This window comes from Salarias fasciatus (genome assembly GCF_902148845.1).
Source record: "Salarias fasciatus chromosome 23 unlocalized genomic scaffold, fSalaFa1.1 super_scaffold_20, whole genome shotgun sequence".
NCBI lineage: Eukaryota > Metazoa > Chordata > Actinopteri > Blenniiformes > Blenniidae > Salarias > Salarias fasciatus.
Window position 1 is genome coordinate 2,597,133 of NW_021941230.1, and position 72,089 is coordinate 2,669,221.

Here is a 72,089-nt window from a genome sequence, read left to right on the forward strand (position 1 = left end):
GGGCTGATTTTGTTCCGGTCAGTCCCGCGACAGAGACTGAAAAACATTTGGATCTCTATCAGCAGGCCGTCTCGTCAGGTCTCACAGACTGAGGCAAAGCTGGAGGAGAAGCTGGAAACGACTGTGGCAGCATCGGAGCTCAGGCTGCAGGAGTGAATAGACGGCCTGGAAGCCAAACTAAACAGCTGCTCCTGCGGGCAAGTGGTGAAGCGTAAAAGATGAGCCCACAGTCCGAAAACTGCGGTAAGAATGAACCAATTTGAAGGATGTTTTTAATGATTTTTACTGCAATGATATCAAATGGCAACGTTAAGTAGTGATATCATGTAGTCCTCCATCTTTGCTCACAAACATGCCTGTTTCTCTCTCGTACTTTTAGGAAACCGTTTTTAGGCTTCACAACTCGGAAGGAAACGTCTTGCTTTGCGAACCGGAGCAAGGGTGAGACTTTTTGAAAATGATTTATACAACTGTAAGATTCTGCTTTGAGTGGAGAATGAAAGTTCTGATCTGTTTTCACAGACTGGGCTCGCGTCACAATGAGGCTGTGACTACATATTTGGTGAAAACCATCATCGCAAGTCCAGATTTTCAGGATGTGGACTCAGACGTAATTTTATGTAAGTAGCCAGTTTAAAATGGGTTTAGATCCCCCCCGCCCCTGCCCCCAAAAAGAGGGTTCAAACATCTTCGTTTTGCCGTTTACAGCTGCCTGTAAAACATATTTTGAAACTCTACGGAGGAGCTTCTGCCTCAGGCAACAGGACAGGGCAGATCAGAAGGACGCCATGAAGTCTGCTGCACAGAGTCGTCAGAGAAGACAGAGTAAAATATTTTAATTTGATTCATTACATTGTGTGTTTTGTATACGATGTGGTTAGAATACTATTGCTGGTCCCTAAGGCTTTATTTTTCTGTTCCAGCTGTGAAGCACTGACTGGTATTGATCTCCTGTACTGATTGTGTTCACAGCTGCTGGATTCACGGAGGAAAGTCCTTGCTCCAGACGAAGTGGAGTTCTGGAAGGGCATTACGACCGACTTGATGGCCGATGAAGAGGATGGCTGCGTTGATGGTGTACATGGATGGATAGTGAGGCCGCCATCCTTCTGTGTCAGGAGCTTTCTGACCTGAGTGCAGCCTTGCAGACACGGCTTGACGCTGATGCTCAGTACATAGCCATACATCACAGAAGGCTGCCGAGTGGACAAATATCAAACAGAACGAAACCATATAAATACGACCCGGAGGCAGCAACAGAGTTTTTCTCTTCTTCTTTCTCGATTAACTTTGACGCTGCAGCTTTAAAAAATGTCGGCGTTCAGCGCCCCTCGATCCGCTCGTTTCATTACATCCAATTCTTCTGAAACTGCCATAAAATAAACCGTCTCCATACGAGGCGAAACGCGAACCGCGGGCCGCCATCTTGGAATATTGCGTCGTCACGACGGAGCAGAACGACCAGAATGAAGTCGCCTCATCAGCAGATAATTCAGCTTCCAAAGGAGAACGAACCCGCCGGTTTATTCAGATTCAAACTGAATTCCAAAGTGTTGGGGTGTTTACATGGTTATTTTAGAGCAGAATGAGGCTTCATTTGGATTCATAGAGGAATAAAAAGTCCCAGGTGAACACATGGAGTGTGCTGTCAGTGACACCAACCGTTCTGATGAAAACAACAAAACGAGGAAGTTTTATAGAACACCATGGACTGGCAGCCCTTTATACACCTCCGTTATCACGGAGCAGTAATACTAGTAGTAGTTTTACTATTCTATATATTTCCATGTCATTTATTTCAGCTTTAATTTATAACAATCAGTTGAGTCCTTCTGCTCCTTGGGCATTTGGTCTCGGAGTATGATTCTCACTGAGGGTGTGAGAGGTCCCGGGTTCAATTCCCGGACGAGCCCTTGGAATTATGATTCACTCTTCAACAAGTGGCTTTCAGCTTTGCTCATCAACCAGGATCCCTTTGAGTTAAACTCCAGAAGCTTCTCTGACTTTGTGTTGGAGGTTTGTCTGATCTCATGTTCATGACCAGCAGCAGCATTTCCACTGTCAACAAGGAGACGGAGCCGAACGGCCCGAACGCACTGGACGCGGAAGCGCCGCGCGCGGTAGCGCCGCGCACGGCGCTTCTGATCGCCTCCCATGTTAACCTATCTGACCGGCCGCACCGAACGCGCAGTGGAGCGCCGCGCGCGCCGCGGCTCGCGCTCTGCAGCGCGCCCGCTCCGCTTCGTTCTATTTTTCACGCGAGCCGCAAGCGCCGGGAGCGCCATATGTCAAGCTGGATCAAGCAGATCGGACCAGAAAGGAAGTCGGAAACAGAAAAGGCAAGAGAATCCGGTCAATTTTCAAAATATAACAAATTAAATGACGATTAGTTACGGGCGGTGTTGCTCGTCCGTCTATAATTTGTCACTTGGGTCTAATCACAAGACAGATGGACACACAAACAGACATACGCATGTACGCACCCAAACACACACACACACACACACACACACACACACACACACACACCACACACACACACACAGCGACAGACATTCACGTGATGCAGAAAAAAAGAGGACAGGAGGAGAAAAAGTCTCTCCACAGGTCACCAAAACACACATCCATACTGGCAGAGCGAGACAGAGGGAACAGGGAACAAACGTGAAAACCGAGAGCTGACGGAGCGAGCCGAGTGCAGCCGATGTGTGACCAGCGCGGAGAGCGCAGGCGCCTCCAGTGCGAACAGCCAAGCGCCGGCGCGGAGACGCGCGCGGCGCGCGCGGCGCCTCCGCTACGCTTCCGCGTCCAGTGCGTTCCCGGCGTGAGAGCTCTCACAAAGTTCCACCTGGGAGCAGTTTCTAAAAAGTAGTGTTTTCAGTGTCTCCAGCACTGTTGTGGTGTAAACAGACACCAAAACACAGTGAGAGTTTAGTGTTTCCTCTTGAAGCCTCTGCAGTGTAAACAGCCTTATTTTCAGGCAGCAGACCAAAACAGTGTTGTCAGACAGAAGAGCTGGAGGACATGGTTCCTGGAGAGAAGCAGAGCTGAGTCCTCCAGTGGTTTCATTTAGGATGTGAGGGACTCAGCAGCACAGCGGCCCAGCAGGAGTCATGGCTGAGTGACGCTGCAACACTGGAGGAAACTCTTTTCTACACTCACTCTTTGATCGGGGAGCAGTTTGGACTTTATCATTTAGACTTTAGCTTCATAATCCATCATATTGAATTGAAATACTCTGATGTTATCATTTAATACCCAGCAGGTCTGAGTCACATGCCCCAAAATTCTTATATGGAGATTTTTTCTCAAAATGAAGAAATACAACATAAACCTGATATACAAAGATTTACCACAGAAACAATTCTGGATCAAAGTCACTGACAAACTGCAACACAGACACTTTTATAACCACAAAATCAACATGTGAATTCTCCAGAAAAATGGTGAAAAAAGTGGGATGCATTAATAAATGTGTTTGTGGAGTTTAATCAGCTGTCAAAGTGATTTTAGTTGAGAGAGAAACTGGAGGAGGTCAGAGCAGAGAAATGACAACAGAATGATGAACAAACATCCACAAATCCAAATGTTTTAGTGTGAATAAATAGAAGAGCTGCATGAAAATGTAAAATCTTCAAAATCAGTTCAGCTTCAACATCATGTCAGTTTTAAACTTTGTATCCTGGAGCAGCGTCCAGTGAAACGTCTCTTTCAATCCTGCTGCAGCTGAAAATGCAACAATGACTCAACTCTCTGCACAGTCATCTCACCGGCCGCACTGGAGCCTCTGGAGTCCCTGGTTTGGCCCACAGACCAGGTGTTTGACAGGGCTGAGCACAATGAGAGAAAAGCTGAAGGAAAGCCTCCCTCCTGATTGGACGAGACAGAGAGAGGACAAAGGAGGACCTGAGGACGCTCAGCGAGGACCAGCTGAGGAAACACACTCAGGCAGCGACCTGAAGACTGTCCAGGCTGTCAGGAGGCTTCATCACCTGCCTGGTTTATGATGACAACCTATGTGTCGGCTTGTTGCTCCAGGAGTATGATTCTCCCTTTGGGTGTGAGAGGTCCTGGGTTAAATTCCTGGACAAGCCCTTCAGTCGTCATTGTTCTCTCCTACAAATGGTTTTCAGGTTTGTTTAGACGAAGTCTGTCCACCGGAGGAAAATAATGTGATTAGTTTGATATATTCCAGTTAAAAGTGAGGCTAACGAGTGTGGAAACCCTCCTCAGATTCAGAGTGATAATCTGGTTGGTGGAGGAGCGACCGGCCCCCAGTGACGTGGAGGGAAACCCCGTAGCGTCAGCACAGGTTCAGCCTGCTGAACGAAGCCACACCTGGCTTTACCAACGTGACACAGCTGCTGAAGGAGCTCCGGCTCCATGCTGCTCACTCAGAGGAGGAAGAACCAGATGTTGGACTCTGCAGGCCAGGGGCCTCGTTGATCACACACTGTGGAGGATCCACACTAAAAGTCTAGCAGCACCAAAAGCAGAAACAGCATCTGATTTATAAACCATGCAGCTCTTTCCCTTTATAAATCCAGTCCAGCTGGAAGGCTGTGCAGGTGGATTCACCTCATATCACCCTCCACACACACACTTTCTACCATGGATGGTCAAAGTACAACAAAGTGAAGAAGTTTCAACAACTTCTACATTGATCAGAGTCTCATCTTTACGGTTCTCATAGACAGATGGTCTATTCCAGCCGGTCAGAGGGAAAGAGAAGCTCCTGGGTTGAAAGGAGCCCCGCCCCTCTCTCTCTCCTCACTTCAGCTGGTTTTCCTTCAATGGAGGGAAAATTTCATTCAGACAAAAGTTTTACTGAACAGATTAAACTGAGTGAGGCGGAAACAAAAGCCTTGTAAAAATCCATGTTTTAAAGCAGGTAGCTGCTAATTCAGAGGTAGAATTCCTGACTTTCAGGAGGCTGTGGTTAGATTCCCCATCAGGACGGAGGATTGTTTATCAGTGTTGTTTGTTGTTGTTTTGATGGTGTGTTTCCCAGTGGCTGTTCAGCCTTTTCAGTCGGTGCTGTCAGCTGATTCCTGCTGGAAAGAGTCCATTTCCAGAAAGCCAGACTGGTCCTATGGAGGAACTCTCTGCTGCTGAAGCTCAGCTCTCTGGAAATGTCAGGCGGGTCGAGGACACAGGCAGCATGGAAACCTCCAGGAACTCAGTCCAGTAGTTTTCTGTGTGTTTCCTGCCTGAAGCCCAGACTGTTCTCTGATCAGACTTTGGACCTGACGGATTACTGTGAAGCTCCATCATAAAACCTGATCAGTCTTCAATCCAACAAGTCATCAATGAACCTTATCACACATTTCAGATCATAAAGGAGGAGGAGCAGCTGAGCTCAGGTGATCCAGGTCCAAGAGTCCAACCAGGAAACCAGCAAGTCCAGAGTCCAGCTGACAGTCAGAGGAGGAGAACCGCTGAGGGTCTGAACAGCTTCTGTCTTCTAACGTCAGAGTGGGACTGAGTTTTGTCTCCGTGGACGTCAAAAGAAACGCTGTGTGTGACTGTTGGACAGGTTTGTCCTGATTCTGTCTCAGCTGACTGAAGATGAGTGACGTGGACAAAGAGGAGGACAGATCAGAGTCTGTGGACAGGTAAGAGACGGCAGCTGCTCCTGCAGAGTCCACCACTCTACACAGTGTGTGTGTGTGTGTGTGTGTGTGTGTGTGTGTGTGAGTGTGTGAGTGTGCGGGTTTTCCTATGTTGTGGGGACAAAATGTCCCCACAACATGAGGAAAACCAGGCACAATGTCATTTGTGGGGACGTTTCTTGGGTCCCCATGAAGGGAAACAGTGTTTTCTTGACCATGTTGTTGTTACTGAAAAAAGTAAAAGTGCAAAAACATTTCTTTAGGGCTACACTTTGTTTTGGTGTGGGTTAGGGTTAGGGTAAGGGTCAGGGTTAGACATGAATGGGACTCAATGGAAGGTCCCCAAAAGAGTGGGAAACCCAACACGTGCGTGCGTGTGTGTGTGTGTGTGTCTGTGTGAGTGTGAGTGTGAGTGTGTGTGTGTGAGTGTGTCAAAGTTGAATCACATTAAATATTAACAAAAAGTACAGTTATTGATCATGATGCAGCCTTATCTTTATTTTATTTCTCTCTCTCTCTCTCTCTCTCTCTCTCTCTCTCTCTCTCTCTCTCTCTCTCTCTCTCACAAAGTAGAGCTTGATGTGAGTCGGCCAGTCAGAATCATAGAGAGCTCTGTACACAAATATACATGTGTAAAAAGTGTTAATGTCAAAAATATTTAACAAGTTAAATTTAATAAACAAAGGTGCACTCGTAGCATTAGATTCGGAGTAAGTCGCAATTCTCAAGAAACGCTTCTGCAAAATGTGAATTTTGTTAAGGAAGGGGGTGAAGGTATTTCCCCACACAACATTACAATATGTCAAGTAAGAATAGATCAGACTGTAATAAAGAGTAGATAAACAATGAGGATGAATCAAATGCCAATCCCAATAGACTTTGATATCTTTTTACAGACATGCTCAATATGTTCTTTCCAATTTAATTTATCATCAATCCTCACACCAAGAAAACTGGCTGAGTTCACTCTCGTCAGCTCTTCATGACTAATGCAGATTTTTATTGAATCATTGTTTTATTTTTTATTTCCTGCAAATAGCATGAGATTTGACTTTTTAACATTTAGTGTTCGCTTGTTTGCATTAAACCATTCAGAATAATTGGAAAGATCATGATTGAGCTTCTGTATCAGTACATTTAGATCACGGTTAGATGCGAGTAGATTTGTGTCGTCAGCAAACAAAACTGGAAAAGCATCAGCAGAGACAGAAGCAAAATCATTAATGTAAATAATAAATAATAGAGGTCCCAGAATTGACCCCTGTGGTACACCACAGATGACAGGATTCATACTTGAGTTGAGATTGTTCATACATACATACATATTGTTTTCTGGTTGTTGATGATTTTTACGGAACCCATACTGATAATTATACAAAATATTATTGGTGATTAAATGTTGATATAGTCTTTTATATACAAGTTTCTCTAAAACCTTAGAGAGGCATGGCAAAACAGATATAGGGCGGTAATTTGAGAAGGTTTTTCAGGACATGGACAGATTATTCAGGATAGAGCAGATCTGATGTTTTGTTCAACCAGTTCTAATATTTTTTCTCCATTTGCTGCCAACCTGTGTGTGTGTGTGTGTGTGTGTGTGTGTGTGTGTGTGTGTGTGTGTGTGTGTAGACACACAGCAGAGTCTTCAGGATCCAGCAGGTTGTCTCTGAGGAGTGACAAGTCCAAAGATCGTCCACCGCACTTCAGTGTTGAACCTGGACCTTCAGACACAAAGTAAGAAACTCTTAGTTTCTTTGATTTCCTCCAAACCAGAGTGAGAGATGTTGAGCTCCCTTTCAGACTCAGCTCCAGGATTGTGAAGCAGTGTGAGAGTTGAAGCTGGATGTGTGTGTTGTGTAATGGCTGCCAGATGTGGTGTCTTGATATATTTTGACTCCAGTTCCTCACTGATGGATCAAAGCTTCAATTGACCACTTCTATTACTTTTTATCATGAGTGATGAGAAAAGTATAAGTTAGAGGGGTGAAATTATTACATTAATCGTGATCAATTAATTAGTAACAATTATCGCAATATGTTTTTTAATCAAGTTATTTTAGTTTTTAATCTCGATCTAAAATGATTCTGTTGGAGAGTTTCCTTTTCATAAAGTAACTTGTCATGCTCTGAGCGTCTTGTGCTCCAGTGTTTGGGCTTGTTGAGCAGCAGCTCTGTGAAGGGTGGAGCAGAGGAGGTGCAGAGGGGGAGCAGGGAGGTGAGGGTTGTTGTTCAGCAAAGTGTTCTTACTCTGCAAGTCAAATTAATCCTTATTCTGAAGACTTTTCATGTTAAAAACCAACAACAAGTGTTTTAGAGGATCACAAGCAAAAATCGGTGTATAATAAAAATAAAAGTAGCCACACCTTCACTGTAATTGCGCACACACACACACACACACACACACACACACACACACACACACACACACACACACACACGCTCAGTCTTGTATTTCTATCCTTGTGGGGACCGTCCATTGACTCCCATTCATGTCTAGCCCCTAACCCTGACCCTTACCCTAACCCTAACCCACACCACAATAAAGCCTAACCCTAAAGAAATGTTTTTGCACTTTTACTTTTTTCAGTAACAACAACATGGTCAAGAAAACACTGTTTCTCCTACTTAGGACCAGAAAAAGGTCCCCACAAGGCACGTCGTTCCACGTTTTGCTATCCTTGTGGGGACATTTGGCCCCAACAAGGATAGAAATACGAGAACACACACACACACACACACACAGTGATGTGTGAATGGGATCTAAAGACAGGTTGTTTTCTCTCCTTGGAGCAGTCTGGACTGAGAGTCCTCCATCCAGCAGCTGAAAACTCTCCAGTGTTTCCTCACACAGTTCAGACAGTTCAGCTGTTTTTAATGTCTTCATCTGCAGCACTTTATATGAGATGTGATGTTTTATTTTCTAATTATGAACGCTGGTTGAAACTAAAGGTTTCTGGGACTGTATTCAAGTCTGGTAAAAACAATTACTTTAAGTCACGTTTTTGTTCCATAATAATCTCTTGATCTGAGACAATAATGTAATAAATTTAAATGAAAACACCTGAAGTTGAGGGATTTTTTTTTCTTAGCGAGTTCTAAGTGAGATTAAAAATGAGTAGGAGTGTAACGGTATTTGTATTCGTCGGTCACGGTTCGGCACACACAATCACACGACGAATACACGAATGAGTTAAAAAAAAAAAAAGCGAGTCCTGATTCCAACCTTAGATGGCTGTAATGAGCCTAAAAGCTGCCAGCAACCACCATTACCACAGAAGAAGAAGAAGAAGAAGAAGAAGAACAAGCAGGTCCAAACATGAACAAACGAAGATGAGCAGAATGAGAGATGCAGCGTGCGGCGGAGCGGATTAAACGGGGGAGTATTTGTTCCGCGTGCGTTCTCTCATACGTAGTGACGTGTGACGTGCCAGTAAACGGGAAGCAGCACAGTCAAAAAACCAGCAGAAGAACGCCATGGTGGTGAAAAAACACTTTTTTAATACAAAACCCCGACATAAAAAACATAGGAGAGGCGAGATGGAACCAAATCGCGCAACAGCGAGTTGTATAAAGAGCTCCATAGCAGAATACTAGCAATCGCCGACTGGTGTTATGGATTAACTGGTTCCCGTGTTAACGAATGACGGCGGAGGTCTGTGTAACACGTGATGATTACAGCAGTTGTTAAAGTAAGACTCACAAAAGACTTTAAACGTATACACTCAGTGTAACTGTCAATAGCTGACGTTCGCCAGAACGACCAGATGTTTCAGTCGTTATTGGTCACAAGTTAACACGGGCACCAGTTAATTCGAAACACAGGCATGCGGCGCAGAGCTCACACCGTGCTGCTCCGCACGGCGGTGCTCCAGCCAGGGGAGCAGCCGCTCCTTCAGCAGCGTATCATGGAGATTTTGGGACATTATTTAAGCAGAGATCAGCAGATAAAAACTCTCTGCTCGGTGCTGAGGACTGCTGCTGCAGAGCTAAAGACCTGCAAGTTCCCCGAGAAACTTTGTGCGCATGTCACAGGACGCTGTATAACCCGCTTCACCCAGGGTCCTTGTAAACGAGGATTCATCGTGGATGCTTTGTATGCTGTACATGAATACTCTCGCGTTTAATACGATTGTTTACAATCGGATTGAAAAAACACCCATGTAAACTGGGCCAATAATGTGTTGTGGGAAAGCTTGGGAAAAATGTTCTGGTACATTTGTGAGCTTTTGTTACTTTTTCCCCACTGTACCGAAAAACGTACCGAACCGTGACCCTTACACCGAGGTACGTACCGTACCGTGGCTTTTGTGTGCCGTTACACCCCTAAAAATGAGATCAATTAGATTAATTAATTGCAGACCATAATTAATCAATCTCTCTCTCTTTTTTATCTCTTGACATCAGAAGTATAAATTACATTAAAGGGACTTAAGGCAAGATTTGTGAAAAAACTGCACATGCATTTCCACTTTATTCAATGCTAATGGGTCGTGAAGCATTAAAAACCTAAAATAACAGGCCAATCCGCGTATCTGTCTGTTGCCTGATACAGGCTGTGTGCCAAATAATTTGTTGCTGTTCGGGGTCCGAATTTCCCGCGCAATCGTGGGGATGTGACGTAAATTGACGCTGTATGCGCACTGCCGAACAGGAAGAACATGGCCGCCGTGGACAAGGACTCAAACACTGCTGGGATCAGGGGCGGGCAGTGTTGCCAACTTGGTGACTTTCTCGCTAAATCTGGTGACTTTCCAAAGCCTCTTTTAGACTTTTTTCGTCAAAAGTAACTAGCGACAAATTTAGTGAGTTTTTCTGGTGCTCTGGAGACGTGACAGGACGTCTCCGCTGTCCTCAGCAAGCAGCGGGTGCTGCGTGAGCCCCTCCCCCGTCCCAAAGCACTCACAGGCGGCCAGTCTCAGCAGCGCTAACTGCTGCAGTCAGAGCAGAGAGGAGACCTGCACCACTCCTCCACACTTTACTTTGAGTCAGCCTCGACTGTCACGGCGCCTGGGTGCCTGACTTCCAGGGGCTGATTGGGTAAACGGCCCGGAGCTGCTCCACTGCGGCGACGGGAGAGCTCCAGCAGCCGCGGCCTGCTTCACGCGCCTCCGTGGTTATGCGGCGGGTCCCCGCGCTCTCCGCGGCCGGCACGGAGCGCGTCTCCGCCCGTGAGTGGAGATCCAAAGCTCCCGCGCCGCGGCTTGCTCCACGGAGGCGCGTGAAGCAGGCCGCGGCTTCCACGGGCCGAGTGGAGCTGCCCCACGGAGGCTGACGGGAGAGCTCCGGGTCTCTGCTCCCGGGCGGAGACGCGCTCCGTGCCGGCCGCGGAGCGCGCGGGGACCCGCCGCATAAACACGGAGGCGGAGAGGAGCTCCGCGACGGATTTAAAAATGAATCGTTAGATTAATCGATGCATCGAAGAACTATTTCCTAGATTACTCGATTACAAAAATAATCGTTTAACGCAGCCCTATTATCAGCGTTATCTCGTGAGTCAAAAAATAAATAAATTAAAAAAAATAAAAATATGACCGAAGCCGGGCAGGCACCCGAATAAATATTGGATATGCGTTTGATTCATGGAGGGAACTTCAGCTGCATTTGGGAGTGAAAACGGATGCTGACAAAAATCACATAATATGCACTGTGGTCTTGCAGTAATCCGCGACGTCGGACATTCTGTAAAATGTTTGTGCGTGCTCCCGTGCCGCCTTGGCTGGTGGCTGCAGTTACCCACAGCGCCTATCGCGGCAGTACTGAGGTAAATTTTGTAAAGTCGCCTTTAGTCCCTTTAACTTTGCACCATTTTGGATTCTTCAGAGATCAAACAGTGAAAACTGCCCTCAAGTTTCTGGTTGTAGAAATGTTGACATGTTCAGCTGAGCTGAGGAGTGAAGTTTGGCCCTGCAGTATTCTGACTGACACTGACTGACATTGTGTAATCTGAGTGAGCTGAAGTCAAATCCTGTTGGGTTTTGAAGTCCTCAAATTGTTTTGATGCTCAATTCTGCTCTGAAATCTACAAACATTGCTTTGATTTCATCTAGAAGTTTATGAGTCGTTGTTCCACTTCTATAAGATCCTGTGGTCCTGAACTCCACATGAGAAGTTCTAAACTAGATCTACTGTCAACATGTAACAATGAGCTCCAGAAAGAGTCCATCCAGCCCTGTCACTCTGGCTACAGCTGAGCTGAAGGACAATACTGTGGTCCAGCGAGCAGCGCCCCCCTCAGCCCACCGCCGCTGCTGCTCAAACCTGCAGCTCTGCTGTGACGGGGGGATTTAAACACCTTTAAACACTGAGTGTGGACCTGAGAGCCTGTTCAGAGTCACAGTAAGACTCCGTCTGAGACTTCTAGACATGATCAGTTCTGCTTCACCTTCAGGTTCCTGGGGTTTGTCTTTTCAAGGAGACAGACTGAACCTTTCCAGGTGTTGAGTGATATCTCTGGAACATTCAGGCAACGTAACGTGTTGCCCTGAACAGGACATCAGTAGACCTGTAGTTCTCGAGACCGGTCCCGAGACCACTTTTTTGTGGTCTTGGTCTCGTCTCAGTCTCAACAGTCTGTGGTCTGGGGTCTCTGGGTCTGGCAGTGTCTGGGACTGGCTGAGCGGTCTCGGAGGGATTTGTAAGTCTCTGGCTGGTGGTAAATTTCTAAGCTGGGCTTCATCATTCTTTAATTTCAGTGCTCCCCGGCGGCTCCTCTCATCAACCGTGTCTCTGCTGCCGCTGCTCTCCAGTAACGTTTACGGCAGCTTGGACCTCAGTGAAACGTTCAAAACTATTGGAAATTTGCAATGTTTACAGAAATGAAGAAATGACAGACAAAAAAAATGTGGAGTGTGTGAACCTTATACAACACAAAACATATTTGAGTCATGTTGTTTTTCCTTTAATTGGCAGCAAAACCACTTTTAATTGATGTAATTGTTCACATCTCTCATTCTTAAATATTGTCCGTGTTTCTTACACTTATATAACTTCGTCACTCTTAAAGGTATAGTGGACGATGTTCTCAGCCTGTGAATTCCGGGATGCGAATCTCAACTATTGGTCCTCCAACATGTCAGTCACACTGGAGAAATGCTTGCGTAACGCCGTCAAGCGCGCTTGTTCCCGTGATCTGCGCATGCACATTCAGAGTGTTTATGTAGGTTGTGAGCTTCGGTTTCAGCTAGTACTTACCGATGGCGAGTCTGACATAATGAAACTGTAACTGTTTCGGAAAATAAGCTTTATGAGCGAGGCCGATTGCAGGAACTGTAAACAGAGCCGTGCACGCCCAGGGAAGACGAGCTCGCACTCGCACGCTTCCGACATTGATAGGCGTTTCCTCAAGAGAAGTAGTAGAGCTGGTAGGATGGTCTGGCGCGGGCGCGTTTTTCAAAAAGCGAGTAACAGACATTTAGCTTCGACTTTTGATAAAATCATCCACTATACCTTTAAATCATGTGTATTTATCTCCAGGCTTGGGCAACTTACTCTGAAAAAGTAAATTGTTATAGTTACTAGTTACATATTCAAAAAGAAGTTTAGTAACTGAGTTATGATCATTTCAAACTATTTAAAGGGACTTAAGGCAAGATTTGTGAAAAACTACACAGTTTATTCAGTGCTAATGGGCCGTGAAGCATTAAAAACCTAAAATAACAGGCCAATCCGCATATCTGTCTGTTGCCTTATACAGGCTGTGTGCCAAATAATTTGTTGCAGTTTGGGATTCGAATTTCCTGCGCAATCGTGGGGATGTGACGTAAATTAATGCTGTATGCGCGCTGCCGAAGGCTCTTCAACATTAAGAACATGGCCGCCGTGGACACGGACTCAGGGGCGGAGTGGCCATCGGGAGGTTCTGGAGGCTTCCCGAATGGCCGGTGTGTTCCAGGCCGGTGGGGTCTATTCTAACACTTGACATGATAAATTGCAAACAGGAAACACTGCGTTAATCTAAATCATTCTAACGTTGCTGTGTGATAATATGAGACAAGACACCAATCAAATGTAATTTCTTACTGTAGATAGAGTTTCTACATCTATTGACATAGATCTATGTCATGGTGGGGGTGGGGGTGAATAGTCATGTCAGTCCTGAACAGCACTCAAGAGTCAATCCTCAGAGAGTGTAGAAATAGTGTCATGCAGCTGCCACACAGACTGGATGTCAACATTTATGGTGAGTTCACTCACAGACATGCTGTCTCTGTGTTATTGTGCCTGCAGTTAAATAGAATCTCATATTTATACTGAGCAGCTGAACCCAGGATGGTGCTGATGTTCCACAACTCATGGAAGATGGCAAAAAAAAACCTTTTTTTTTTTTTTGGTCTCGGTCTCAGTCTTGGTCTTGAGCTGAACTAGTGTTGGTCTTGACTTGGTCGGTCTTGGTCTTGGTCTTGAGACTCTGTGGTCCTGGTAGTGTCTTGGTCTGGGTTGAGGCGGTCGTAACTACAAGTCTAGACATCAGTGAAGAATTAGAAAAGCAGAAGTTTAACTTTACCTCCTGAGTGACAGACGTCATTGTTGTTGGTGACATGAAATAAATGAGTAGCAAATGTTTTTATGATCAAATAACCCTCCGAAAACATAATACAGATTCCTAGGAAGGCAGACATTTTGGTATTGGGTAGAATTGACTAGAAATGTTTCTTCTGTGTCATGATTAATAACAGTAGTTTTCTACAGATGGAGCCTCTAGTCATGGTGAAGCTCTCAGATTTTCACCTTTATGAACATGTTAGACAGATTTCCACACTAAATTAGGTTTAAATCTAAACTGGAGAATATTGAGCAACACTTCATCCAGTGGTTGGAAATATTATATTCTACTATAGATTTCAATGTGTCACATTTCCTGGTTCCAGTCACGCCTTTTGGCCCAGGATTCTGAATTAGAGACCTCGTTTTTCAAAAGTTAGTTTACAGGGTTAAAGGAGGCAATCAGCAAAGTTTCATTAACATCCATCACGACCCACATTCTGCCCCTGAGGGATTTTCTCAGACAGTAAATTCACAGTGACAGAACACGGACATTTCTATGGACAGACCACCAAGCTGGAATGTTATTACACCAACTGTCAACTGGAAAACTATCAAGTCCAGGAGAATCTGGACCGAGACCAGGTCCAGGAGAATGTGGACTGGGAGTCATGACTCTCTGGAGGAAAACACTGTTCTGATTGTTCTTCTACTGAACTTGAGCAGAACTACTATTTACTGTGAGCGTGGAGTTCAGGACCAGTAGCAGCGTTTCCTCCGTCTACAAGGAGAGAGAATCAGAGCGTTTCCAGAAAGTCTTGTTTTATCTCGTTGAAATGATGGTGAAGAAATCCTGTTTTCAAAAAGTTCCACAGTGGGAGCTGTTCTTCAAAAGTTGCATTTAGAAAATGTTTGAGTCCCGATGTGGTGTAAACTGACCCTAAAACGTGGCTTCTCACCACAGTCTTGTTCCAGAGTGATTATATAGAGTTTATTTTGACTCAGTTCATTTATAGAATAAATGTAAATGAACATTTTCTGAGTCTCTCTTGATTCTTCTCCTTTCTCATGTCTCAGTTTCTCTGAATCCTCTCAGACTGGGACAGTGTTTCCTGCTCCCTTCTCCCTCCATGAACACACACCACCTGGCTCTAATGATGCCCTGGAGCCACAGCTGGAGGTCAGGGTGGGGTCAGTACTCCCCCTGTCCTTGTTCACTGACCCCAGAGCTAAAACCCACACTGTCTGTCAGCTGATGAGAACAAGAACATGAACCAGGAGTGTTTGGTGAGGCTGGTCTGGAACCTAACAGCTGCTCTCCCATCAGCCACTGCTGCTCTGAGTTGTGTTCTGTGGTGCAGAGAGACGACTGAAGACAAGACCTGCTGGAACCACAGAGACTGGTTGATCAGTTATTGAGACATATCTGTTGAAATAAAACAATAAAGTCAGTCCTTTGTGACACAGCAGGGTGAAAGTTCACTGTTAGCAGGTAAACAGACACTAAACCATCAAAGGTTGAAACTGTTCACTCTTTATCTGCATGTTGAAAGGGAGAGGTTCAACATTTACAGCTGTACACTGCTGGATCTGCAGGTCAGAAAACATGTAAGAAAAGTTAATCTATGGATCTGATCTACTATTTGATCTACTATCTGACAGTAGATCTATTGATCTACTTTCTAAATCTCTTTCCTCTTGAGTCTGCTCTCGTGCTGCCATGACTCCTGTCTCCATGTTGTCAGTCAGTCCATCATATTCTGTCCATCAGCAGGTCTTCTTGGTATCATCCACTTCCTCTATCTGGTGGAGCTACATGCCTTGTAGGAGCCTGTCTCTCCATGTTCCCTGCTCCTCCTCACTCTCATCAGGTCTCTGAGGATTCTCTCAGCAGCTCTTCCTTTGGGACCGTCTTCCTGATGGGTTCCTGGGTTTTGGATGTTTTAGTGGCTCCAGTGCTCCCTGGTCCTCTTCCTCCCTCCTCTGAGGTCTCCAGTGTTCTCTGTAAATATCAGCTCTCTGGGATCCTTCATGCTGCAGCATTTCATCCAGTCTGCATCGACCACACTGTCAGTCAACATCATGTTCCAGTCACACTGCCTGCTTTCCTCCAGCTGAAGCAGACCTTCAACACCTTCTTCATCTCAGTCTTGGTTGTGATCCCCATCTTTCCTCCTGAGGTCAGGGTCATGGTTCAGGCTGCAGAGGATGGTTGTGCTGTTGCTGATTGCAGTGATTTACACTTATTTTTCCACATCATGACACACTTGAGTCACATTTAAAGATGTATGTTGTCACTTGATGTAAAATATCCAAACAATATTAAAGCATCCTCTCCTTATTACCCATATAAGTTCAATATAATTATAACTTCTACATTTTGATGAGCAGTGGCAGAGAACAAAAACACATCAACAGCGACATATTTCATTCTCAATATTTGAACAAGAGTGTGTGTGTGTGTGTGTGTGTGTGTGTGTGTGTGTGTGTGTCTGTCTGTCTGTCTGTCTGTCTGTCTGTCTGTGTAGACTCACAGCAGAGTCTTCAGGATCCAGCAATTTGTCTCTGAAGAGTGACAAGTCCAAAGATGATCCACCATTCTTCAGTGTTGAACCTGGACCTTCAGACACAAAGTAAGAAACTCTTAGTTTCCTTTGATTTCCTCCAAACCAGAGTGAGAGATGTTGAGCTCCCTTTCAGATTCAGCTCCAGGATTGTGAAGCAGTGTGAGAGTTGAAGCTGGATCTTTGCGTTGTGTTGCTCAGAGTAAATGTTGCTTGGTGTCCACAGAGAGAAGAAGAGGACTGATGTGTGTGAGGAGCAGCCAGAAAGATCCAGAAGCGCCGCTGCACTAAGTAAGAGTGGACATGTGTCTGCTGAGGGACTGGTCTGTCTTCACTGGACTGGTTGTTGTGTTGTAGAGACATGAAAGCTTGTTGTTTGTGTGCAGTGTGATTGTTGTTGTTGTCTGTGAGCAGGTGTGGGTCTGCAGCAGCTTCTAGAAGAACATAAGAAGAGTGTGAGGAGGAGATGTGAACGTGTGACTGAAGGAAGTGATGAAGCAGGAGGAGGAAGCCTCCTCAACAGGATCTACACTGAGCTCCACATCACAGAGGGACTCAGTGAGGAGCTTCAGAGGGAACCTGAGCTGAAGCAGCTGGAGACAGCTTCCAGGAAGGAGAGCCTCCATCACACTGCCATCAGGGTTCAGGACATCTTCAAAGCCTGGGCCCAGCAGCACACACACATCCGAGTGGTTGTGACCAGCGGCGTGGCCGGCAGCGGAAAAACCTTCTCGGTGCACAAGTTCAGTCTGGACTGGGCCGAGGGCCTGGAGAACCAGGATGTCAGTGTGCTGGTGGTGCTCTCCTTCAGGGAGCTGAACCTGCTGGGAGAGCGGCCGTACAGTCTCCTCTCGCTGCTGGCTGTTTTCCATCCCACGCTCCAGAAGCTGACGGCAGAGGAGCTGGCCGTCTGCAAACTGCTCTTCATCTTTGACGGCCTGGATGAAAGCAGACTTTCTCTGGACTTCGGCGGCGGCCGGCGGCTGCTCGACGTCTCCCGGCAGTCTTCGGTGGGCGAGCTGCTCACTAACCTCATCCGGGGGGATCTGCTGCCCTCGGCTCGGGTCTGGATCACTTCCCGACCGGCGGCGGTCCATCAGATCCCTCCAACATGTGTGGACAGACTGACAGAAGTGCGAGGCTTCACTGACGCCCAGAAGGAGGAGTACTTCAGGAGGAGGCTGAGTGATGAGGAGCTGAGCAGCAGAATCATCTCCCACATCCAGACCTCCAGGAGCCTCCACATCATGTGTGGAATCCCAGTCTTCTGCTGGATCACTGCTACAGTTCTGGAGCACATGTTGAGCAGCGAGCAGAGAGGAGAGCTGCCCCAGACCCTGACTGACATGTACTCCCACTTTGTGCTGCTTCAGACACACAGGAAGAAGCTCAAGTACCATGAAGGACCTGATACGGGTCCACAGGAGCTGACGGAGGCTGACAGGGAGCTTCTTCTGAAGCTGGGCAGGATGGCCTTGGAACATCTGGACAAAGGAAACATCCTGTTCTACCAAGAAGACCTGGAGCAGTGTGGTCTGGATGTGACTGAGGCCTCGCTGTACTCTGGAATCTGTACTCAGATCTTCAAGAGAGAGTCTGTGATCTTCCAGAAAGCCGTCTACAGCTTCGTCCATCTGACTGTTCAGGAGTTTCTGGCTGCAGTCTTCATGTTCCACTGTTTCACCAGCAGGAAGACAGACGTGCTGGAGACCTTCATTGGAATGTCTTATAATACTTTCCCATCTATGAGTGCCTTCCTGAAGGCAGTCCTGCAGAAATCCCTCAGCAGTCAGAACGGCCACCTGGACCTGTTTGTCCGCTTCCTTCATGGCCTCTCTCTGGAATCCAACCAGAGACTCTTAGAAGGTCTGCTGGGTCCAACAGAGATCAGTCCAGGAACCATCCAGAGAGTCATCAAGAAGCTGAAGGTGATCAGCAGTAGAGAAGTGTCTCCTGACAGAAGCATCAACATCTTCCACTGTCTGACGGAGATGAAGGACCTCTCAGTCCATCAGGACATCCAAGAGTTCCTGAAGTCAGAGAACAGATCAGAGAAGAGACTCTCTGAGATCCACTGCTCAGCTCTGGCCTACATGCTGCAGATGTCAGACCAGGTCCTGGAGGAGTTGGACCTGGACAAGTACAACACATCAATGGAAGGACGACAGAGACTGATCCCAGCTGTGAAGAACTGCAGGAAGGCTGAGTGAGTCCACATGTCCTCATGATCAATGTCTCAGTGATGTTTGTAGAAAGTAGTTCCTGTAGTTCCTCTGTGGAGATGATCCTCAATGATCTGTCCTGAAGAACCCATCAGTCCACTGTCTGATCCGCTGCCTCAGACTATGACTGATTATTATTCAGCTGTTAACGGCTCCATTCTGCTGCAGAGAGAATTGTACGAGGGGGTACCGGAAAGTTCCCGGACTGTGTTTATAAAATTAAAACAAGAATGATTTCAGATTTCTGGTTGTTAAATCTCGCTAGAGCATGTTCTTGTGCAGATCTCTGCAAAGTATCGTCTCACAAAGTCACACAGGACAAGTACAAACAGCGCTAACGTGAACACAGCGGGACCGCTTTTTCAGAAAAGCACAAAACGGCGGAACACATCACTAAACGCGATCAGCGGCAAGCATCAGATTTTTTTTTTTTTTTGCTGGGAAAAACAGCGTCAGAAACACTCACCACGGTCCAGGAGGCTATAACGATGGTGCCCTGGGGAGAACGCAGGTTTTCGAGTGGTATGGGCGCTTTAAAAGGGGCGAAATGTCCGCTGAAAACCAGCCCCGCTCCGGATGACCCGCATCCTCACGCAAGCAGGAAAAGATCCGCGAGGATCTTTTTTTTCTGGAAGCCGAACACAGCGAGTCTGTGCCGCCTGGGCCGTCTGCTAACCAGGACCACTACACCAAGTCCTGAGGGGCTCCGAGAAGCAGTGAGGCAGAAGCGTCCGGAGCTTTTGCGGGATGGTGAGTGGTGGCTGCACCGCGATGGCACGCCGGCGCACCGGGCCCTGCGCGTAATGCAGTTCCTGGAGAAAAACGGGATGATCCTGCTGCCTCATCCGCCCTATTCGCTGGACTTAGCCCCCTGTGACTTTTTTCTCTTCCAAAGAATTAAGAAAGAGCTGAAGGGGCGGAGATTTGAGGACGTCGAGGAGGTTAAACAAAAATCGAAGGACGCACTGCACGGCATCATTACGCGCGAGTTTTCAAACGCCTTTTAAAGCTGGAAAACATGGAAGCAACGGTGTATTCAAATCAGCGGGGATTACTTTAAAGGCGACAGCTTTGAAAAATTGTTACAATTAAACACAATAAAAGTTATAACCAGAGTCCGGTTTTTTTTCCGGTACCCCCTCGTATACCTTTAAAGTGAGAGCAGAACTCTGAACTGGGTCCAGAATGAAGAGCTGCTCAACATTTCACTCAGTGTTGTTTTCACAGCTCAGCAGTCTGACCAAGCTGAGAGACAGCAACGCAACATGAGACAGTGAGGGCAACATGAGACAGTGAGGGCAACATGAGACAGTGAGGGCAACATGAGACAGTGAGGGCAACATGAGACAGTGAGGGGCAACATGAGACAGTGAGGGCAACATGAGACAGTGAGGGGCAACATGAGACAGTGAGGGCAACATGAGACAGTGAGGGCAACATGAGGGGCAACATGAGACAGTGAGGGCAACATGAGACAGTGAGGGGCAACATGAGACAGTGAGGGCAACATGAGACAGTGAGGGGCAACATGAGACAGTGAGGGCAACATGAGGGGCAACATGAGACAGTGAGGGCAACATGACAGGCAACATGAGACAGTGAGGGCAACATGAGACAGTGAGGGGCAACATGAGACAGTGAGGGCAACATGAGACAGTGAGGGCAACATGAGGGGCAACATGAGACAGTGAGGGCAACATGAGCACAACATGGTAAATATACACTTTTTCATCTGCATTACCAGAGACCAAAGCGCTTTACACTGCAATATCACATTCATCCATTCACACTCATGTTCACATGGTACTGGGTGGTGGTAAGCTACTATTGTAGCCACAGCTTCCCTGGGGCAGACTGACAGAAGCAAGGCTGCCAATCTGTGCCATCGGCCCCTCCGGCCACCACCAACCATTCACTCTCACACTACTTTCATACTTAGGCAAGGTGGGTGAAGTGTCTTGCGCAAGGACACGATGACAGGGATGCCTGTGGGAGCAGGGATCGAACCTTCCGGTTACGAGACAACCCGCTCTACCATCTGAGCTACTGTCGCCCCAACATGAGCACAGTGAGGGGCAACATGAGTACAGTCACCCCTGATGCACACTGGAAGGGGTCCGGCTGCGGTCCGGCTCCGGTCCGGTATGCCACAGCACTGTGATTCATACCACCTGCAGTGTCTCTGAAGTCCGCTGGAGAAGGTTGCCAGATCTGTCATTAGCCCTCGTAAACAATATGAAACCCATTTAACTCAATAGAAAGCAGCCCAAACTGCCATCTCAGTTGAAAATGCACATCAAAACAGTATTTTTATAATAAAAAACATGTCATAAACAGATAATCATTTCATCAACCTGTCCGACATGTTCAATAGAGAAGCTTGATTTAGCAGAAACACGCCCAGTCTGGCAACACAGAGCTGCATTGAGCTGTTTTGTGCCATTTTGGTGTTGTTTCACTTTCCTGCAGTGACAAAGTACAAAACCGTTCATTCTTCTAATGCGTATAATGACTACATGTCGTTGTTTGTCCTGTATTCTACCACAAGAAGTAAAAAATAGAATATTAAGGCAAAAACACGACAGATTTTATTTTGAAGTCACTTATTTTGGAACACGTATCTTGTTTAGTTAGTTAAGTTTATTTCAGTCATCTTTTTACAGGAAAACACAAGAAGCATAATTCTTACACTTAAAACAATACATTGACTGAAAGGGTATAGGCGTTTCCTTCCGGCGCCCGATTTGCTTCTGTCTGAATTGACGCGGTAGGGCTGCAGCTTACAGAAAAATAGGATCCTTGCGGAAAGAGCTCCCTAAGGGCTCCGGAGCTGGACTGGAGCCGTTGTGCACCACAGCATTGATTTTAATGACTACGGATTAGCTGCGGTGTCCGGACTGCAGCCGTTCCGCAGCCGGACCGCATCCAGTGTGCATCGGGGGTGAGGGCAACATGGGCACAGTGTGAAGGCAACAGGATATTTGTCCAGAGGGGCAGGTTTGGGATTCTGGACATTCAGCTTCACTTCGACTTCTTGAAATCAGGAACTGAACTCAGCATGTGGAACTCCAGGTTCTCCTCCAGGTTCTCCTCCAGGTTCTCCTCCAGGTTCTCCTCCAGGTTCTCCTCCAGGTCAACATGAAGCCCAAGTGAAGAAGTGAAGCTCTGATGTCCAACAGTCCATCAAAGTGTCCTCTCTCATAGCGTCCTGTCCTCTCTGGTCTCATTACAGTCTTTCTGGCTGTGGACTCTCTGATCCTCACTGTGAAGTGATCTCCTCAGCTCTGACCTCTGACCCCTCCCATCTGAAACATCTGGACCTGAGTTGGAACAAGCTGGAGGATTCCTCAGTGAAGATTGTGTGTTCTGGACTGGAGAGTCCAAACTGTAACCTGGAGACTCTGAGGTCAGTTCACTGTCTGAAGGGAGAATCTGTTGGAGGCAAAGGACTGAGAGGAGATCAGGAGGATTCCAGATGTAGTGTGGACAGAGAGTGGACTGAGCTCTGCAGCATGTTGATGAGAGCTCTTCTCCTCCTGGAGGCTTCAGCTGTTTGGACTTTACATTTCTAAACTCTTCCAGTCTGAACCTTCTTCAGCTCTCAGTCACTTCAACATCAAACTCTGTCCTCTAATCTCACTTCTTTCTCTCTTTATTCAGCTTGAAGGACTGCAGTTTGTCAGAGATCAGCTGTTCTTCTGTGGCCTCAGCTCTGAAGTCCAACCCCTCCCTCCAGAAACATCTGGAACATCTGGACCTGAGCAGTAACCCTCTGCAGGATTCAGCAGTTTCTCAGCTGTGTGGTTTTCTGCAGAGTCCACTCTGTGGTCTGCAGACTCTGAGGTCAGACTCCATGTTTGAGTGTGTTTCAGTAAAGTAGTGTTGACACTAAAGGTCAGACATCAGGCTGATCTGAGAGTGATCCACACTGAGGATCTCCAGGAGAAACGGAGCTTCTTCTCTGCTCTTTAGTCCTGTGACTGTGGCAGAGCCGTGTGCAGCTCCACATTTCAAAGCTTGCTAGAAGAAGAAAGGAGCTGCAGTGGATCATTGACTGTGAACCTCTGACACGCTCCATGTTGACCTTCAGCTTTCAAAGCAGCGTAGCGGCTGGGCTCTTCACTCCTCCATGGCAGAACTAAACAGCTGACTGAGCTTCACAGGGTTCCAGTGTGGATTGGAGGATGAAGAGTTGTGAAAGTGTCCAGTCAGTCCAGTGAGGTCTGGATGGGATGTGGTTTCAGAGTTCAGTCAGAGGAGGAGGAGAGTGAACAGGCTGCAGAGCTTCTACCAGACCATGTGGGGGCAGCACTTGTTCTCAGGCTCCTGGCCTTGATTGGGAGCTCGCCATCAGGAATTTGATCTCATTGCAGAACACCTGGCTGCACGGACCAAACTATTCCACTGAGAAAGTTCAAGTCAGCATGAAGCTAAGCTAACGCCAAGCTAGCAGCTGAAAGACTAATGGCTTCAAAACACATTGACACCATGTTAGCATTAGCATGTTAGCATGCTGGCACATTAGTATGTTACCATGACCATGCTGGCATTACAGCAAATTATCATGTTAGTATTAATGTGTTGGCACATTAGCATGATCGCATAAGTATGTCACAACATTACCATGTTAGCATAATCATGTCAGAACATAAACATGTCAGCATATTAGTACTGTATGTCACAACATTAGAATGGTAGCATTAGCATGTCAGCACATTACCATGTTCGCCTAAGAATGTCAGGACATCAGAATGTTAACATGTTAGTATTCCACCACATTATCAGTAGCATGTAAGCACATCAGCGTGTTAGCATGTAAGCACATAAACATCTTAGCATTAGCATGTCAGCACATTATGGGATGTCACAAGTCACACTTTCATTCTACCAGAAGCTGATGAGGAATGACAGCATTAGCCTTCCTTGTGTTAGCATGTTAGCCAACAACAATTAGAACATGGTTCATGATTCAGACGCACCAGTTGAGGAGAATCATAAAGGATCCACACAGGAGAGCAGGAACCCGGCCAAACACATTAGTCTGGATTTGAAGTTCCAGAACATCCTGAGAACCAGAGAACAAAAGAAGAATCAGCTGCAGCAGCTGCTGCTGCTGCCAGTGTTGCCAACTCCCCAGTAGGAAAGTTGCTATTGGCTGTCCTAAAAGTCGCTAGAAGTCGCTAGGTGACGTCATCACCTAATTTGCATAATGCAATTTTTCATGTAATTGTAATGGACGCTGTAGGAGAGAGGAATAACATCATGGGAGAAGCAAAAAGTGAGCTAAAAATACCCTAAATATGTTTAGAACTACAAATGAACTGACCAAACTGTGACAGTGAAGAAACATTTACATGTCCACCCCGCTCTGTGACCCAAGACGGGAGTAGCGACAGATTTGCGCACACTCAATTCATTTGAAGTGTGGACGCGGAGTGGCGTTGGTCTCCTCCTCTCTGCTCTGACTGCAGCAGGGAGTGCTGCGTGACTCTGACCGCTTGTGAGTGTTTTGGGACGGGGGAGGGGCTCACGGCAGCACCCGCTGCTCATTGAGGACAGCAACGAGACGTCCTGTCACGTCTCCAGAGCACCAGAAAAAAGTCACTAAATTTGTCGCTAGTCGCTTTTTTGAAAAAAAGTCGCTAGAGAGGGCCGGAAAACTCGCTAAATATAGCGACAAAGTCACTAAGTTGGCAGCACTGGCTGCTGCTGCTGCTGGGCTTCTCTCCCTCACACTGAGAGGAAAGAAGCTCAGCAGCTCATGAAGAGCCTTGGCTGATTGGAGGCTCTCAGGTCACATGATCATGTCATGTGACATGATGCGTTTGAGGACCTCCTGAAAGTAGGACAAACACTGGGCCAATTTAACCCTGGTTGTGTGTGTGTGTGTGTGTGTGTGTGTGTGTGTGTGTGTGTGTGTGTGTGTGTGTGTGTGTGTGTGTGTGTGTGTGTGTGTGTGTGTGTGTGTGCAAATTCTGTCCTTTAATCTCACTTCTTTCTCTCTTTATTCAGGTTGAAGAAGTGCAGTTTGTCAGAGATCAGCAGTTCTTCTGTGGCCTCAGCTCTGAAGTCCAACCCCTCCCTCCAGAAACATCTGGAACATCTGGACCTGAGTTATAACCATCATCTGGATTCAGGAGTTTCTCAGCTGTGTGGTCTTCTGCAGAGTCCACTCTGTGGTCTGCAGACTCTGAGGTCAGTTGACTGTCTGTTCCTGTTGTAGAAGGAGAAATGTTTGTCAGCAGCTGTGATCTGAGACTCTGATCCTGCAGTGAGAGAGTGGACTGAGCTCAGCAGCAGCTGACTGCTGTCAGACTTGTGCTTCTCCAGACCGTTCTTGGTCTCCAAACCAGCTTTCTGTGGTCTGGGTCTGGACAGTCTGTGGTCTGGGGTCTCTGGGTCTGGCAGTGTCTGGGACTGGCTGAGCGGTCTGGAAGGGATTTGGAAGTCTCTGGCTGGTGGTAAATTTCTCAGCCGGGCTTCATCATTCTTCAGTTTCAGTGTTCATGTTGCAGCTCTTCCAGCAGGACGACCAGCAGGATCGTCTTTTCAACTAAAGTTGGATTTTCAGGCCAAGTTGCCAACATTTCAGCGGAAACCTTTCTCCCTGGTTGCTCCTCTCCTCAACCAGCCTCTGCTGTGCTGCTGTGCTGCTGCTCTCCAGGAAGGTTGATGGCAGCTTGGACCTCAGTGAGGCCTTCAAGACTATTGGAAATTCCAGCATTTACAGAAATAAAGAAATGACAGAGGAACAAAAAAGTGGAGTGTGTGACCCTTATAGAATATAAAACATATTTGAACCATGTTGTTTTTCCTTTTTACAACTGAGCAAAAGAAATAACTTCAAATGTATAGAATTGTCCACATCTCTCATTCTTTTTTCATGTGTATTCATCTCCAGTGTTGGGAAAGTTACTTTCAAAAATTAGTTAGTTGTAGTTACCAGTTACTTCTTCAAAAAAATAACTGAATTACAATATTTTAAATATGATTACTGTGCAAAGTAACTATTGCATTACTTTAAAAAACTAATATGTGTACATATGTGAAAGAATCTGGATCCCCTCTTAACGGAACGTTAACATGCATGTTCATTATAAAACTGAATTTATGAAGAATGAAATAAATGGACACTTGACAGAATAAATGACAAACAGGAAACACTGCATTAATATAAATCATTCAAACATTTCTGTGTGATAATATGAGACAAGACACCAGAAAAGGTCATTACTAACTGTAGATAGCATTTCTACATCTGCTGACATAGATGTATGTCAATAGATGTTTGTCCACAGATGTCTGAACTTCTATTTAAAGATGATCTTTGAACAATCAGAGCTCTATGGCTGTATCTCTATCTGCTCTAGTGATCAGAGCTCTATGGCTGATGGTTGACCTTCAACTCTCCCTAAACCTTCAGTCATTAACTGACGCTGGTTGGTTCGATTTCATGTCATTCATTTACATGGTTAACAGTAGCGGCCGGTGGAGCGGGGCGCAGGTGGTGGGAGAGCTTGTTTCGTTCGCCTACACCGTCAGCGGCGGGCGGTGTTAATTCACTTCCGCATTGGCATTTCCATACCCACGCATTCAAGGCTGGCAGTGTTGAAGAAACCAGTTTATTAAAAATAATTGTTGCCTACCTGTTGTGTTGTTTGGAATGTGCCTTGAATGCGCGGGTGTGGAAACGAGCGCTCCCGTCAATGCGGAAGTGAATTAACACCGCACCGCCTGTGGCTGGCAGTGTGGGCAGAAAAAACAAGCTCTCCCACCACCTGCGCTCCGCGCCACGGGCCACTACTGATTGTTAATCAATGATTGGTGAATCTCTGCTAAGCCCTGGCTCCTCCAGGTAGCTGTTCCAGAACCATAAGTTTTGTTTTGTTATTTTTTTTTTTTTTTCAGTTTATTCTTTATTTGATCAGGGACAATGCACAGGAAAACATTAATCCACAAAAGGAAAATATGCATGTGCCAGGTTATAGCAAAAAATGCTAATTTCCACAAGTAGTCCCTGAACAGGTTGATGTTATCAAATACAAACTATTAAAATTTCCACAGTAAAACATCAACAATCACTCATTTTTAAAACCAATTTCACTTGTACACGATGGTCACAGTCACACATACGCAGAGTTGGGGTCCATTACTCAAAAAAGTAAAGAGTTACCGTTACTCGTTACTTTTGAAAAAAGTAGTGCCTTACACTACTTGATTACTCCATGGAAATAGTAACGAAGTTACACTACTAGTTACTGCATAGTGCTCCGTGGAGCTGTGCTCTGGTCTATCCTTTCGCAGAGCACTGCGCATGCGCAGATCTGTGTGTATCAAAATGTTATTTTAACTGATTGAAAAGAAAACACGTCTTTTAAAATGTTTTATAACCATTCGGATTTACTTCACGCGCTAATACGCCGTCCCCTGGACCACTGGAAGGAGCATTTTGTCCACTTTCATAGTCTGGCTGTGACTGACTTCCAGCTAAGCTTCGAGCTAAGCTAACTACGATGCTAACAGCTGAACCAGCCACTGGACCAGAGACACAAATAATGAGCTTGTCTAACTTTGTCAATGGGTTAGGGAAAAAGCATGGGTCCCTTTAGGCAACCAATTTTACTTTGACGGTTCCATCAGCCCTGACCCGGAAGAGATAGCGAGTAGTTGCTCGTATGGCCACCGTTCCATCTACTGGTGGTAATAAACACAAAAACTCTGCTTCAATAATAATATTTTGGTTGCTCTATTTGCAGTCATTGTAAAAGTAACGATCGTAGCGTTTCATTTGTAACGCTAGTTTAACTACCAATCTAGAAGGAGTAGTGCCGTTACACTACTCGTTCCCATCAAAAGTAATTTAACTACTTGCAGCGTTCGTTACTTGTCGTTACATACCAAACTCTGCACATACAATTACTGTTTGCCTCAGTCACTCAATGTGTACAAGCCTGCTGAGACAATAACCAGGGGTACACATAAGGTGCATGCGCTACTCAATTAAAAAATGCATACCTGATGAAACATTGTAACGCTCATTTGCATACCAATATATGGGGATAGCAAGGTGCGCATCTGTGTGTCAAATAGGCCAGTGCTCACCCGTACCGTTGAACCGGGGGGGACGGTGCTCACTCAGAGCTTTAATCCAAGTTATGAACTATTTTAAATAATGAGAGTTGGTTAAATTTGATCAGATTGTCAAAGCTAAGAAAATTGTATTTATTAAGAATGTTACAGTGATGGTATAGGTGAGGCTTTTTGTCATGAATTTTTAGAGCTCTTTTGTACAATGATTCTAGTGGTTTCAGTGATGTTTTGCAAGCTTGAGACCAACTAGACATACAGTATAAAAGATGTGGGATAATCATCGTGTTGAGATAAGTGTACGAGGCCTCTGTTGTTAAGGAGTTTCTAATGTTTGTAGTTCATTAGACTAAATTTCAGTTTATTTCCAAGTTTTTTAATATGAGTTTTAAAACTGAGGTTTGAATCAATGTTTAGACCTAAGTATTTTGTTTCGTCTACATTTTTAGTATGTTGTCCATTTACTTTGATTTCGCAATTTTTTAGTAGTTTTCTTTTATTCCAAGAAAAGCATTGAAACTGTTTTATCTAGATTTAAAGTGAGGCAGGACATCTCTAGCCATGTTGCTTCTTTTTGCATCTCTCTACTTAGTTTTTTCCACAACTTCAAACTCGTTTTTTCCAGAAGTAAAGATCACCGTGTCGCTGGCATACATTATTACTTCAACATCAGGACACACTCCAGGGAGGTCATTTATGTAAATGCTGAAAAGCAGGGGTCCTAAAATAGACCCCTGTGGCACTCCCATAGAGGCAGTTTTAAATTTAGAATTAACGTTATTCACCCATACACACTGATGTCGATCACTCATGTAAGATTGCAGCCACTTTTGGGTATGATTGGATAGATGGAAATTATTTAGTTTATTGTAAAGTATTTGATGGTTGACCGTATCGAAGGCTTTACGCAGGTCAAGGAAGACTGCTGCAACCACTCCTCCCTGATCTATGTGTGGCCTGACTGCTTCCAAAAAGTAGTAACAGGTTGAATCAGTGGAATATCTTTGTCTGAAGCCAAATTACATTGGATTTAGAAGTGATTGTGAGTCAAAGTGATTAGCCAGTTGCTCAGCTACAACTGTCTCAAGCACTTTTGACATAGCTGGAAGGATGCTTATCAGACGGTACAGCTCATGTCTTGCTTGTCACTGGACATAAAAATAGGGGTGATAATGGCAGGTGTTACAGTGGCAGGAAAGATACCCTCATTGATTGATTGATTAATCATTATTGACAACGGATCCGAAAAAATGTCCCTATAATGTTTTAAAAAGGTTGTGTCCACACCATAACTATCGTTTGCATTGCTGCTATTCAGTCCTGTGATTATTTTTCAACTTTAATTTTATTTGTCGTACAGAGGTTCAAATTTGAATTGCTATTAATGACAGGCGTGGGATGAGCATAAGCGGATTTAAAATTTTGAGCCAGTTTTTCAACACCATCTAAAAAATAATCATTGAAATTTGTTGCTATTGCCAGAGAATCACTGATTCAATTTCCATTTATTTTAAGGTGAATATCTTCATTTTTGGATTTTTCTTTTCCAAGCAATTTGTCAATAGTGTTCCATATAACTTTATTATTTCCTTGTGCGTTTTTAATAATTTCAAGGAAAAACCCAGCCTTGGCTTTTCGAAGCGCTGCTGTAACTTTATTTCTCTGACTTGTAAAGTTAAAGCGGTCAGTTGTTAATCCAGACTTCAGGAAATCTTTTAATGCCATATCTCGCTTTTTCATCATTTCCCAGATAGTTTTGTGGAACCATGGCAAACTTTGTTTTGTATGTGGCCTTCTTGGCCTATTTTTTGTGTATTTTGACAAGACACTATAACAGTTAACATTAAATCATGACAACCCTCTTCACAAGATTTATTCTGTGAGATATCTGTCCAGTTTGAGTGTTTTAAATCATTCTCAATTTGATTTAAATGTTTCTTTGGAATAATTGTAATACACATTTTGCTTTTTATTTGAGCTTCCTCTTTATTCCTTGCCTTGGTCAGTTTTCGAGCTAGTAAGGTTAAGTTGTGGTCAGACATACCAATAATTAGGTTATCAGTTTTAGTAACTCTCTCGGGTTTATTTGTAAAAATTAGGTCTATTAAAGTTTGTGAGGCTTTTCAATCCGGCCCGCCGTACCAGTCCAAATTATAGTAAAAACCTCATTCAATTTCCCCTTTCCTGCAATGCCCATGTTTCCCCAATAGATGGCGGGCTCATAAAAGATTGACCGGTGTTGGAGTGGCGTGCACTCTTTGTTTCACCTCTTTGTTTCACCTCGTTTCCTGTCACCATTCGAGCCCTTCTGCAAACATGAGCGTACCGAAGAGAAGGAAAGTGGACAGTAGGAGTGGACAACAAAATACTTTTTCACTGAAGTTCGATCAACGGCAGTATGTCTGATATGTGTTGAGACTAAATTTAAAATGAAAAAAGGATGCTTGAAACCTCTAAGTCTCAGCACAGGTTATTTTATTTGATTGAGGATGATCAGACAGTGAAGAAGGCCTCATGCTAGCAATAAAATCAAAATACGAGGCTCTTGGTCCATCAGCCCTGCAAGAACAGATCTCAGTCTGAAACCCAGGCTGAATGGCCCCCGTCGAAGGGCGAGGGCCCTCCTTATACTTGATTTTCGCATACTTAAGGGTGGCACATGAGACTCCCCTTCTTCAGGAGTCAGCAATCATGCTTAAGATCTGTGGTCCTGCAGTTACAACACCCTAGCTTGGGGCCTTTTACAACAATCCAGCTCATCTCAGCAGGCCACATGCGACCGGTACAATAGACTGACACATGGTTACACTCATAAAATGCAGCCTGAATAAATGATGAACTGCCTCCTGTGGGTTTCTGACCGGGCATCAGCTCCTTATCCTGGCTGTTTCAGACCTGTTGTCCCTCAGGGCTGTGGTATTTACATTATCACAAAGAGATCAAAGGTTTAGCTATAGTGACCTTTCACCTACGCAGTCGTAAAGCACAAAAGGCACTCACAAGGCAGAGTAATAAAATCATAGTGTAACCTTTTAAATGGGATAAAAATATACAACATATGCCAAGAAGCTGTTGCAGTTTTTAAAGAGTACAACATCAGCCGTCATTTTACCACAAAGCATGCAAACTATGCTTCCAAGCAGTCAGCACAAGAACAGGCGGCTACTGCTCAGAGGTTGGCGGCTAATTTACAGACTCAACAGAACTTTTTTCACCGACAAACTGCGATTCAAGACTCAATTACCAAGGCAAGGCTTTCAAATTAGCAAAGGCTAGCAAGCCTTTCTTCGAAGGGGAGTTTTTGAAAGAATGCATGGTAGAGACAGCAGGTCTCTTGTGTCCGGAGAGCAAAGGCAACTTTGAAAAAAATCAGTTCATCACGCAGGACGGCGACTCGCCGTGTGGAACTGATTGACGAAGACATAGTCAGCGAGTTAAACAAAAAGGCAGCGTCTTTTAAGTTATATTCACTGGCACTGGATGAAAGTAACGACATAAAGGACACTGCTCAGCTCCTGATTTTTATCCAAGGCATTAACGACAGTTTTGAGATCACGGAGGAGCTTTTGAGCATGGAATCATTGAAGGGGAAAACGCAAGGAGAGGACTCATATGAACAGGTGTCTGCTGTCATCGAGAGAATGAAGCTTTCTTGGAGTAAATTTGCCAATGTCACCACGGATGGATCTCCAAATTTAACTGGAAAAAACCCCGGGCTGCTGAAAAGAATCCAGGATAAAGTGAAAGAAGAAAACCCTGACCAGGATGTTATTTTTCTCCATTGCATCATTCATCAGGAATCTCTGTGTAAGTTTGTATGAGGGGGGACCGGAAAGAAACCGGACTGTGTTTATAAAATGAAAACAAGAATGATTTCAGAGTTTTGGTTGTTCAGTATCGCTACAGCATGTTCTTGTGCAGATCTCTGCAAAGTATCATCTCACAAAGTTACACAGGGAAAGCACACACAGCGCTGACGTCAGCACAGCAGGACTCCCTTCTTCGGAAAAGCACAAAATGGCGGAACACATCATTAAACGCGATCAGCGCGCAAGCATCAGATTTTGTTTTTTGCTGGGAAAAACAGCGTGAGAAACACTCACCATGGTCCAGGAGGCGTATAAAGATGATGCCCTGGGGAGAACGCAGGTTTTCGAGTGGTATGGGTGCTTTAAAAGGGACGAAATGTCTATTGAAGACCAGCTCCGCTCCGGACGACCCGCATCCTCACGCATGCAGGAAAAGATCCGCGAGGATCTTTTTTCTGGAAGCCGAACACAGCGAGTCTGTGCCGCCTGGACAGTCTGTTAACCAGGACCACTACATCCAAGTCCTGAGGCGCTCCGAGAAGCAGTGAGGCAGAAGCGTCTGGAGCTTTTGCGGGATGGCGAGTAACAATAACGCGCTGGCGCACCGGGCCCTGCACGTAATGCAGTTCCTGGCGAAAAACAGGGTGATCCTGCTGCCCCATCCACCCTTTTCGCTGGACTTAGCCCCCTGTGACTTTTTTCTCTTCCCAAGCTGAAGGGGCGGAGATTTAAGGATGTCGAAGAGGTTAAACAAAAATTGAAGGACACACTGCACGGCATCATTACGCACGAGTTTTCAAACGCCTTTGAAAGCTGGAAAACACGGATGCAACGGTGTATTCAAACCAGCGGGGATTACTTTGAAGGCGACAGCTTTGAAAAATTGTTACAATTAAACACATTAAAAGTTATAACCAGTGTCCGTTTTTTTTCTGGTTGTCCCTCATATTGCAGCTTAATCATGTCGTGGATCCAGTTGTAAAACTCATTAAAGCTCGTGTCCGGAGTTTTGAAAGAGAGAGTTTTTTTTTTTAATCCAACATCTCGAGGTTCCCCCTCCCTCTGCTTTCATGAGCGACCAAGCCACGCCCCTTTAATTGTGCACGCTCATTATCCGTCGGGTGAAAATGAGAGCCTCTGAGTCCTACAGCATCCTCCATGTTTAGCTGTTTACGGTGGATGTTCAGCAGACAGTGGATATATCCGAGGTAAGCGGGGCGGCTGCTGATAGCTAACTCACCTCTGCCTGGGAGAGTGCGTGTGCTCTCTGACTGCGCGCACACGCTGATTGATGGCACGACAAGGCGGAAGCTCGAAATCTATGGGGATGGCTAGTAGCTACGTCATCGAAGCTGAATACGTCACTTTCGTGTCCAAAGGCGCGATGGTGCAGTGCTGTGTCCCGTGTTGTAACAACAGGAACGATGTCAACAAAACCATATCCTACTACTGCTTTCCTCTGATATTACATCATTATATTATTTTTACTGATATTACAAATAATGAGGCGGACTCACGTTATATAGATCAGATTTTTATTGTTTCATTTAATTATGTCTCTGAGCCAGACAGCAGCGGCACCGCCGCCAGGTCTCCTCCCCACAGCGGGACGGTCCCACCGAGACACACACCCAGCACCGGACCCGGTCCTGAGCAGGACCCCGGACCGAGCAGGACACAGGACGGAGCGGACCGGGACTCAGTCCACGAGGGCGGCGCGTTCCCCCCGCTCCCGGTGCTGCTTAAATTAATTAAAGACAATTTATAGAAGTCTAAATAAAATTTTTGGCTAAACGTCCTCTGTCTGTATTTAATCTCCCTTTAGCTGATATTATTTTCTAGGCTGTTGGCATCACATCACTGATTAAATAAATAATCTGCTAAACTTTAGAGTTTATTTACATGTCAGTCGCGGTTCTTCAGGTCCTGCTGGTTCCCACATCAGCTCCTCTCGTGGCGCCGGCGCATCAAAAGTAACTCTATCGGCCACAACAATATGGTGTAAAACAGCACAGGACAAAATAAAGTCCCACATCTTTTCAGGGCTGAACTGCAGCGTTTCCCCCGCTGGATCTGAAGCTGCTCTGCAGCAGCTGTGTGTCTTCTCTCACTGTTAAAACTGCCTCCTCTCCGGCAGGACGGACCAGCGGAGTTATCCAAAGTTAATAATCCTTTATTAATCCCACAAGGGGGGATATTATTAGATATTCTGTAAGGGCTTTATTATTATTATTATTATTATTATTATTATTATTATTATTATTATTGTTATTATTTTACTTTTTAACCTGTACTGAATGTGTGCTGCTTCTGCTTTATGGCGTGTTTGAGGTTTGGTTTAAAATTATTTCCCTGGATGAATAAACTGTAAGTTGTCCACAAACCGCAGACAGACAGTACCCGATTCTAACATAGATAATTAATTAATAGTTAAGTTACACAGCATGACGCGACGACTGACACCCTCGTGTTAATGCTAGCTAGCCCCTTAATCACTCACCTCAACCTCGTAAATGTTGTTTTGCATTGAAGCCTGTACTTTCCATTTCAGACTTCCACCTGTCACCACAGAAACAATTACAACTCGGTTTGAGTTGTAAGGATTTAAACCCCTCTTCTCTGACTTTGGAAAGTCAGCAAAATTCACTGTTACCATGAAAAAAGTGACCGGTTCTTTGGCAACAGCCATTGTGTTTACATTGCGCGCTAGAAGCCTTGGACCCGGAAGTGACTTGTGACGTCACACTAGCCATTCCCATTGGCTGAAGCTGACCGGCGTTTTTTCGGATAACATGGGGGTCTATGAGACGAAGACGGGGCTCATAAATACATTTTTCTTATTGCTTTATGCTAATATTATATTATTGTATTGAACCAGACTAACACATTTAAGCTCTGTTGAAAAATGATACATTCATTGGAAACGAACGGACACGAGCTTTAACTTCATATGAGCAAGGGGACTTTGTCATCATCAGTTCATTACATTCCTGGAAGAAACCGATGCGGATCACCAGGACCTACTTTACCAATCTCCTGTCCGCTGGTTAAGTTTGGGAAAAGTGCTTCAACGAGTCTGGGAGCTCAAAGAGGACATTCGCTCATTTTTGGAGTTAATGGGGAAATCCGACGAATTCCCCGAGCTGAGAGACAAAACTGGCTTTGTGACTTTGCGTTTGCTGTGGATATATTTTCACACATGAACGAGCTGAACGTGAAGCTACATAGGAAAGATCAGTTTGTGCACAACATGTACACAAATGTGAGAGCCTTCAAATCCAAGCTGGTTTTATTTTCCAGGCAAATGTCAAACAAATCTTTCCCATATTTTCCCACACTAGCCTTGCAGAAATAGGCCACCCGAAATGCGAAGAAATAGTGCAAATCACTGGATGACCTGCACAGAGAGTTTTGCTGTTGGTTCTGTGATTTTGAAAAAAATGAAGAGTCACTTCAGCTGGTGTCCTGTCCCTTGTCACAAGACCCCGAATTAGCACTGCAGGAGCTGCAACTGGAGCTGATCGATCTTCATTCTGACTCCGGAACAAAGGAGAAGTTCAAATCACTTAAAGTCCGAGTTAACCAAAATCAGCCATTTTCTTCTAAACACCTTAAATAGGTCATAAATGTGTTTCTTTACAACATATAAAAGCCATTCCTCCATTCATGATTTAATTTTGGAGGTAGACTTCACAGACTTTTTTCACCACTTCTGTGTTCAGGATTTAATGGGCGGGTCAGAAATGAGGGCCGCGCTACGTAACGCGGCCCTCATTGTCATAAACCCGCCCCCCGGATACTGAGCGATATAAAAACATCTAGCGTATTAGCATCGGTGGTTTTTCCGCTAGCTTTCGAGTCTCGGATAGCATCTCGTACGACAGTCTGCAGCGAGCTAACCAGTCAGCCAGTCAACTAACCAGGCATGTCACCTCCACGTCGCTCGTGCATCTTCCCTGCGTGCCACAATGTGCAGGGTAACGATGCCATGAGCTAAATACACCCGCGCGGATTGCCCTCGTCCCCGGGGGGCATCGGCTCACCTCGGGCCCGCCACCGTGCCGTGAGGCGCGGCCGGGTCAGGGAGACCTTCTCCCCGGGCAGGGCCGGCCCGGGCTTCAGAGGCGCCCTAGGCAAGCCCGAGACGAGCGCCCCTTGGGAGCGTGTTTTTCGAGCGATCCCGACATTTGTTGAGCGGGGGGGGGGGGGGGGGGGGTTGCGCGCTGAGGAGCGATGCCAAACAATACCGATCAGTGCCGGGCAGCACCGAGGACGAGGAGCGCAGTGCGGCGGACCGCTGCACATCGGGGCTCACGGAACACAGAGCGTCGTGGCGCCCCTTGTACGACCGCGGCGCCCCCCTCGGGACGTGGCGCCCTAGGCGGCCGCCTAGTTCGCCTATGCCTAGAGCCGGCCCTGTCCCTGGGGGTCGCGGGGGTTCCTCCGCAGCGCAGTGTCCGACGCCGCCGCGGAAGGCGAGTCGGTTTCGGAGGGGGTCGGGTCGGCGGCGGCGACTCTGGACATGCGCCAGGCCCTTCCCGCGGATCTCCCCTGCCGCGGACCCACGGCTCCCCCACCCGGAGCCGCGGGTCGACTCGGCTGGCGCCTCGCAGCTGGCTTAGAACTGGTGCGGACCGGGGGAATCCCACTGTTTAATTAAAACAAATAAATGAGCATTCTGATGGAGACTGTGAGGAACGAGGCTGAGCACTCTCAGCATCTGACTCAGAGTCAGTTTTGGCTCTGATGGCTCAAATTGGTAGCTGGAGGCGGCTCCCCTCCCGCTGTGGGCGTCACTCCAGCGCTTCTAACTGACACGCCCCCAGCGTTTCACAGCAGAGAGAAGTGCTGGTTTTTACGTGATTTTGAGACCTTATTTTATATACTTGGCAATTTTTTTAATCATTCAAATTTGGCTCAGTGGTTAATGACACATGTTTATGCAGTGTGACAAACTCATAACACAAATTTATTTCTGCTTTACTCGGGCTTTAAACTGAATGACTTTTACGCTTCAGTTGACGAAGCCACGTTTCCAAACCTTCGGAAGATGGCACAGAAGATGCTGGTGTTGTTTGGCTCGACCTACGTGTGTGAGCAGACTTTCAGCATTATGAACATCAACAAAGCCCGTCACAGATCCAAGTTGACTGACGAACACCTCAGGTCTATTCTGAGAATTGCCACAACAAAAATAACTCCAGACTTTGATGCACTTGCAAAAAAGGGAGACCAACAACACTGTTCACATTGAAATTACACGGAACATGGAACAGTTTTTCTGCTGTGGTATGAAAAAATGCATATGGAAAGCTTGGAGGTGCACGTCTTTTTACTAAAAGCAATGTGTGCATTTACGCAAAGCAGCAGTACAATAGCTTCACTAACACGCCGCATATTTCATTTTCTAGTTTCTGCTCCAGGTAGGACATGTAATACAACCTATGTCTGTGTGATTGATGTGTACTGTTTGCTGTTATTGAGCTTGTAAATAGTTTTTGAATGTTGAAAGTGATTCCATTCATTTTTTTTTCCAATAAATGTTGATTTCTTCAAATTTGTGCCTTTGATTGAAATGTATTAAAACAGACGAAATCTCCAGGTTTTAGAAATCACAGTGCGTATGCTATTTTAATCTATTTACATTTTCTTCTTCCAGTATTGTGCATAATATTGTGCATTAACATTTTGACTTTTTTCTCAAAGTTCATGGTGGAATTTTTTTTTTTTTTTTTACCCCTTCTATTTTTTTTCTCATGGGTGGCCCTAATGCTCTTTTTCGTAGATGTCCAAGGATGTTTATTCTTTATTACTGGTTGTTTGAACACGGAACACCTTGGAACAGCGTGAATACCAAATAACAAAAACACGATACGTCACAGTCACATATACAACATGTTTCAGCAAATAATGGAGCAATAAAACATGACGAAAAAAATTCATCGTGTGCGCCTGTTAGACCAGCAGTAGAACGGTATTGCAAGGGTTCTTGTCACTTTATTGCCGTTTTTACACTTCTCTCTGGCTCGTTTCATTCACCGCTTCACGTAACGCTCCTCTTCTTCTCCCCCCGCTGTCACATCAGCTACCGGTCACATGCACTTCCATGTCACGCAGTCACATAACATCCTTTTGTTTTTTGAACTCTGCATATAGATTTTACACATAAAAAACTTTGACAACACTTTGCCATTGCTCCAAACAACCGTATCATTAAACAAATAAAGGCAATATCGTGACCGTTGTTCTCGTTGTCATGGCAACCAATAAACAACACAATATTGCATCTACTACAGAAAGACTGCAAATCTGTTAATAAATCTGTTTCTACATTTATTTGCATGTCCTTACTGTGCAATGAGGTTTGCAGACACTACATGAAGTGCTTTGGTATATCCGGCCCAAAAGGTCCATCCAAATACTCCGGGCTCGGTCCCTCTGTCAAATTTTAGAACCCATTGTGGCCTGCGAGTCAAAAAATTTGCACACCCCTCGTCTATGCGGTCTTGACTACAAGTCTAACGGTGTGTGTGGACATGAGGAGGAGTGTGAATGTTGTGTGTGATGAAGATCCACAACAACAGAACAGCTCATTGATCAGGACTCAGTAATGTGGAGCTGCTCATTTCTCCATCAATACATCTGATTGGTTCCTCTTAATTGATTCTGCTGCTTTCTCTCTTTATTCAGGTTGAAGGACTGCAGTTTGTCAGAGATCAGCTGTTCTTCTCTGGCCTCAGCTCTGAAGTCCAACCCCACCCTCCAGAAACATTTGGAACATCTGGACCTGAGCAGGAACCCTCTGCAGGATTCAGCAGTTTCTCAGCTGTGTGGTTTTCTGCAGAGTCCACTCTGTGGTCTGCAGACTCTGAGGTCAGTTGACTGTCTGTTCCTGTTGTAGAAGGAGAAATGTTTGTCAGCAGCTGTGATCTGAGACTCTGATCCTGCAGTGAGAGAGTGGACTGAGCTCAGCAGCAGCTGACTGCTGTGTGTGGACATGAGGAGGAGTGTGAATGTTGTGTGTGATGAAGATCCACAACAACAGAACAGCTCATTGATCAGGACTCAGTAATGTGGAGCTGCTCATTTCTCCATCAATACATCTGATTGGTTCCTCCTCATTGATTCTGCTGCTTTCTCTCTTTATTTAGGCTGGAGGGCTGCAGGTTGTCAAAGATCAGCTGTTCTTCTGTGGCCTCAGCTCTGAAGTCCAACCCCTCCCTCCAGAAACATCTGGAACATCTGGACCTGAGCAGGAACCCTCTGCAGGATTCAGCAGTTTCTCAGCTGTGTGGTTTTCTGCAGAGTCCACTCTGTGGTCTGCAGACTCTGAGGTCAGACTCCATGTTTGAGTGTGTTTCAGTAAAGTAGTGTTGACACTAAAGGTCAGACATCAGGCTGATCTGAGAGTGATTCACACTGAGGATCTCCAGGAGAAACAGAGCTTCTTCTCTGCTCTTTAGTCCTGTGACTGTGGCAGAGCCGTGTGCAGCTCCACATTTCAAAGCTTGCTAGAAGAAGAAAGGAGCTGCAGTGGATCATTGACTGTGAACCTCTGACACGCTCCATGTTGACCTTCAGCTTTCAAAGCAGCGTAGCGGCTGGGCTCTTCACTCCTCCATGGCAGAACTAAACAGCTGACTGAGCTTCACAGGGTTCCAGTGTGGATTGGAGGATGAAGAGTTGTGAAAGTGTCCAGTCAGTCCAGTGAGGTCTGGATGGGATGTGGTTTCAGAGTTCAGTCAGAGGAGGAGGAGAGTGAACAGGCTGCAGAGCTTCTACCAGACCATGTGGGGGCAGCACTTGTTCTCAGGCTCCTGGCCTTGATTGGGAGCTCGCCATCAGGAATTTGATCTCATTGCAGAACACCTGGCTGCACGGACCAAACTATTCCACTGAGAAAGTTCAAGTCAGCATGAAGCTAAGCTAATGCCAAGCTAACAGCTGAAAGACAAATGGCTTCAAAGCGCATTGACACCATGTCAGCATTAGCATGTTAGCATATTAGCATGTTGAAAATCAGCATGTTAGCATCAGTGTGTTGGGACAAGAGCGTTTTAACAATAAAATGTCAGCACATCATCATTTTAGCATTAGTATGTCAACACATTAGCATGTTAGCATGAGCTTGTTAGGATATTAACATGTTAGTGGATTAGCATAATGAGAGGAATGAAGCTCAGCAGCTCATGAACAGCCTTGGCTGATTTGAGGCTTTCAAGTAACATGATCATGTCATGTGACATGGTGTGTTTGAGGCCCTCCTGAAAGTAGGAATAACGCTGGGCCAATTTAACTCTGATTCTGTGTGTGTGTGTGTGTGTGTGTGTGTGTGTGTGTGTGTGTGTGTGTGTGTGTGTGTGTGTGTGGTGATCCAGATGTAGTTTGGACAGAGAGTGGACTGAGCTCTGCAGCATGTTGATGAGAGCTCTTCTCCTCCTGGAGGCTTCAGCTGTTTGGACTTTACATTTCTAAACTCTTGCAGTCTGAACCTTCGGTAACACTTTACTTGAAGCACCCGGTATAACACACTATAAGTGTTTGTAAGTAGTTATGAACACTCATAAATGATCACAATGCTTTATAACTTACTATACAGCATAGGATTAGGTTTACGGTTATTGTTAGGGTTAGGTCCTGGCATTGTCATCATCAATGAATGTTTGACTTGATCAATACACTGTTGGTGCCTTCCTCAGCTACCTTAGCAGGTAGCTGTGCCTTCAGACCAGGGGCAGATGTCGTCAGGTGGTGTTCAACCTTCACTGGGTGTTTCGGCCCTCAACCACAACACCCTCCGGTTGGTGGGCCCGCAGTGAGTGGCCAGCTCACTGCCCATCTGCCCCTGGCTTCCAGTTTTCCTCTTCCTTTTTGCTCCAGATCCAGCAAGAGGCGCGTTCTGCCTCCTCCCACATCCGGTGAGCCGCTTGCTTTTTGCTCCCCTCGTCCATCTCCATGGAGAAAGGAGACTCCATGTGGACTTCGCTGGGAAGCCCCTACACCCTATCTCCACAGGGAAAACCCATGCCTGCCAGCCCTTGTCACGGCATTCTTGGGCCAGGTGATGGTATTTTGCAGCCTTCCTTTCATGGGCCTCCTCACAGCCCTCCTCCCATGGCATGGTCAGCTCGACCAGGATGATCTTCTGGTCCTTTGTTGACCACAACACTATGTCGGGGCAGAGGGATGTTTACACCACCTCAGGAAACTACAACTTCCTCCCAAGATCCATCCTCATCTCCCAGGAGCTTGAGGCATGAAGGATCCAGGGTCTTTTCCCTCTAGTGGACTGTGCAGGCCTGGCTCCTTCCTGAAGGAAGGTGATCGCTCTCTCTGCGGTTGTGTGGGTCAGTCTCTTCTTCTCTCTCCCGCTCTATGGTGTCAGCCAATGAGAGGAGCACTTTGTCGTGGCGCCATCTATACCTCCCCTGGGTTAAAGATGTTTTACACCCAGTGAGTATATGGGCCAGGGTCCCCTTCTGGCTGCACAGCTTGCAAAGTGGATCCTCTCTGAGGCCCCATGTGTGCAGATGTTCTGAGGAGGGGAGGGTGTCATAGACTGACCGCAAGAGGAAGGGGATGCGATAAGGCTCCAGGCGCCACAACTCTGTCCATGTGACTTTGCGCCTGGGCAAATTCCATTTTGTCCAGGCCCCCTGGGATCCTTGCTGTCCTGCCTGGCTACTTGCTTCTCTTCTGGCCTGCTCCTCACTTCGACCTGCACCATGCCTCGCCTGGTCCTTGCATTAGCACCTCCCCAGGTTTGAAATTGTTCAGAGCCAAAACCTTGTTGGTGGACGTATTGGTTGCCAACTATGTCCCGCAGCTTCAGAGAACTGATCGCCTGCTTCCAGTAGCAGCCCATGGCGTGGGGCGCAGGTGGTGGGAGAGCTTGTTTTGTCTGCCCACACCGCCAGCCGCGGACGGTGCGGTGTTAATTCACTTCCGCATTGACGGGAGCGCTCATTTCCACACCCGCACATTCAAGGCGCATTCCAAACAACACAACAGGTAGGCAACGATTATTTTTAAAAAACTGGTTTCTGCAACACTGCCTGCCTGGAATGTGCGGGTATGGAAACGAGCACTTCCGCCAATGCGGAAGTGAATTAACGCAGCACCGCCCTCCGCTGACGGTGTAGGCGAACGAAACAAGCTCTCCCACCACCTGCGCTCCACCGGCCTCTACTGCCTGCTCCACAGCTGTGTTGGCAGCCCATTTGCCTCCAGACCAGGTTGTAATGCCACCCTGTTTGATGTCATTGGAATTCCTCAGGCTTAGGATGACTCTGCATTTTGCCACCTTGTACTCCTCAACAACTGATGACAGGGGGAGTTGCAGCTGACCAGACCGGGTGTACAGCCCCACTGATGAAAAACTTGGGGAAATGCCGAGCCACCTCCGCAAATGCTTGTTGGTCTTCCTCTCAATGGCCTCGATGGTAGCTCAGTTGGTAGAGCAGGTCGTCTTATAACCGGAAGGTTGGCGGTTCGATCCCCGCTCCCGCAGGCGTAAAACTGTCGTTGTGTCCTTGGGCAAGACACTTCACCCACCTTGCCTAGTATGAAAGTTGTGAGAGTGAATGGTTGGTGGTGGTCGGAGGGGCCGATGGCGCAGATTGGCAGCCTCGCTTCCGTCAGTCTGCCCCAGGGCAGCTGTGGCTACAATAGTAGCTTACCACCACCCAATATGGTGTGAATGAATAATGCAATGTAAAGTGTCTTTGAGTGTCCTGAAAAGTGCTATATAAAACCAATGCATTATTATTATTAGTCATGGGAAACTCATAAACTGTAAATAGCCACAATAGTCTGGGCAAGAGGCCATGTTGATACAACCAAGTCTTGAACTTGCCTGGGAGTAACGACTTGTCGAACTTCTTCAACCATTCCTCAGTCTGGTTCACAGCCTGAGCTATATTGGCACCATTGGTCATCGATGCATTGAACCACTTTCCCAGACATTTTATTGGGTTGCCCTCGATAGATCGAAAGACCCTACCCTGGACTTTGAGGGTAAACTTGCTGGTAACTCTGCCCATCTTGATTACCATGCTCCTGGACTTCCTGGCTTTGAACAGCATCCCTGCCCAAGAGCCGACACCACGCAAGATTTCCAGCACCCATCTTGATTGGACGTGCGTCACAGTTGTTGTAGTAATGTCGTCCATAAACACTCGCAGCACTGGTTGCTCAACACCAGACTCCAATTTGGGGCCCTGGGTTATGCCCTCTGCTGCAGATAACAGTAGGTTCATTCCCATGATGAACAAGATTGGGGAGATGGTGCATCCTGTTGGGATCCCCTTTTGGAGGTCCAGCCAGCTGGTGGTAAAGAGCGCTGATGTGAACCTGAGTCGGAATCCCACAAGGTAGTTGGTGATCATGCCTCGGATTGACCTAGGGATGTAATAATGGTCAAGCCCTTCTTGGATGAGGTCATGTGGAATTGACCCGAAAGCATTGGCAAGATCTAGCCAAACGACTGTTAGGTCACTTTTCTTACTTCCTTGCTTCTTGAATCAATTGGGTGATCATCGAGGTGTGTTCCAGACAGCCCGAAAAGCCTGGGATGCCACCTTTCTGGATGGATGTGTTGATATATCAGTTCTGCGTCATGTAGGTGGTAATTCTTCGTGCCAGCACAGAGAAGAAAATCTTGCACTCCATGCTAAAGAGAGAAATTGTCCTGAATTGAGAAATTGTGGAGGACCTCTCCTCCTTCGGAACAAAGCATCCCTCGGCCAGTGTCCAGCTTGGTGGAAAAGTACCCTTGGCCCAGATCTTCCTCATAGTTTTCCACAGCCTCCTGAGGAGTTTGGGGCATTTCTTGTATACCTTACACGGTATACCACTTGGGCCAGGGGCAGCTGATGATCTGGCTTTGCGGAAAATATCCTGTACCTCCTGCCATGTGGGTTCCTTCGTATTCAACTCAGTCGTTGACTTTTCAGGTCTTGTGATGTTGTGATTGGCTCCTAGACCCTGACTCCTGTTGGGGTCGCTATGGGCTTCAACAAGAAACTCTTCTACCTCCGACTTTGAACTTTATAACTATAGCGACACATGTTATAATGACATTATAATGCTTTATAAATGTACTTATAATGTGTTATACAGGGGGGCTTCAAATAAAGTGTTACCGAACCTTCTTCAGCTCTCAGTCACTTCAACATCAAACTCTGTCCTCTAATCTCATGTCTTTCTCTCTTTATTCAGGTTGAGGAGCTGCAGTTTGTCAGAGATCAACTGTTCTTCTCTGGCCTCAGCTATGAAGTCCAACCCCTCCCTTCAGAAACATCTGGAACATCTGGACCTGAGCAGGAACCCTCTGCAGGATTCAGGAGTTTCTCAGCTGTGTGGTTTTCTGCAGAGTCCACTCTGTGGTCTGCAGACTCTGAGGTCAGTTGACTGTCTGTTCCTGTTGTAGAAGGAGAAATGTTTGTCAGCAGCTGTGATCTGAGACTCTGATCCTGCAGTGAGAGAGTGGACTGAGCTCAGCAGCAGCTGACTGCTGTGTGTGGACATGAGGAGGAGTGTGTGTTGTGTGTGATGAAGATCCACAAGAAGAGAACAGCTCATTGATCAGGACTCAGTAATGTGGAGCTGCTCATTTCTCCATCAATACATCTGATTGGTTCCTCATCATTGATTCTGCTGCTTTCTCTCTTTATTCAGGTTGTGGGACTGCAGGTTGTCAAAGATCAGCTGTTCTTCTCTGGCCTCAGCTCTGAAGTCCAACCCCTCCCACCTGAAGGAGCTCCACCTGAGTGACAACAAGCTGCAGGATCCAGATGTGCAGCAGCTGGTTGCTCTCCAGCAGAGTCCAGACTGCAGCCTGCAGACTCTGAGGTCAGTAGATGGTTGGAGTGAGTCCATGCTGCTTTCAGAAGGTTTGGACTAAACACAGTCAGTGTGAGAACAAAGATCCAGTGTTTGACTCTCAGTGAGGCTGTGAGAGGAGAACGCTGAGCAGCTTCAGGATTGGACAGCAGAGGACACACAGTCAGCCAATCAGAGGGGCCACAGGCTTGTTGTGTTGGTCTGACAGTGGTGGTCCTTCATGAGCTCTGAGCTGCTGACTGCTGCTCTGAACAGGACTGAAGTCCTCACTGCTTCACACACTCTGACCACCACCTCTCATCTCTCTGCAGGTACTGAGAGCAGAGAGGAGGCTGTGAGTCCTGAAGATCTACTGAGAGCAGAGCTTCTTCCAACACTGAGTGACAGAGGAAGCAGCAGAAGAGCTGCTGAGTGTCAGTGGTGCAGTGTGAAGAGCTGTGAGAGTCCAGCATGGAACCATGGAGCATCAGTAGATCTTCAGCGTTCAGCCCTGCTGCTCTCCCTCATTTCACCATCCTGAAGAAGATTTATCCAAAGAACGACTCAGAAAACGTTTTCAGATCAACAACATCTGCTGCTTCTGTGAGACTGGTGTAGAAACAACTGTCCAGGGGGGTATTGCACAAAAGTAGGATAAATACATCCAGGATAAATGAAAATGTGCGGCTTGAGTAAGCCTAGTTGGTGTTTTCTCTGATTAATCGGTTGCAAGTTTGCCGAGCCAGGATGAAAAGACGCGGCTTACTCAAGCCAGGTGTGGAGCATCAGGATAAGTCGCGTTCACGGCGTTCTTCAGAAGACCACGAGATCGATGACAGAATCACAGATTGAAAATGGAACAAGGATGAGCATCTTCCTTCACACTTCACACGGGATGAGCAGCAGTGTGTGGACTATACCGTGGCTTTCGGGGGGGCTCACTTAAAAAGGGGGGTGCCCCAGAGCGAGGACTTTACACAAAACACATCCATTAATATCACTCCATATATTTCAGCCTGTACGTCTGCTTTAAGTGACGTTTTTGGCATAGCGCCCCCACGATTCAATGGTGAGGACAAGTACTGCATGCAGCTTTATTAAAGTGAAATAGTGATGAGCAAATCAGACAAGTACAAGTAATCAGACATCGGACAAGTACTGCATGCAGCTTTATTAAAGTGAAATAGTGATGAGCAAATCAGACACTAAAAATGGCCTAATTCTGCATATGATCCATGATTATGATCATACAAAAATAATAATAATAAAATACAGGAAATACACGGGGGAAACAGCATTTTGCCAATATTTAGGATATTTATTTAAGAAAATGTCAACTCTGTGTCTGTGTTATCTATTGAATCAGTTGTCCTCATGCTGTGTTCTGTTTCATCCCTCATATGTCATGAAGAACAAACCTGTCTGGCTAGAAAAGAACCTGCAGCAGGTGAAAACCAAACATAAAACTATTCTGCAGTCTGGTAAGTTACTTAAGTGTAGCCCAAAGAGCAATTATCAAATGAAGTGATAAATTAGTTGTCTTCTGAGAATGAATTTCTGTCTGATTTTAGCCGTTAAAAAAGTGGAGTTAGAATGATGTGGGACTGTTTCACTCCTAAAGGTGGAGTCCTTAAATAGGACAATTTTCCTATTTTCAGGAGACAGTTAAGACAAAATGATGCTGTCTGTTATATTGTAGTCCATTTCAGTGGTGTGAGACATTTATTTTTCCTTTGTTTCTCATTTTACTCCTTGTGTAGCTTCAGGGTTGTTTTATTTTTTTTCCTATTCTTTATTTCTTACATCTGTGTGGTTTAGTACCAATTTCATTAAGGTTTTTTTCCCATTGTCTTAACAATAATTGTGAACCTTTTATTGTAGGACTTGTATTAATAAAGAAAGGATTCTGAAATGTGTGTGGTGAAAGTTATGTTGGTCTTCATATAATCTGAGCAACAAAATAATGCTGAAGTCAACCAGACCCTGCAAATGCAATGACTACAGATTTGGCTGCAGGATCATTAAATGATGTAATGTGTAGAAAAATCAAGGAAATGCTGTAAACCACGCCCATTTCTCACATTGTTGACAGCAGTTTAATCTTATCCTGGGTAGTTAGCCTGCTGTGGAGCAGGTTAGCTTCAGAGAATAAATCACCATGGTGACTTGCCAGGGATAAATTTGGCCAGCTTCTGTGCAATCGACTTGAGGCTAACTTTGTCCAGGATCAACACAAGATCACCACAGGATAACAACAGTTTGCCAGCTTAATCCCTGATCCTGGTTTTGTGCAATAAACCCCTGATGTTCTTCTCATGCTCTCAGATACAATCTGGTTTGATTTTCAAAGTAATTCATTGATTTACAAAAAGCTTTTGACATCATCAATCATTCAAAATTACAAAAAAAAAAAAAAAAAGAGTAAGTATGGCATCCGAGGAGTAGCTCACCATTGGCTCTCAAGCAAGGGTGTCAGTTTGTTTTGAAAAGTGGGGGGGGGGCAACTACTGGCAAAAAGTGACTTTAGAGCTGTGTGTGCGTGTGTGTGTGTGTGTGTGTGTGTGTGTGTGTGTGTGTGTGTGTGTGTGTGTGAGCGTGCGTGCGTGCACACGCACATCTATAAAGACTGACAATATATGCTTCCACTCACCACAGCTGAGGACTCACTTTAAAAGAAAGGCGCACCGTGGTTCTTCTTTTCGATAAACTTTTCAGTGACTTTCATTCAATTTGATTTCCGACCGCTAGCTTTAGCTTTAACTTTAGCTTTAGCTTTAGCCTTAGCGGTGCTGAACTGCCACGCTCCCTGTCAGTCACAAATCAGGACCCACCTGTATCTGCGGCAGCCAATCAGCTTTCAGTTTGGAGATGACGCTGCAGTCTGAGCCCCGCTTGTCAAAAAAATGCTCTGTCTCACTGAATGCAGCAGATATTTCAGATAATCTTAAAGAATGTTTCACAGCTTGCGTGCAGTCCTTGATGGTGCCTCCTGGTGGCGCTGTGCTCCACCTGCCCCTCATGACCAGTCACCACTGCTTTAGAGAGGTGCTTGAGATGATGACTATAACTGATTTTACTTTGGTATGGCTGCCTTAAGATGCTAAGAATTATTTCATATTGTAGACAATTAGCAAGTTTTGAATAAAACCCTCTGGCCTGAAACTTTGATATGAATTACAAACCCAACAATGTTGAACTTCATGTTGAAATCAGCTACATGTCAGATACATCAGCTACTTGTCAACTGGATTTACAGCTCAGAGACAACACAGAAACAAACCACTGAACTCTATTCATCACTAATAGGAACAAGGTTAAAGCATTTCCAGATTAAAAGAATAAACCGCAGGTCACTGGAGGACAGCTGGAGTTACATTAGAACACATGCTGTTACCAGAACATATTATATCTGACTGGAAGAATCTTGACTTCCAGCCTCACCATCCATTCCCACTCAGATAGAACATTTTAACATGAAGCAACTCCAGGAGTAAATGGAAAAATTACACAAACACAGTCAGGCAGCCCACAGCAGAAACACCACAGCAATCAGTTTGATGACTCTTTGTCAACTTTGCCACAAAAACCTGGTGACTCAGCAGAGGAAGAACAACATGAAGCCTTATTGTCTGACCTTTGTTGTTAGTAGGCTGGAAACATTTATTACGATTATTATTAGCTTTAATTATTGGAGCAAAACTCTGACGTGACCTCTTCCTCTCCTGCTCTCTGGTGTTTCATGGAAGGTTTGATTCTGCTGTGCTGCGTTTACTGCCTCCTCTACAACCTGCGTACGGCCAGTCACTCTGTTTCCTTCTCTCATTAATAAAATCTGAGGAAAGACCTAATCACAAATCAACATGTCAGAAAGAAAAACAACCGACATCAGAGGAGACAGTCTGTTAATCCACAGAATTTCCATCAGACGCCCTCAAATAACTTTAGGCTGATCAAGCTAATGAACCAGATCTACACTACTGACATGTCTTTGGCCGTGTAAAGATGCTCTGGACCCCTTAAAGAAATATATTAAAATACTAACTGCACCATCGACACAAGAACAAACATCACTGAACATCCAAGGTGTGTCAGACACAGAGAACCATCAGTCTCAGGAGGGTTTTCCATTATTTTATTTGTCCAGCAGCAGAGATCAACAGAAATAATCAGGAGACCCTGGTGCTAGTGGTCCCAGTGGAGACCCTGGTCCGGCTCTTGTTGGTGGTCCAGTGTCGTCTAGAGAAGCAGAGACAAGCCTCGGGCTCTGCAGCGTCTGAAAACAAAGCTCTGCTCCACGAAGTCCCAGGACAGGCTCAGCAGTGTGGCTGTCTGCCATGTCCACAGAGACCAGCTGGGAGGACGGACAAGAAGGACAAATGTAATGTCTTCATTGGCACTTCATAATGGCAGGACAATGTTTTTGGGGACTTTTATAAATGAAGATGTTACCTTGTAGCCTACAAATCTGGACCTGTAGGACACAAAAGACAGAAAACAGAGCTAAACATACTCAGACACTATGTTCAGTGTTAAATGACCAGTGATCTGTGAACCAAGGGAGAGTCATCTCTAAATATATATAAAAATAAGTCTGCACTAAAGTGTGACATTTAAACCTAATCTTAAAATAAATTGTGTCTACTTAGTTAATGAATTAAATAGGGGTGGGACGAGACACAAATTTCACGGGACGAGATGTCTCGCGAGATTGAGTCCACGAGATCGAGACGACACGAGACCCCAGGGGGGTCTCGTGTCCTTGCAGATAGAACATGCGCAGAACAGTATTTCATGTCCATTTCGACCGGGTTTTTAAATATGAATATGAGCACATTCAGGGTTTTGCACGTGTTTATATGGCTGTGTGCCATGTAATGTATCCGTCAATATTCCAGTTAATAAAGAGTTTTTGCCTTGATATAAACGTACTTAATCTCGCGGCATTCAATCTCGCGAGATCTCGCGGCATTGCGATCTCGCGAGATCTCGTCCCATCCCTAGAATTAAAGTATCTTTGATGCATTCTTCTTCATTACAGTTCAAATATAAAAATTTTAAATTCATCCCTATTTACATCTTTCAATAAAAATCGCATTTCCTCTTAATCAAAACAACATGTGGTGTTCCCCAGGGATGATAAGTATATTGATCATGAAGTTAAGCCGAGGTTCTACTAGAATGAAGCCAAACAGCCTCAAAATGCTGCTGTTAGCATGTTGAGAGTAAAGTTCTTCAGGGCATATCCACTTTTCAAAACAAACTACCGCCTTTTGCAGATGTTTCTAACCTGGGATAATCACAGGAACAACCAAGAACAACCAGGTTTTCAAACTCACCACAGGTGTTTCAGAAGAAAGAGCTTGCTAGGAACAAGACCTGGCGCTCTGCTGCGCAGCGCTTTGAATTTGGGGGAGCAGCCGCACGTTGTTTTGTCGTGAACATCTGTGTGCGTCTCTGCGATCAGCGGATGGTGCGTTCAGGAGCGTCGGAATGTTAATTACTACTGAAAATAACCGGGGTTACAAAGGCTACACGTGAAGGATTTGTGTGAGGTGGAGAAAAAAATACCCCTGGCAAAAAGCGGGGGGGGTTCACCTTCCCCGTTCCCCCCCCCCCCCCCCCCCCCCCCCCCCCCCGTCACCCCCTAAACTGACGCCTATGCTCTCAAGTTATTTGGAAAACAGAAACCAATATGTACATATTAATGACACTAAATCTGAACTATGGCAAATTAAATGTGGTGTGCCCCAAGGTTCGATACTTGGGCCAAAGTTATTCATTTTGTACATGAATGATTTTGCTAAAGTGTCCAACCTTGGGAAAATTCTATTCGCAGATGATACCACATTATTTCATTCAAGTAAAAGCATACGAGAAATCACAAAAGTAGTGAATGAAGAATTGAAAGTAATAAAACACTGGTTTGATTTAAACGGATTAATCCTATATGCCAAAAATCAAATTTTTTGTTGTTTAATAATAAAAAGGAAAAAGTGAAAGTAAAACTCGAAATAGATGGAGTTGAAATTCATCGTGTAACAGAAACAAAATTCTTAGCAGTGATGATTGATGACGATCTAAAGTGGAAATCTCACATGAATTACACCAAAGGGAAAATTGGGAAAGCCATTTCTGTGTTACACAGAGTCAAGTTTTTTCTGAACAGTTGTGCTTTGTGCTATGATTTTACCTTATCTCATGTATTGTGTTGAAGTGTGGGGTACGACATGTAAAACTTATTTACAGACAATATTCATACTACAAAAAAGGGCTATAAGGATAATTACAAATAGTCATTATCGAGAGCGTCTAATCCATTATTTATTAAACTGAAAGTTTTGAAATTTCCTGATTGTAGAGGTTTATGTCTGTGAGAGAATGATATCACTTACGCTGGGTGTCTTCAGCAAAAAGATACTTCCACAGGCAGTGTTCAATTAATCCAGCCTCGATCCAATAAATCCACTCCGGACAAGATGAAGTAAAAAATATAAACTTTCCATTTATTTTTGGTTCCAAAATTAGTTCCACAAACAGGAAAAGTGGCTGGCTAGTACACTAATTGTATCTTTTGCAGAAACGCAGCAGGTAAGAAAACTGTATGCTCCTCTCACACTCTAGCACGGGCAGACAACCCGGAAGCACAGCAGTAAACAAAAAAAAACTGTCTCTGCATAAAAAACTTTAAAGAGCAACTACACATTTCTGTCAATATCTTAACACACAAGATGAATTCTTAAATCAACATATTAACATGAAAATCAAATTACAGATTTATTAAACTGCTCCTTATTAAACTGCCACTACATACCCAGCCCCTAATTGCTTTCTGGGGTAGAAACAATTACAACTTATCCCAACATCTTTCATCTGGGTATCACTCAGGTACATACAACAGTCCATCTCAAATTGCTTCTTGAAGTAAACAGAGCTTCGTTATTGGTCTATCAAGCTCGTTAGTCTTTGTTTTGACTCGAACCTTGCGGACCATTCCATGCTCATCCTCCATGGTCTTGATGATCCTTCCCATCAGCCAGGATCCCCTCGGCGCTGAGTCGTCAACGATCAAAACTACGTCTCCTGGGACGAAGTTTCGTGATGGATGGTTCCATTTTTGTCTTGTCTGAAGCTGGGGCAGATACTCTTTGGTCCAGCGCTTCCAAAAGAGATCGCTCATGTACTGGACTTGCCTCCATCTTCTTCGTGCATAGATGTCATCCTCATGGAAGAGTCCCGGTGGTAAGATGGGTTGAGTCTTCAGCAGCAACAAGTGCTGCGGTGTGAGAGCTTCCAGATCATCAACATCATTTGAAGGTGTAGTAAGAGGCCTACTGTTCAGGATAGCTTCACATTCACAGAAGAATGTTTGAAGACCTTCCTCGTCCAAGCGTTGTTCTCTCAGCGTGGCGGCCATGATTTTTCTGATGGAGCGGATGATTCTCTCCCACACCCCTCCGTGGTGTGATCCTGCGGGCGGATTGAACATCCATCTGATGTCACGCTGGAGCAAGCTTTTCTCAATCTGTGAAGTGTTCCACTCCTTCATAGCCTTTTTAAGCTCACGGTCAGCTCCCACAAAGTTGGTTCCATTATCAGATCGCATTTCCTTCACTTGACCTCTCCTTGCAATGAAGCGACGTAAAGCGTGAATAAAGGAGTCTGTGTCCAGCGACGTCGCCATTTCAATGTGAACTGCTCGGCTTGCAAGGCACGTAAATATGACACCGTACCTTTTCACAGATGATCTTCCACGCTTCACTTCGAACGGTCCGAACAGATCAACACCACTTCTTGTGAATGGTGGTTCGTCCGGGATGACCCTGTTTCTTGGCAGGTCTGCCATCATCTGTGTGCCTGATGCCCCATGTTGTCTTCTACAAGCAGTGCAGTGGGACAGTACTCTTCTGATTGCTGCAGGAGCATCTATAATCCAGAATCTCTGACGTATGTAAGACAAGACGTGATTGCGTCCATTGTGTCCCAGACGTTCGTGTGCGTCTTGAATAATCAGATCAACCACATGATGGTCTTTCGGCAGAAGCATCGGATGCTTAGCTTCTGTTGGCATACATGCTCGACTGAGCCTCCCTCCAACGCGAAGGAATCCTTCTTGAAGTTGTGGGTTCAGTCTGTAAATTCGGCTGCTTCTCTTAATGGACTCTTTTCTCCGAAGAGCAGATATTTCCTCTTGAAACTTCCTCTGCTGACAGTGATGGATAATAATCAGCTCAGCTTGTCTCAAGTCATCCACCGTCAGGTAAGCCTGTTTGAGACTCCTCTTGAAGCTTGCCATTTCTTTGTTCACTTGTTCTTGATCCTTGTATACTTCACACATTTCCTTTCTCTTCTTTGACAGGCTCAGCAGGATTCCCTTTACTCGAGTGAGCCATGCCACTGCCTTCTTGAGCTGCATCCATGAAGAAAAGTACTCTGTTAGTCGTTGCATTCCATCGGCACTTTCTTTCACTGTTGTAGCAGTAACGAGTACGCTTTTCTTGACTTCAGGATCGATTACTGTGAGTTCCTCTTGATGATCCAGCTTGTCCGGCCATTCTGCTTCTGACTTGCTGAGGAAGGCGGGCCCTGAGATCCATACTTTGTTATGAACGAAGACATTTGCCCTTTGCCCCCTGGAAGCGAAATCAGCTGGATTCAACTGTGTGTTTATGTACCGCCACTGCTTCACTTTTGATGATTGTAAGATAGTGGCGACCCTGTTGGCCACAAATGTCTTGAATCTGATGTTCTCGTTTGCGATGTACTTGAGCACAGCGGTGCTATCTGTCCAGAACTCTGACTCTCTCAGTGGCAGCTGTAGCTCTTTCTTCAGCATGACATCTACCTTGACAGCTAAGGCAGCTGCTGTCAGCTCCAACCGTGGGATAGTTGTGGACTTCAGTGGGGCCACCCTTGCTTTTCCCAAGACGAATGAGCAGTGTATTTGGTCGCTGCTGTTCTTTTGGACTAAGTATGTGACAGTACCATAGCCTGTTTCGCTGGCATCGCTGAAATGATGTAGTTGAGCCTCCACTGTTTCTCCAAACTCTGGTGGCTTGAAACACCGATTCAGTCTGAAGTCTTTGAGATGCTGAAGCTCTTCCATCCACCTCGACCACTGTTGTGCAAGATGGTCTGGCACTGCATCGTCCCATCCAGTTCTCAGTCTGCATAGTTCTTGCAGGATGTTTCTGGCAAGTAATATGACGGGGGATAACATCCCGAGTGGGTCATAAATTGAGCTCATCATTGACAGGATTCCCCTTCGGGTAAGAGGCTTCTGCTGGATGTTAACACGGAAGTAGAACTCATCTGACTGAATACACCATTGAACCCCCAAGGCCCTTTCAATGGGGAGCGCATCATGATCAAGATCAAGGTCTCTTACTTCTGTTGCCCGGTCCTCTTGAGGAATACTCGCCAACACGTTCCGGCTGTTTGTCATCCACTTCGTTAGTTTGAACCCTCCTGACTGACAGATGGCTTTCAAGTCTTGATGTAGCTTGACTGCTTCTTGTTCCGAGGGAACTGATTTTAAACAGTCGTCAACATAGAAGTTATGTAAGACTGTATCCACTGTGGCTGTGTCAAACCTGTTCTTGTTATCTTCAGCACATCTCCTCAATGCGTAACTGGCGCAGCTTGGGGAGGAGGTGGCACCAAACAAGTGGACCTGCATCCTGTACTCTTGCAGCCTTTGAGAGACGTCGCCATCAGGCCACCACAGGAATCTGAGAAGATCAGCATCTTCTGGAGGGACTCGGACTTGGTGGAACATTGATTCCACATCTGCCATGACTGCTACCTGCTCAAGACGGAACCTTGTTAAGACACCGATCAAACTGCTCGTTAAGTCGGGCCCTTGTAAGAGTTGTCCGTTGAGTGTGGCTCCTTGGTACGAGACTCCACAGTCGAAAACCACTCTTATTTTCTGTTTCTTAGGGTGGTAGACACCATGATGCGGGATAAACCACACTTTCCCATCGCTTCGGTTTAATTCTTCATCTGGTACCTTAACGGCGTGGCCCTTGTAGATCATTTCATTCATGAAGTTAACATAGTCTTCTTTGAATGTTCGGTTTCTTTGCAACTTCTTCTTCAAGCTGAGCGCTCGTTGCTCTGCCACGGCTTTGTTGTTGGGCATTTTCACGTCTTTGTTCTTCAACGGTAGACCAATCGAGTAGTGACCATCAACCAGCTTGGCTGATTCAGAGACTCTGTCCATGAACAGCTGATCTTCCTGTGACATCTCCAAGCACTCTCCTTGAGCATTCTCAGGGAAGTCACACCTGAATTGCTGAGTCCATAATTCTTCCAGTCGAGCCACAGAGATGCGATTCGTCTTGATCAGTGGGAATCCATGTTTTGTCTGGCGTCTGATGTTGTCACGCAGGGGTCCGTTTATGGTCCATCCCAGCGCTGTGCGTACTGCATATGGCCCATTTTTGACGCTGCGGATCACTTCCTCTGGTTCTAAAGCCTTTGCTACATTGGTTCCAATCAGAAGACCGATGTCTGCATTAATCGAAGGGATACGTACACCTCGCAGGTGTGGCCACTTATCCACATCTTCTTGAGTTGGAATGTTCTCTTTACTCACAGGGATGGCCTTTTGAGCAAAAACCTCAGTAAGTTCAATAAAGTTATTGTCTTCAAGGTTGCTCACTTCGAGTTCTGGTACGGCCTTGCAGGATACTGGCTTTTGTTCTCCCATAGTGGTGAGTAGAATGTTCACGTTTTTTCCTTGCAGGTGAAGGTCGTTGGCCAGCTTGTTAGTGCAGAAAGAAGCATTACTCCCTGGATCCAGGAACGCATAACAAGTCAGCACCTTGTTGCTTTTCTTTGCCTTTACTCTCACGGGAACAATGGCAAGGATGCTATCTGTACCCCCAGCCCCAGTCTGGGAGCTTGTGTCTCCTGCATCTACAAATCCACTGACCACAGTTTGCTCTTCTCTCTGGGACTCGTTCTCAGAACCCCCTTCTGAAGTCTCTTCCTTTGGTGAGCTTTTGGGTTTCTGTTTTATGTGTAGGAGCATAGGATGTGTTGCTGAACATATCTGACAGCTCTTCTTTTCTCCACAGTCCTTACTCATGTGTCCCGCTGTAAGGCAACTGAAGCAAAGTCCTTTGCTCTTGAGGAACTCCAACTTTTCTTTATGCAACATTTTTTGCAACTTCTTGCACTGTTCCATAACATGGTCTCCCTGACAGAAAATACAGGGTTTGATGAAGGCCTTGTGTGTTCCCCTCTCTTGTGTTTTCCCACTTCCACTGCTGACACCTTTCTCCGATTTCTGTGATCTTACTTCAGTGGCTAGTATTGTGACGTTTTTCTTTCCACTTAACTTGTCAGTCTTGGTGTCTGAATGGCGTTTCGTGTGCCCTGGGATTTCACCGAAGACGGGGTGTGATGCCATTTCCGCCTGCGCGTTGATGAAAGTGACTACATCTTTGAACTTTGTCCGGCGATCCTCCCTCTTCTGGATATCTATGGCAACACTCCTGAACCTCTCTCTCAGTCTGTATGGGAGTTTTGCAATGATCGTGCGCATGTTGGCAGCATTTTCCATCTCATCCAAGTAATCGAGTTCTGACATCGCGTTACAGCAGCTTGTGAGAAAGAGGGCATATGAATCAAGTGCCTTGGCGTCATCTGTTTTTATGACAGGCCAGTTTAAAGCTTTGTCAAGGTAGGCCATGGAAATCTTGAATTTATCAGCAAAACGTTCTCTCAGAAGCTTCTTTGCTTTCCAATAGCCCTGTTCTGCATCCATATGAAAGCAACTGCGCACAATGTCATTAGGCTGTCCATTCGTGTGTTGTTCTAAATAATAGAGACGATCCTTGCAATCTTCAGTCTTGCTCTCTACACCGTGCTCAAAAGCTCTTATGAAGAGGCGATACTCTGTAGGATCTCCCTTAAAAACAGGAATGTTCTGAGGTGGCAAGGTAGAGAGCTTCTGTTGCTTTATTAGACTTTCGGTGATGTCATTTTGGCGTTGCATGACTGTAACCAAATTATCTGTAGAAAGAGATTCGTCCACAGAGTACGCTGGGGCTTGTATCACGGGATCACCTGCATCCTTTTGCTGCTGACTACCGCTGCTGACTGCATCACCCTTGTGACTCACTTTCTTCAATGGAATAGATGTTAAAACATCCACCTTACTTCCTTTGGTTCTGCCTGCCGCTTCAGAACCTTCATATTTTCTTAGTACAGCCAACTGAGCATCAGCTGCATCAAGCCCGGCTTGTAACTCCAACTCTTCCTTTTCAGCCTTTATTTGCAACTCATGTTCCTCCAAAGCCTGTTTTCTTTTCAATGTAGCCGTCTTGGCCAGCAGCTCAGCTTTTTTCAGCTCAATCTTTAGGCGCTCAGAACGAGCTGATGATGTTGTTGATGCAGAGCTGACAGACTTAGATTTTTTCGATTTCTTTGATGTGACAGACACACTATCTTCAGGTTTTATCTCATCACAGATCTTCTTGGATTCCTCTTGGCGTAGGTTAACTGCCTGTAACCATGCATTTACATCTTTCAAAGAGTTTGTGTGCTCATGAATTCTTGGCTCAAACCAATCCCTTTGATCTGTGTTCATGTTCTCTTCACATCCTGCCTGGCAAAACAAATCTTTAACATGCACATTTATCTCACTGAATTCGTTTATCAGTCCTTCATATTTAGTTAACAGCTCACTTTTTATGTTTTCTGCGTTTGCATCATCATCCATTAAAGCCTGCAGCTCATTCCTCTTCTCAGTGAGCTGGCCCAACAAGGCTCTTCTTGAAGATATTTTCATTTGCAGATTATGCTCCAATCCTTTCTGTGTTGGTTTAACAACTCTTTTACTATCCTCCACATTCAGTTCTATTGTCTCCTCCTTTCCCGTCCCAGACATCATTGCCGCGATCACACCTTCCACAAATTAGACGGCTCCCATATGCGCTCATTACAGTCACGCAGCGGACTTAACGAGCCTCGTTAACTCCGTGCTTCGCCTTCCACACAACCTCTCCGATGCTCCTTTTTTTTTCCATTTTTTCTTTTCCAACGTCGAGCGAGTTTTCTTACTAATGTAGAGGTTTATGTCTGTGAGAGAATGATATCACTTACGCTGGGTGTCTTCAGCAAAAAGATACTTCCACAGGCAGTGTTCAATTAATCCAGCCTCGATCCAATAAATCCACTCCGGACAAGATGAAGTAAAAAATATAAACTTTCCATTTATTTTTGGTTCCAAAATTAGTTCCACAAACAGGAAAAGTGGCTGGCTAGTACACTAATTGTATCTTTTGCAGAAACGCAGCAGGTAAGAAAACTGTATGCTCCTCTCACACTCTAGCACGGGCAGACAACCCGGAAGCACAGCAGTAAACAAAAAAAAACTGTCTCTGCATAAAAAACTTTAAAGAGCAACTACACATTTCTGTCAATATCTTAACACACAAGATGAATTCTTAAATCAACATATTAACATGAAAATCAAATTACAGATTTATTAAACTGCTCCTTATTAAACTGCCACTACACTGATATTGTTGATTTAAGCATCCTAAAAATAATGTATAAGGCAAAGTGGAATTTATTGCCTGTAAACCTTCAGAATATATTCTGAATATATACCAGTATATACAATCTTAAAGAAACAGATGTGTTCAAAAAACCCAGATTCAGAACCAAAATCAAGGAAAGAAACATTGTGTTAAAAGGAGTGAACTTATGGAATGCTCTGAAACAGGAAATCAAAGAGTGTAAAACAATTATGACATTTAAGAAACATATAAAAAATTCCACATTGGAAAAATATGAAAATGAAAACTAAGTTGTTGCGGGTGAAAAAAAATTGATTTAATGAATATGAGTTTTTGAGTGTTAATTTGTATTAGTTCAAATACGGTATGTAAAGGGGCAGATATAATAAGATTGTTCTTCTTTCTGCTCCTTTTCTTTCGTTTGTTTGGTGTCGAGACTGATGACATCGATGTATTTTCATCTTTTTTGTTTTTTGTCTTTGTGTTGTTTTAAACGAAAGAAACAAATAAACTAAACTAAACTGAACTAAATTCCAGACTAAATCTCTTCATTTCTGAGTCATGTGACAGAAAACAGGAGAACTTTTGGACTGACTGCAGAAGAAAAATGATGAATTGTTCAGTCATGTAATTCTCTGCTTGGTGAAGTTTTTCATTCCTCTCAATCACATTTTAAAGTCAATCCTCAACTTTCAATGATTTCTAATTGTTTAGCAGCTCAGTAAAAATGATCAAACTACTAAGACACAGATCTTAGACACAATCTTTGAAACAGTCCAGATTCATTTGTCCTCTTTGTTCATAAAAACTCTATTTTGATCAATATTTAGTGAAGCTGGTTTCTTGTTTCTTCTGTGTTCTTCTCATCTTCTCTGAAGCTTAAACTCCTGATTGAAGTCTTGATGTCAGCTGATAGTCAGAGAACTCTTTTCCTGTTTGAGAGCTTTGTTTCATTGGTTTAGAAGGAAACACAGAGAATTCCCTCCTGACTGGATTGATTTGGGAACATGTTCAATGTTTGTTCTAATAAAGTCTGTTGAACTGTTTCTTGTTCCATCCTCTTTCCACCACCACGCTGCTCACAGCCTCTGAAAACACAACTTTTAGAAAACTGCTGCCACTGGTCTCCATGGAAACGGGAGGAAACAGCCGCAGTCAGCAGTTCTTTGGCGTCACAGCAGTAAAGAGAGTTTTCCAGTTGTCATCAGGACTCCACAGGTGGAGCAGCAGTGAACCAACAGAGCAGGAAACAAAGTTTCCAGTCAGGCTAGTTTCTCTTTAGTTGATGGTTTATTTGATGGAAAGCAGAGGATGAAAATGCGGCTCTTCCTGGACTCTCCTGGATCTTTTCTTGGTGGTCTGTCTGCTGCTCTGTTCCTACTTTCTTCCTGATCTGTTTCCTGCTCTGTTGACAGCTGTGTTGACAACAATTCAGCAGGATTCAAATGACTGGAGCAGACAGCTGCTTCAGAGAAAGGCCTTGATTCTTTGTGGACATGAGACTTTTCTCTCTGCTGTCAGTCAGCTGACCTGCTGCTGCTCCTCCACAATCCTCTCCATGGCCTTTCTTAGCGCCCCCCTCTGGCCTCCTCCTGAAACACAACTAATACAGCAGTGTTATCATGAAGTCTGAGCAGCAGGACTCCTTCAGTCAGAGTGGAATGAAAAAGGCTGCAGCTGCTCTTTAAATGTCCAAACTCCATGACTGGGTGTCCTCCTGTCCCACAGGGGTCCTCACTTGAAGACGACAGTAATCAGATTACTTTCCTCTGGTGGACAGACTTCTTTGTTGACCAAACCTGAAAACCTCTGGTAAGAAGGAGCAATGACTACTGAAGGGCTCGTCCGGGAATTGAACCCGGGACCTCTCACACCCTAAGGAGAATCATCCTCCTAGACCAACAAGCCGACACGCTCACAGAGTAAAAAGACTCAACTGATGGTCATAAATCAGGCAGGTGATCCAGACTCCTGACAGCCTGGACAGAGCTCATCCAATGACCACATCCTGACTGAAGGAGATGAAAACATGAGTCATGATGACTTGAATGATGGTCAGTGTGATCTGTCAGGCTGGACCGAGACTCCAGACTCACAGGTGAACCTTTGACCCTTTGAACTGCTGGCTGTCTCTCCACGTCCATTCTCCCTCCCAAGGGAATTCCCTCTGTTATTCTTTATTTTGGTTTATATTCACCCCAGAGCGAATGCATCCACAGCCACAGAGGACATCGAAAACATGCTGGACAAATTAGAAACCAAATCCCCAGATGCCCCTAAATTTGTCATGGATGATTTAAAGAGCGACATTGAAGGAGTTTGAACACGTCTGATTCTTCATCACTGACTTACACAAGGTTTACTGATCGATCAGGAATATAAATGAATAGATCCCCGCTCTCCATCCACAAGGAGAGGGGCATTGCTTGCTTGTGGATCCAGCCTCTCTTTGGGGGTAGAGTGGAGTCCACAGTGTGGGGGGAGGGGCCCACAGAGCACAGCAGCTGAACCAGATGACTTCTCCTGATTGGAAAACATACAAGTGACTCTAACAAGTGGTTTACTGATGAAGACCAAAGTTCAAACCTGCCATCATGTCAACAAATCAGCATCATCATTGTCTTTTTCTTACATTGGTGTTTGACCCTAACTGAAGACAGACCATGTCATAACACAGATATTATTCATGTTCAGGGCTGATTGTCTGCAGTATGTCTTCATATACATTGATCTTCTGGGAAATCCATCAGACCGAGCTGCAGGTTCACTGTAGCCTCCATGTCAGTCAAAGTTGTTTGTCTCATAAAAACTTGAGTTTCGTGTTGCGTTGCTATGACGACTCCACCCACACCAAGTCGGTACTCTGTATGATGGAAAGCGACCGGGGCCAAGGCCGAACAAAGAGAATCGAGTGGAGGAAGACTGAGAAGGAACCAGTGGAAAAGGACTGATAGAGCTGTCCATGGTGCTGAAGAATCAACTTAATACAGCTGAGAGGGACTTGGTGTGACACACACACACACACACACACACACACACACACACACACACACACACACACACACACACACACACACACACATCTAATGTAAACATCCCAACATGTTCCAGAGAGAACAACACTCACACATTAACGTCTCAAACATCCTGATCATGATCTCAGCTCTCGGCTGGCAGCTGACCTCAATACCAAACTGTCCAGGTGGGAATAAAGTCCAACCTGTCTGTCAGGACAGGCCCAGCCCAGAGGACAATGACTAGACTGATTTATTTTTCATTTCTTGGGTTGTGACGAGACTCTCAGCTCATGAGACGAGACACAGCATTGGGTTCACCATCAAGAGATCAGACCAGATTTCCACTTTACTTTTCAGAAAATTAAAATGATAAAATATATGACTGGAAAAACAGACTTTTTGTGAAATATGAATAAAAGCTGATAAATTATTTGTGTCCACGACAGTGCTTCTTGTACATCGTCTTATTAACTTTAGGAAGAAGTCTATCGTAAGTCAGTCAGACAAAGCTCCACTTTCTCAGCCATGGTGGACAGGACGCCTGTCTGCTTGACTGCAAACAAATAAGAAATAACAGAGGAAGGTACAAACAACCAGAAAAGGCACAAGCAAGCCAACATCAACCCAAACAAACACAGACACACACGAGAGCAGACACAGTGCTGTCCATCTGTCCATGGTGCTGAAGCATCAACCTCATACAGTGACTGTGTTTCTTGTGTTTCCTGTGGCGTCTCTGCTTGTGGAAAATAAACTCTCCTGACTGATGTACGAGCAGCAAGCGCTGTTTGACAACCGTGACTCAGTCTGGAAGTTTCCTTCCTGAGCTGGATGTGATGTTCCTGACAGAGACGTGGCTGCATGAAGGTGAACCAGACGAGCCCTTCAGTTATCCTTGTTCATCAACCAGGATCCCTTTGAGTTAAACTTCAGAAGCTTCTCTGACTTTGTGTTGGAGGTTTGGCTGATCTCATGTTCATGACCAGCAGCAGCATTTCCACTGTCAACAAGGAGACGGAGCCTTAGAGCTCTCAGAAAGTTCCACCTGGGAGCAGTTTCTAAAAAGTCGTGTTTTCAGAATCTGATATATAAAGTTTTACCACGAATACAATTCTGGAAAGTCACTGACAAACTGCAACACAGGCACTTTTATAACCACCAGCTGCACAAAAAACATGTGGATTCTCCAGAAAAATGGTCGGAAAAAGTGGAATGCATTAAAAACATGTTTGTAGAGTTTAATCAGCTGTCAAAGTGATTTTAGTTGAGAGAGAAACTGGAGGAGGTCAGAGCAGAGAAATGACAACAGAATGATGAACAAACATCAACAAATCCAAATGTTTTAGTGTGAATAAATAGAAGAGCTGCATGAAAATGTAATATCTTCAAAATCAGTTCAGCTTCAACATCATGTCAGTTTTAAACTTTGTATCCTGGAGCAGCGTCCAGTGAAACGTCTCTTTCAATCCTGCTGCAGCTGAAAAGGAAACAATGACTCAACTCTCTGCACAGTCATCTCACCGGCCGGACTGGATTCTCTGGGGTCCCTGGTTTGGCCCACGGACCAGATGTTTGACAGAGCTGAGCACAATGAGAGAAAAGCTGGAGGAAAGCCTCCCTCCTGATTGGACGAGACAGAGAGAGGACAAAGGAGGACCTGAGGACGCTCAGCGAGGACCAGCTGAGGAAACAGAGCCTCAACATCTGGAAACATCTGCTTTTCTCCACTCAGTTCAATGTGTGAATCCTGAAAGTCTTTTATTCCAGTGAAGTCGCTCCTTCATTCAGTTCATAGCTCTCATCGTCACGTCTGATGAACGTCCTGCTGGACTGTTTGGAGAGGTGTCAAGAACGGAGTCGTTCACTTTCATGGCAGGAAAAAGTCAGAACTCAACAAGAGCATGGAGGCCTGTCCCCCCCTCTGGAGAAGAAGAGGTGTGATTTCTCCACCAAAGTAGAAATCAGGGGAAACGAGGAAGAGGAGTCCCTGTGCTGCTAAAGCCATCAGTGCTCTCAGCCATGGAGCTCCCAGCTGAAACTCCTGAGATGTGTGGAGTCCTCAAAGAGAACGTTTCCATGTTGGCTGGACCAGGAGCCTCGTCCGCTTCCAGAGGGGGGGAATGCATCCAAAAGTCTGCAGGGAGAGTGGTGCTGAAAACCCAGAGGCCTCAACATCAACATGGCTGCCAAAGCACACAGCTACAATGTCTCAGGTCCTCAACCTTCAAGAACATGAGTCAGACCAACCTGCAGACTTTCTGGGTCCTGACATCCGTGAGCTCAGGCAGTGTTAGCGCCTCCACAGGGAACACTGCAGCCTGCCAGGATGAGCTCAGTGGAGAAGGGGACACTCTCACAGTATGAAGGCTGACCACAGCTGACTTGATGACTCTGACCCTGAAGGTATGGATGTGTGTATACTAGTAGAATGAAGGTCAGCTGTTCGCCATGGCTATTGTCTCATGAGAAATGCATCATCACTGCTATTTAACTGGAACAAACTCTGAATACTGTGTTTGGTTGTTTGAGGATAAAGATGAAGAATCCTAACAATCTGTTTCACATTGGAGGAATGCAAATGTAGACTGTCAAGTATTGTTTACATGTTTTTCCTCATAGGCAGTGTGTATAATCATGTTATGTACAACATTAATATACAAAATGACTTTGTGTAAATGTGTAACTTAAGTAAAGCAGGAAGTCCATATAGGTTTCTGTCTTCAGGATGCTACTCTTAAGGTTTCTTTTTTGTTCTTTTCTTCCATTGTCACTTCAGAAAAAGTCGACTGTTCTCAAGAAGCAGACGTATGAAGTGATGAGGACGAGCCTGCCAGTGTCGGCTCAGCCACAGAGACCACAGCTGAAGACCACCGTGAGGCAGAGGGGACGTCTCCACTGCTCTCCTCTTCCTCTGATGCCGCTCTCCATCAAGGTCAATAAAAGACAGGATTCATTGTTTGTATGAAGTGACAGTAATGTGTCCAGTAAAACCCCACAGCTGTGTCTGATGACAGAATCTGCTCTGCAGTCAGCTGCTGCAGCAGTCCTACAGCAGGCTGCTGTGCTGGATCACCAGGAGGGAAGTTACAAAGTACAAATACTTTGTCATGTAGTTCAGTAGATTTTTCAGGTATCTGGACTTTACTTGATTGTTTATTTTTTGACAATTATTTACTTTTACTCCCTACATTTGAACACAAAAATCTGTACTTTCTCCTCCTCACATTGTTAAAAATAACTTGTTACTTCTGTTCAGCTTCCACGGACGTGACAACACAACGTAAAACAGACAGAACCAGAGACACACAGACTGTCAGCTGACATTACATTACAGCGCCACGACGACTGACAGCATCAGACAGACAGACAGGAAGCTGTGGTCCAGTCAGACTCCAGCAGCCTTCAGTCTGTTCAGGACCTTCTGTCTCCAGTAGAGTCTCGTTACCTTCACTGTCTGCTGGATGAAACGGCTCCATCACCTCTGGCTGCTGCTGCAGCTGCACGGGTCGTCAGCCTGAAGCTGGATCAGTCACATTCAAGCTTTCAGTCCACTGACAACACTCGTTTTATTATTATTTTTTATTTTGCCAAGTTATCAAACAAGTATTGTGTATAATTAACACAATAAAAATCATTTTTACTTTTATACTTCAGTAAATTTCAGAGTGTGTACTTTACCCTGAGTGAAGGAGTTGTCTTTTTTACACAAGTATCTGCACTTCTACTTCAGTACAGAGTGTGAGAACTTTTGCCACCTTTGTGGATCATTAGTAAAAGTAGTTAACATCCCTCATCCACATTATATTCAGATCAGTTCAAAATTAATGTGTGTGTTTTAAAATCACAAACTATGCCACCTTTTTAGGAGTGTTTAAAAAAGAAAAACTAGTGTAGTAAAACCTGCTGCTCATGGTCTTCCAGTATTTGTCACATGACCGCTGTTGTCCTTGCACATTTAACATTGGTCCTGACAGAAGGGTGACTTGACATCAGCTTTTCTCTTTTCTTTATAGAGATGTCACAGACACGTCTTAAAAGAGACAACTCTAAACGTCAGTGGGATAACAGCGAGGTCCGTGCTGTGGAAACACACATGATGGACTTCATACACACTTGCAAGGTTCAGCAGAAGATGGACTGTCTGCAGTGTATCAATGTAGAGCCCGACGCACAGAGAGACCGCCGCTGGACTGGAGGAAAAAATGACATCAGAAATCGAATCACTGCCATGAAGAAAAAGGCTCCTGCTGAACAATAAGAGACAGTTTTTGTTGCTTTTCAGATCATTCATCAGATCATCGTTTCCTCTTTTGGAAGAAATAGACTTGTTCATTGTTACCTGTATGTTTGGAACCACATGAATTGTTGCTCTGAGCTTTGATGTTCACACATTGTTTTAGTAAAAACACATTTTGACAGCATACCTTAGTTTGTTGGGTGATGTTTATTTTCATGCAGATTTGATTCTGGTGTCAATGTGGCGAACATATTCAGTCTAAATCTTATTTAGAAAAAAGTGTTTCCTGTAAAATTTTATTGAATCTCCAGTCAGCAAGTCAGTAAAATGTATTTATATAGAACTTTTCACAGATCATCATCACAAAGTGCTTCACAGTGTAAAAATCACAGAGATCCAAGACATGGCACAGCACATAAAAACAAGGAGATCAGAAATCATACAGACAGTTTATGTTATAACTTCACAGAGTGTCAGTTTGGAAAGTTCTGCCCACTTCTTCTTTGTTGGTTGTTCTTCAAGCTTTGCTTGATTCTGCTTCCTTTGCTTGTCCAGATGCAGGAGCTTTTTTTCACGTCTTCAGCAAAGGGCAGAAGTTTGGGAGCATTCCACTTTGCCTCATTCAGACTCCTCAGTGCCTGGGCTGACACGCTCTCATTCCATTTAGTGCCACAAATCTGTTTGAACTCCTGAGCATCACGAGCAGTGTCCTCACCGCTGATCACTGCTTCACATTCAACAACATGAGCCAACTTTTTAAGGTTGTAGCTTCAACGCCACAGACGGGGTTTTGTAGAAGCCCGTTTTCTCCTCACAGCCAGCAACACTCCTGACAGCTTCTATGACATGGGGGAGACTGGCTGCTACAAAGAAGTCATGTGCTCTGTTCAGTTTGCCTCCCAGCTTTCCCTGAAGTATCAGTCTACCAGCCTCTCTCATCTTTTCTCTGATGGATTCATGTTTTGTTACGTCCTGCCCGTTCTTATTGTACAGATGTTCCCCAAACGTCAAAATGCATCTCTCTTTTCGGATCACCCTTGACACTTGGTCTTCATTCATGTTATTCACCGATTCGCAGACAGCTGCTTTAACACCATCTGGGACAGGCTGGGCCAACGCACAAACAGCTGGACTCCAGTTCTTCCAGGCTTCAAACACGCAGCTTCTTTGCTCAGCTGGCATCTTTTCATCAGCATCACAGTGATTTTCTCTTCAACAAGGCCTCACAGTTCACACAGTGCAGGTTCTCACTGGGCTGACAGGAACTGCTGACTGCTGTCTGGGGATCAGCAATCCCTTTCCTTCTTTAAGAGCTTCAGCATTGTGGGCACGGTTTCCTCCATTCCTCAGCAAATTCAACTGTATTCTTCTTTCTTTGGAGCCTTTTGGAAATTCAGATGCTCTCACGACTTCTGCATGATCTTTGTGTTTGATTCCAGGTGTCGTGTCGTTTTGCTCAAAGGCTGAACACAACAGACACAGTAGTGCTTCTTATTGTACAGTCTGCCGCCATCTTTCTTTTCCTTTAGCTTCATTACTGACTCATCTGAACTTTCAGATGAAGCAGATCCTTTGGAGTTCTCACCGGCCCGTGGTGGTGTCGTCCGGCTTCTCTTGTGCTTCTGTTCATTTACTTCCTGTGAGCTGACAGAAGCCTTTTTCAGAACCCGTTTCCTCCGTTTCTGCTGCTGGACTTCTGGTCCATCTGCCTCCCAGTCATCAGTAGTTCCTGGCTCATGTTCGTCCTCGGTGGACTCAGAGCTGCTGAGTGAGTCCTCACAGCATCGACGCATCTGTTTAGTAAGTTCTAAAAACAAAGGCATGTTCAGGACACATTCCTGATTCAACCCCATGAAACAATCAAACAATAACGAGGACGACACTGGGGGGTTTGCATGTTAGAGCCCAATACATAACATGTGTGTACATGTCACTACCAAGCATTTTCCCAGCATTCCACTGGAGTGGTGAACATTACAACTGTTTCTCCTGCTTTCCAGGTTGACTCTGGTTTCAGTTCAGTTCCAGTTCATTGTTATAAAACTCAACCTGCAGCGGCTTGAAACATGTTTCAGCTCTCATCAGGGAGAAGCAGATGTCAGTGATATTCTCTGATGAAGTTATTAATCCACTGTAACAGAGCTACACAGAGAAACTAAAGATGGTGAGTGGTACGGTCCTTTAAAGGAGCTTTTAAATCATGGTGTTCCTGTTGGACATGTTGAAAAGTGACCCTCCATTGTAATAAGTAGCAGCAGCAACACACAGCATCTAGAATTCTGTTCATGTGAAGTAGTGTGAAGAACTCAGGCTGGATGTGACAGAAATGTTCATCTAATGCAGCTCTGACTGTGTTTCAATGTGGAGATCAGGAAAGAACTGTCAGCTGTTAGTAATTCACCTTTACTGAAACACACAGACAGCGGTCAGAGTTAAAGGACAAATACAAAGTTATTAGTAGATGAGAATACATGATGAGTCTCTGAAATCAAGCTAAATGAGAATCTTTCTCTCAGTAGGAACTATACAGTGGACTGAACTTTAGGATTGTAATTTTCCCCAAACATCTGCCTGATGAATGAACTCAGCAGCTCACTGTCAGTCCTCTGGAGCTCAGGAACGCCTGGATCCTCAGAAACATCTCTGGGAGACGGCGTGACGACGAACATACTGCCGCTGCCACTGGAGCACTGCTCCATGTCCTGAAGAGGAAACATTAGAGATGACTTTCCATTTTCTGATGCTCTGCAGAACAGAAAGATTCAACACTAGAAGTCCCCCAGAGGGCCGTTTGGCCTTTCTACCTGTAAAACCCTCAGAGGGGCCAAACGGCCCAGAGGAAGGAGTGAAGAGATGCTTCTGTCATGAAAACAAGGCTCTTCAGCAGAGGACGACGGGGACATGCAGCCACTGAAGGACACTTGTTTAGAGCAGAGTGTGTGGGGGAGGGGGGCAGACATCTCTCCTGCTCTGCTGCTCATGTTGCCTGCAGAAAGTCAGGAGGAAGAGCAGCGGTCCAGCGAGTCACTGACTGAGGTTACAGGATGTTTTTAGTTTGCAGTTGGTTCATTCTGAATGAAGTCATTCAGAATTATATTAGTGAGCTTTGTGTTTACATGGAATAAATGAAGGATTAAATCTTCTCTCACGCCGCGGTCTGCAAAGCGTTCTGATTGGACAGGACGGCTGTGACGTACTGACGTCTCCAGGAAGTAAACAGCGTTTTTCTCTCTTTCTTTCTGGATTAACTTTGACGCTGCAGCTTTAAAAAGTGTCGGCGTTCAGCGCCCCTCGATCCGCTCGTTTCATTACATCCAATTCTTCTGAAACTGCCGTTAAATAAACCGTCTCCACACGAGGCGAAACGCGGACCGCGGGCCGCCATCTTGGAATATTGCGTCATCACGACGGAGCAGAACAACCAGAATGAAGTCGCCTCATCAGCAGATAATTCAGCTTCCAAAGGAGAACGAACCCGCCGGTTTATTCAGATTCAGACTGAATTCCAAAGTTTTGGGGTGTTTATGTAACAGGTCTCAGATTGAGAACCCATTAACAGATAAGAAATCCTGTAAAACAGGATGAAAAGATGAGACGGACGACCGATGCTTCTGGTGCAGTCTGGCTTCTTCAGCAGAATTTATTCACAAAATTCCCATATGTTATTTCTTTTTCACATTCCCATATTTTCAACACAATATCAGAAACAAAATCACAATTGATCTTAAACAGTCACAGTCTCAATCCTATTTTCACAATGAAACAACACAATATCACTGTAACACAAAGTATGATCTTATATCCAGTATAGTACTGCATTAAAACGTTCCTTTTCAGTCAAATTAACTGTTTTATCACTCAGATCAATTCTAAATCAATGAAATGTAACTTATTTAACCTTACTTTTAAGTTGAAATTAATGACACGAGTGTATTACTCTTAAATCTTGGGAAGAATGTATGAGCTGAAGACAAAATTGATCCATTTTTTAACCATTTCAAACAATCATGCAAAGATATTACTGTAACTCATAACTTATTTACACAATCAGCAATATACAAATCCATAAGAATGATATTTAACCTAAAACAAAATGTGCTGGAGCCATAAATTAATACAGAGTTCTGGTCACAAAGGAAAAACTCCAAGGCAGCGCCATATTCTGCCACATGTGACGTTTCCCATTCATTCAAAAAACACGGTCAAATCTACTGAAAACATGAACAAACTCAAATGATCATCTTCTTCAAACATTTAATCACAAGTTTGAGTAAGTTTTATGAATATATTCACACTCTACTAACCTGTAAAACAGGATGAAAAGATGAGACAGACGACCGATGCTTCTGCTGCAGTCTGGCTTCTTCAGCAGAATGAGGAAGTTGATACTTCCGTTTACACGGAGAAGCAAGGCGCCACTGCCTCCTACTGGTGGCACTGAATAAGTGTCTCATAAATGGAATTGCCTCTCATGACAAGAATTTTCTTTGCTCTTAGAGGAAGCAACAATTAATCATTTCGGATTACATTCACAAATCTACAGAAATAATATATTCAAAATAAACAAAACTTCATAAAATGTGACCGACATTTAATGAGCGTCACATTTACATGGTTATTTTAGAGCAGAATGAGGCTTCATTTGGATTTATAGAGGAATAAAAAGTCCCAGGTGAACACATGGAGTGTGCTGTCAGTGACACCAACCGTTCTGATAAAAACAACAAAACGGGGAAGTTTTATAGAACACCATGGACTGGCAGCCCTTCATACACCTCCGTTATCACGGAGCAGTAATACTAGTAGTAGTTTTACTATTCTATGCATTTTCATGTCATTTATTTCAGCTTTTATTTATAACAATCAGTTGAGTCCTTCTGCTCTGTGGACATGTGGGTTCGTTGGTCTCGGAGTATGATTCTCACTTCGGGTGTGAGAGGTCCCGGGTTCGATTCCCGGACGAGCCCTTCAACTGTCTTTGCTTCCTCCTACCAATAGTTTTTAGGTTTGGTCAAAGAAGAAGTCTGTCCACCAGAGGATAAAGATAATGTGATTAGTTTGATATATTCCAGTTAAAAGTGAGGCTAATGAGTGTGGAAACCCTCCTCAGATTCAGAGTGATGATCTGGTTGGTGGAGGAGCGACCGGCCCCCAGTGACGTGGAGGGAAACCCCGTAGCGTCAGCACAGGTTCAGACTGCTGAACGAAGCCACACCTGGCTTTACCAACGTGACACAGCTGCTGAAGGAGCTCCGGCTCCATGCTGCTCACTCAGAGGAGGAAGAACCAGATGTTGGACTCTGCAGGCCAGGGGCCTCGTTGATCACACACTGTGGAGGGCCTTGTGGCTTTTCACAGGAGTCATCTGAAGGTTTTTTCAGATGTTGTGAAGTGTTTTTGTTTTGTTTAACTTGGACTGGCTGACTCCATCTGTTATCAGGGCTTTGTATCAGGATCTGGTCTGAACCCCGACTGGGAGGAAGAGACTCAGAGAGTATCTGTGAGTGTCAGCTTTCTCGCCTGTTCTTCCACTCTCTGACAGAATCCTTTAATAAACCACATTATGACACTTGGTGATTTCTCAGAAATTCTTTATGCCAACAACCCAACAACAGAAATATTTCCAAAGCAGTTCTAGGGTTTATCTTGCTGGAAGGATCCTCCGGGATGTTGAGAGATTGATTTTGTCTCACAGCCACAAAGAGACACTCAGCCTCTGTTCATAAGCTTGATGATATTGATTAAGGATCGACCGATATGGCTTTTTTAGGGCCGATGCCGATGCCAATTATTGGTACTTATGGAAACCGATAACCGATACGTTGAACCGATATTCATTTGCAGCAAAAATGAACATTTTGGAATCAAAATGTAGCTGTGGGTGGGACATTGTTCCACAGCCCAGAGTAGTGACTTAGTAGTGAAGTGACTAGTGAAGAGAGATGTGATGTGCTCAGTGGAAAACACTTCTACATTCATTATACTCAGGCCTTTTGTTTTCGTTCAGTTTATAATTGTGTGATTACTTTATTATTATTGTTATTATTATTATTATTATTACTGATACATGTAATTATATTTATCACACACACACACACACACACACACACACACACACACACACACACACACACACACACACACACAATAATGCAGTCATCTCATCCATAACTTCCCCAAAACTCCAATATTCAACCATCTGCCGCTGCTGATAACACAACTCTTTCCTTCATTTTCTTGTATTTTGTCCCCTGTATGTCCTGTACTGTAGGAATGAAAAATAATAATAAAATAAACAATGGAGAATCCTGGTTGAACTAAAGTTGTAGGCTACTGTAACGCTAAAAAATATGTAGAAATCAATGTTATCACTAATCGATGCGCGCCCCCGTGGGGGGAGTCATTTTTCGGCAGGCAGTCTGTTCTCGGCACGGTAACCAGTCAACCCCCGGTCGCCCCGACCGACTCGGCCCCAGGCGTCTTCTGTCACGCACTCACGCCACACATTGAAAACTGGAAAAAAAAAATCCCCGGTAGGTCTGTGACAGGCTTGTGTTTGATTCCTCCCGGTTCCACAGCAGCGCACCAGACACATTTACCGGTAATTTTTTTTTTCAGTTTTCAATGTGTGGGGTGAGTGCGTGACGGAAGATGCGTGGGGCCGACTTGACTGTAATCCGCTGCCGGTTGACCGCTGCCGGCCGAC

The 72,089-nt window shown here is 45.1% G+C and overlaps 1 protein-coding gene and 1 long non-coding RNA gene across 2 annotated transcripts; both read left to right on the forward strand.

Moving 5' to 3' along the window:
- Positions 1 to 5,577: 5,577 nt before the first annotated feature.
- On the forward strand, positions 5,578 to 16,934 carry LOC115384173 (uncharacterized). The gene is made up of 3 exons (XR_003930838.1): positions 5,578 to 5,615; positions 7,242 to 7,346; positions 16,884 to 16,934. It is a non-coding gene; the product is annotated as an uncharacterized LOC115384173 (long non-coding RNA).
- Positions 16,935 to 17,079: 145 nt separating this feature from the next.
- On the forward strand, positions 17,080 to 44,205 carry LOC115384140 (NACHT, LRR and PYD domains-containing protein 3-like; the record flags this gene model as incomplete). The annotated part of the gene is made up of 6 exons (XM_030086474.1): positions 17,080 to 18,863; positions 22,112 to 22,285; positions 22,540 to 22,722; positions 38,466 to 38,648; positions 38,927 to 39,109; positions 43,995 to 44,205. Coding segments are annotated over 6 exons (2,718 nt in total), but the record flags the coding sequence as incomplete, so codon positions are not given.
- Positions 44,206 to 72,089: the final 27,884 nt, after the last annotated feature.